Source organism: Syzygium oleosum, unplaced genomic scaffold (assembly GCF_021117445.2).
Source record: "Syzygium oleosum isolate NSW1041296 unplaced genomic scaffold, Sole_v2.1 Sole_v2.01, whole genome shotgun sequence".
Lineage (NCBI taxonomy): Eukaryota > Viridiplantae > Streptophyta > Magnoliopsida > Myrtales > Myrtaceae > Syzygium > Syzygium oleosum.
In genome coordinates, this window is record NW_026607485.1 from 23434811 (window position 1) to 23489802 (window position 54992).

The following is a 54992-nucleotide window of genomic DNA, read 5'->3' on the forward strand; positions in this document are numbered from 1 at the left end:
TCGGAATATTTAGATTTTGCTTTGGGTTCAAATTCGAGATATATTTTCAACAATCTCCACCTTGGCTCGACGTTTGAGCCAAGTCACAATCGCTTTGATAGAATCCGAATTTCGCTACTACTCTCCCACAACCCCCGATGGGCTCAATCGCCACAGATGTCTTTCAAGTCCAAGTCTCGCTTGAACTTTGACATAGCCGTGGACCTCATCAGAACACCAACTCCACATGCACCTTTAACTGCTCCACAAGGATTTTTCGACACAACCTCCCCAATCGCAGATAAAGCAAAACCATAATTGCATCCATATCTGTCAGGAGATCGAATACACACCTTGTCAATATCAGCAGTTACAGCAACCGTTGGCTCAATAGGCTCCACCTCGCTACAAGCACCATCCATGTCGATTATTTCGCTAATAACCGCTACCTCAGGAGTTTCTGGTTGCAACTCCACCTCAAGCTGAACACCGTTCAGATCCGTATGAACACTGCTACTAACACTCCTAGTCAGAAGTATTGGAGACTCGTCAAATGTAACTTCTCTGCTGATAATAGGTAAATTTAATTCCGGGCACCACAACTTATAGCCCCGCTCACCTTGTGCATAACCTAGGAACATGCACTTCATTGCCCTTCCATCGAGCTTACCATCATTAACTCGAACATAACATGGGCAACCAAATATTCTAATAACAGAATGATCAGCAATGTTACCTGACCACACTTCTTCGAGAGTCCGACATCCAATCGCAGTCGATGGGATCTATTCTTCAGGTAGCTCGCCGTACTAAGCGCATCCGCCAGGAATCTCCTAGTCATACCAGCACTAGAGAGCATTTTATGGGCCATCTTTAGTAATATTTTGCTCGTCAACTCTGCAACCTGTTGTGGTTTATTGGCACTAGTGCGGTGTCTCACTATGCCTTCCTTCATGCAGAATTCGTTTAATAGTTTCGAGCAAAACTCCATACTACTGTCAGTCCGCACATGCTTGATCTTCTTACCAGTCTCCTTTTCAATCAAAGCTTTCAACTGCCTGATCCTGACAACAGCATCAAACTCGTGCCTTAGCACAAACACCCACGTCTTTCTCGAGTAGTCATCAACAACTGTTATCATAAATCTAGCACTCTTCCTCGAAGGAAATCGCGACAACCTGCGAACATCTAAGTGAATTAATTCTGTAATATCCGTGGTTTCTCTGACAATCGCACTGAACTGCACTTTCCGCTGTTGATCTAAATCACAGCACCTGCATACATTCAATTCGTCAGCAACATAACCACATAGCAAATTCCTTTCACTTAGAACCTTCAGGCTTCTATCACTAATGTGCCCCAAACGCATATGCCACAATTCAGACTCTCGAACCGATGCATCCGACGTCTCCACAGCGAATTCCACCACTGTCTCACCTTAAAGCTCATACAGGCCACTATGCTTGATTCCTTTCATTATCACCATGGCACCTCGAAAAACTTTCAGAACTCCACCTTCTGAATAATATCGACACCCAGCTGAATCTAGGGCACTCAAGGAAATTAGATTTTTCTTCAACTCTGGAACATGCCTCACTCCAGTCAATGTCTACACAATACCATCATGCATTCTGATTCTAACATCACCAATACCAATAACATTGCACTTCGCGTTGTTCCCCAACTCCACTTTACTACTATCCGTGCACTGATAAGTAGTAAACCAGTTCCTGTTTGGTGTAGCGTGAAAAGAACAACCAGAATCCATAATCCATCCGCCAAACGACGAATTATCAGTGACAGACAAGATATAATCAACATTATCTGAATTACTGTCTGCTATAGCAGCAACATCATCCGCAGACTCAACTATAATTCCCTTACCCTTGTCGTTTTTCAACTTAAGGCAATCCCTTCTAAAATGCCTCCTCTTGCCACAACTCCAACAGATAATACCACAAGTCCTAGACTGACTTCGTCTATTCGAGTTCATACTACTCCTGCTAATACGTATACCAGCTCTTCCTCTATTTTCACCTACTAAAGCAGCAGATACATGTTCGCCAGATTCTCTTTTACGGATGTCTTCACTCAGAATTAAATCTCGAACACCATCAAACGTCAAACTTGTTGACCTAGAGGAATTACTAACAGCAGTAACAACAGTATTCCAACTATCAGGCAATGAGGATAATAGAATCAAAGCACGTACCTCATCTTCAAAGTCAATATCAACTGAACTCAATTGACTAACGATCACATTGAATTCATTAATATGATCAGCAATCGACGCACCTTCGCTCATCTTCAAATTAAACAGACGTCGCATCAAGTAGACCTTGTTGATTGCAGAGGGCTTCTCGTACATGTTCGACAGGGCTTTCATCAAACCCGCAGTGGTTGTCTCTTTCACGATGTTAAACGCGACGTTACGTGCCAACGTCAGCTGAATAACACCCAAAGCTCGTCTATCCAGCAATTCCCAATCAGCTTGCTTCATCGTCTCTGGCTTCTCCCCAGACAAGGGCAAGTGCAGTTTCATCTGATATAGATGATCCTCAATCTGCATCTTCCAGAAATCAAAGTCCTTTCCATCAAATCTGTCGATTTTTACTTTTCCTTCTTCTATCGCCATCGATTCGCTTCAACTTAAGTAAGCCAGGCTCTGATACCAATTGTTGCGGAAGCCAAGCGATCGAACAATAAAATTGACAGAATAAGAAAATAAATCGGACACCAGATTTACGTGGTTCGATCGTAGTGACATACGTCCACAGGGAGAGCAGCACGGAATTCCACTATAGATCAAGCGATACAACGGAGATTACAACCACACTCAAGTCACTCAAATACTCTCGGTGTTTCCCAAGCCCCAATTACACCTAATAGCTCACACAGTGTTTAGCCCCACAATTCCTCACGAAATAATCTCTCAATCTCGCAAAAGAATTATACACAAATCTTAACACAAGATTTAATCGCTACGAACACTTAAACTCTTGGTGTAATTCCACGAATAAAATCACGAACGCACAACCAAGCACTCGCTTGCGGAGCGACGCTTCAAGAAGTCTTCACTTCACGTATTTTTCAACAATAACATGCCCAAAGTGCCCACTGAATATATTTATAGCCAAAAGAAGAACACCTTCAGAAGCCCACGTCAACATGGATTAGGAAATCATGTTATTCGGACAACTAGTCAAAGTTTGAACTTTCCTCTTTTGACTTTTCTTTGGCCGACTTCAAGTAGTGTTTCCTTCCTTTCTCTGACACAATTGGACTTTCCTTTCCTGTCCTTCTATTTCACGATTCGGACTCCAACGTGAGAATAACAAAATTGATGTGTCCGTATATTTCCTTTTACTCGATTTCGGAGGTCCGCAAAATATCCAATTCGGAATATTTAAATTTTGCTTTGGGCTCAAATTCGAGATATATTTTCAACACTCTCCCCGCTGCCTCCCTCCTCCCCCTCCTCCATCGACGGCGTGAATGACATCGCCATCAACCCCGCCGATAGCGTCTATGTCACCAACTCCGTTGCAAACCTCATCTGGAAAGTTGGCCCCGATGGAGAGGCATCGATTTCCTCTTGCTCCCCAGCGTTCGCTTCCTTCTCGCCGGTTGTCGAGCCCCTCGTACAACTACTACGGCCTCAACGGCAGCCATACGGCGGCGGTGGGAACTACCTGCTTGCTGTTTAGACTAACATGGGGAAGATGTACAGTGAAACGACCTTTGATTCATAGCACATGGGACTACCCTTTTTTTGCTCCTCTCACAACCACGAAACCCTAGCCTGAGATCCTTCAATCCTCTTTCGACGATCCATCCGTTGGTATTTTTATCGACCCATATAAGATCTTTAAATGTTCTGGAGTTCCCCTATTCAATCTTTTTCCTTCTTGTTGTTGCTACATATATTTCGTTTGTACACATCTTCTTTAGTTTTCGAGTCTATAGAGAATTGCATAAAGAATTTGAAAAGGTGAAAATCTCAAATCTTGGATGATTCCAACATACATGATGGAGTTGCAAAAACTTCTGGATAGATACCCTACATCTAAACAGATTTGACGATGACGGGGAGTGGTCGCCAGGTATAGATAGGTTAGACAAAAAGTGGCTCCTTTCAAGCTTTTAGAACGGTGAAGGAGGTAGGAATGAACCGAATTGCACACCGAACATGAGGGAGAGCATGCTTAGAATATATATATGGAACTAACTTACGGATCCGTCTTTTGATGTAATGGCAAGTTTTGGTTTGGAACTCCAAAGTTAAGCGTGCTCATGTTAGAGAACTACCGGAATGAGTGATCTCTTGAAAAAGTGCCTGTCCATATGTCAAAGGAAAAAATCGTGAGGCTTTTTATGGGACGGGTCAAAGCGGATAATACATTGAATGAGTTAATTAAAAGATGTCACAATAGAGTGTATCGGTGTGGAAACCCCTTTGGTAGTTATGTAATTCGAGGATGAACCATATAAAAGCTAGTGGACCTATAACGACCCGGTCTGATTAAGGTGGGGAGTGATTGCCGAGGCTAGAGGGCTCGAACAAAAAGCGGCTCCTAGTAAGCTTCTAGGATGCCGGAGGGATAATAATAAACCAAATTGCACATCAAACATGGGGAGAGCGTGCCTGAAGTATATATTTGAAAAATGAAATTAAAATTACCGGGGCGCCTTTTGATGTAATGCCAGGCTTTGTTTTGGAAAACACGCTCAGGTTAAAACACTATCAGGATGAGGTAGGATGGGTGACCTTTTAAGAAAGTGCTTGCCTATATGCTAAAAGATAAAACCATGAGGTTAGTTATGGAACAGACTAAAGCAAACAATTGTGAGTTAATCTACGGATGTCACATATAGAGTCGATGCAGACGGTCTAGCGAGGGCTGTCTCGTTGAGCATAGACTTGACGCTCATCAACAACGTAGCGGTCGGGATCGATGGTGTCGTGGTGACGGTGTTGATACATAAGATGTGGTTCCTAAAGAGCGAGGACGACTGGGTAGAGGCGATGGTGCATGAGGTTCCCGACGTCGGTGGCACTGGCAGCGAAGGAGAGGGCATTTGGGGGAACACGGGCGGCAAAGAGAGGGAGCGATTCGAGATCGAGGAGGTGAGGTCGAAGGAGAGAGCCGAGAGTGTGATGGGTCGGGTATGTGGTGGCGGGTTCGGGTTTGGCTTCGGGTTATTACTTGTTGAAGGGACTTGTTTGCAACTAGAGCAAAGATCACCAATTGACCCACAAACTCTTGCCCGGATCCGATTCATCATGGATTGGGCCGACCTCAGTTATAAATTTGATGGGATATGCGTATTTGTTATAAATTGGACCGACCTCAACTATAGATTTGATGGTTATACCTAAACCTCACGTGACTTCTCCTTCTTTAACGATAGTAATGTGTTACTTGTGGTTGTCCACACTAGATCCCGTGCAAGTATTTCTCCCTTTGTCTCCTTTTGATTAGTCGTTGTGTGATTGCAATCACCAAGTAGTTCAGCTAATTATCAGGAATAATGCCGGCGCCGTTGCTGACATTAACCATGTTGGTGATAGAGCTAAACTGATGGAGTCCCTTTATCTCCCGCTCTCGTAACTGTGATGCTGTCAGAAATTTCAAGTTCATAACATGATATTACAATACCCAATTCTTCATTCAATCGAATGGGTTCACACAAAGAATAACAGCGAACGTAAACAAGAAGTATTTGGGATTATGTTGAACATAAAAAAATTGTAGACAAATCATTTTGAATTTCGACAAAAAATTACAGAGATCAGACTAGATAGCATTCCTCCTAAATAGGGTAAATATCTCTCTCTCTTTGCTCTTTTCCATTTCTTTGAAGATTTTGGTGGAACATCATTGTCAATACCGTAAGTTGCAATGCCCACGTTGCATCATGAGCTACCCAAATGTAGATGTAGAAGAAGAACAAGATTACACGGTACCCATTGATTGTGTGCAGTTCGGAGATTGATCAGGACAATACTTGCAAAAAGGGAAACCAATCGATTCTGGTTTCAAGGGGAGCACATGCACGGTTTGCTCATATGTGACAATTCCTAAGCTTCGTATAACCCACCTGCCTCTGGTCCGTGTAAATGCCACGTCCGTCCATGGTCCAATACAAATACACCAGAAGGAAAAATTCCGGCCATAATTATTGTTTCGAAAGTCGAATGATCTCGACGCGAGAAGTCACGTAATTCAAGTCCGGCGAGTGCGATGAAATCCATTTATTCGATAGGGCTTATGAAACGATCGAGATCTTGTGACTTTTAGAAAAGAGATATTTCTGTCTTGTAAAAAAAATAGCAAAAAAAAAAAATGGCGATACTATGAGTTTTACTCAGCAGAACTATTTAGAAGTAGGTCCTTACCAAAAAAAAATTATTTAGAATTAGGTAAAATAATTTATTGCAAATTCGACGGTCGCAGCACAATGACTTGCCTTTTCTTTTTTTCACGGAAGATATGGACTTTGTTTAGTGTGCGTAAATTTACCTAATATATCATCTAACAGCACCAATAAAAAGTGTAATTTTGTGAAGAGAAATGCTTGGAACCGTCACTTTATGGAAAGTGACGGTACCCTCCTGACCACACACATTCAAGTGCATGTGTTCAGGCAGCTATTTTTGAATATTTCTTAAATGTATTGTCGATTTGAAAAATCCCACGTTCGGGGATGTGTGTTGAGGAAGGTACCGTCACTTTCTCTAAGCATTGCCCATTTTGCGAACTTGTATGTGAAGATGGTGACCGCAATGTATTATTCTAAATAAAGTAAATTCGAAGTTTGGAAATTAAACGAGAGTGTAGCTTTAGTGTTCTATTCTTGAGGTGTGCTTTCACGTGGCAAAATAAAAGGTTACCAATTTTTCAATTACACATAAAAAAAAAACTAATTTTAATGTGTGATGGGTTTGCTTGGCCAAAAATAGATGAGCATTAAATTACATGATGCATAATGTGATTATGAATTTTGACAATTATGATTTGAAAGTGTTAAGGCTTACATTTAAGCTCGTACCAAGTGTTAACTTTGTATTTATTTCGGAGACTAGTTAAAATTCACCTAGAAAATCAACTTCAAATAGAAATTGTAGTAGACCTATGGAAGATATTACGATCTCGATGACATCCATCGACATTAATAAGAAAAATCAGATAACCTAACATCTTGAAACTTATATAAGAAATAAACGATATTCTTTATTTTCACATCAATGTGTCACGTAGTTTTTAAGGACGGCTTGAGAGAATGTATGAACGTGATTGTTTCGATGATTAGGGGGGAGCAATCGGACAGCTTCAATTCGGGAACCGAACGAACTGGCCTTACTCGACTCGTTCCAGGAAGAACCAATCTGATTCTCGATCCCGAACTCTAGAGCCAGTTCGGTTATCAGTCGTTATGTCGGAACCACCAATTATTCAATCTGATGAGATGTAATTGGGAGAGCCAGAACTTACGACGTCGAACTTGAGATAAGCGCACAAAGCCAATCAACTGATAAGAATTCTACCGGTCAGGAGCCGGAGAAAATAACATATTAGCATCAATTACGTGAGTGCTCGGTAAAGTCGGTCGGTTCGATTCGAGATCGGTTCCAACCGGGAAGTAGTGTCAAGCTGGGGATGTTCGAAACCAAACCTATCGTGGTAAGGACAGCATGTCGATGGAAAAGGACAAAAAATGCTAATGGCCAAGCAGGTAGCTTGGTCCGCACAAGCCGGTTCAACGAACCAATGACCAACCAACCCTGTAACCATGCCTCTGCATCAACTTGACAGTCCCGTCTCTCCCTCTCTGTGTCTCTCTCTCTCTCTCGTGCTTACTGGGCGCTAACACGTTCCAAAGCATGTCTCAGTCGCGGTAAGCGCGCATATAATGCGCCAACTGCAACTGCCTAACTGCATTTCCCTGTGTCCTTACAGTTTACGTGCATCAATGAGTCACACAGAGCTTGACCGTCTGCTTGTGCTGGTAGAGATAGTGATCAAGAGAGAGAGAGAGGGAGTGAGAGCTTTATTAGGATAGGTTCTCGCATTGAATGCCCCCTCGCCAACATCCACCGGTACCCATTAATGCACAATTAATTTGAGGACGGATCGATCGTGGCCTGTCTCCGTCTCTCTCTGTTTCTCTATCCTGGTATTTGTTGTTGTCCCTCCCAGTTCCAGTGGAAATAAAACAGAGTTGATCATCGTTTGTTTGTTCGAATTATAGTGTGCAAGTAGAGAAGAGGAGAGAGGAGAGGAGTAGAGTAGATTTTGTCGCTTCTCTGACCACCACCCCACCTAAGAGCCAGAGCAGAAGGAGGTTCAAGATTCACACTTTTCCTCGCACTTTGCATGGGTCTCTAGCTCTTCGGTCACGGCACGCTGGAGCGGTCAAACTGACAACCCCTTCATGCATTAGCCATTTCGTCGACGCCCTTCACGCCATCCTCCTTGAGATCTTCCTTATAGCACGTCTGAGGAAACCCGCGGTTCCTTGAAGAGATTCTGTCGAGCAAAGCCGGATACCCATGACGAGGAGGAGCACGGCGAACGAGGTGATGAAGGAGATAGATGCGGGGAAGCCAACGGCGGGGAGCGGGCTCGCCGTTGCCGGGCTGAGCCCGCTCAGCGAGACGCTGTGGCGGGAGAGCGGCAAGTTGGCGTCGATGAACGCGGAGTTCGTCGGCGACGTCTCGGCCAGGCTGACATGGCAGGACCTCACGGTGACGGTGACACTCGGCAACGGCGGCGAGACCCAGAGGGTGCTGGAGGGCCTGACCGGCTACGCCGAGCCGGGTACGCTCACGGCCCTCATGGGCCCCTCCGGGTCGGGCAAGTCCACGCTCCTGGACGCCCTCTCGAGCCGCCTCGCCACCAATGCGTTCCTCTCTGGGACGATCTTGCTCAACGGCCGCAAGACCAAGCTCTCTTTTGGAGCTGCTGTGAGTTTCACTCACTCTAGTATGTGTTTATGTTTCTCTTTTAGTAACTTCAGTCGCTGAAAGATATGTTCGATATACATTGTTGTTGTCGTCGGAGGTTAGGCTCGAGTCTGTGAGACTTATAGCTGTGCTATGGACTCGAAAATACTCTCACTTAGTGACATGATGAATGGATCGGGGCATTCACGGTCCTAAACCGTACTTACCAGTTTACATAGAAAGGAGTCGCATTGATTGGTGTTTACTCGACATGATCCCAGGCCTATGTCACACAAGATGACGACTTGATCGGTACCCTTACCGTGCGTGAAACGATCTCATATTCGGCTCGATTGCGCCTTCCCGATCGCATGCCCTGGTCAGAGAAGCGCACGCTGGTGGAGAGCACCATTATAGAGATGGGTCTCCAAGATTGCGCCGACACAGTTATCGGAAATTGGCATCTGCGCGGGATCAGTGGAGGAGAGAGGAGGAGGGTCAGCATTGCTCTTGAGATCTTGATGAGGCCACGGTTGCTCTTTCTCGATGAGCCGACTAGCGGGCTCGATAGGTTTATCTTCTGATTCCCTTACTTTATTCGCGTCTATATTCACAGTCATGTGTGCGCCTTCATAAATTCTATCCAGTGCGTAGTGTAATAATAGTTCTCTGTCCGTTTATGACTTGCCATCGAGGATATCTCCCTTGACGGGCCACATTCAATCCGGTATAACTTGCAGTGTCATGCAATTTTCGTTTGGTAATGATTTCATGTTCGGTTAACACAGTGGTTTCCTCCGAAATCTCACTACTTCATTTTGCAGTGCTTCGGCTTTCTTCGTGACCCAGACACTTCGTGGCCTATCTAGAGACGGCAGAACTGTGATTGCCTCCATTCACCAGCCCAGTAGCGAAGTCTTTGAGCTGTTTGATAGACTGTATTTGCTTTCCGGTGGCAAGACGGTTTACTTTGGTGAGGCATCAGAAGCATACGAGGTAAGAAGTTATCTACCTTAAGTCGCTTTCACTCTAAACAAAAAGGCTGATTTACATATGTTTGGTTGATGCAGTTCTTTGCTCAAGCTGGATTTCCATGCCCTGCTCTAAGGAACCCATCTGATCATTTTCTTCGATGCGTTAACTCCGACTTTGACAAAGTTAAAGCCACGCTAAGGGGGTCCATGAAAATTCGGGTATGGAAATTTCTTTTTGGCCTTCCCCATAAGCGAGCTCCACTGAACAGTGGACATAAAAATTTCTGGCACTTCATCAATCATTTATCTGAGTCGGACTTGATCCGAAAAGAATGATATCTTTGGGTTTCTCGGCTTTAAGAGTGCTAATTAAGTTGGTTTTCCCTCAGTTCGAAGCAACTGATGGTCCCTTGGAGAAGTTAACAACAGCTGAAGCTATCCGAGTTCTCATTGACTTCTATCGCACTTCTCAGTACTCCTACGCTGCTAAACAAAAAGTCGACGAGATGTCAAAAGTTGTAAGTTCTCCCTTCGGTACAGATTAACCTTGATAATCCTTTTAGCCAACTTCTGTTATTGTCATTATGTTGCCGTGAATAGAAAGCTTATGAATGGTTCATCATTTTGCAGAAAGGGACTGTGCTAGATTCAGGAGGCAGCCAAGCTAGTTTTCTTATGCAAGCCTTTACCTTAACCAAGCGTTCGTTCATAAACATGTCCAGGGACTTTGGGTATTACTGGCTAAGGCTTGCGATTTACATTTTCGTTACCGTCTGCATAGGCACGATCTATTTGAACATCGGGACAGGATACAATTCGATTCTGGTATTGATTCTCCATTTAATTTATCATCTCAGACAATTGATTACCGCCACACAATGACAGCAAATCAAATCAAAGTACACAAAACTTGTACCATAAACAGACAAAACAAACTCCAATTGAAGTAAACAAATTTTCTTAAAAGCTCTTTTTCTCTGTGACAGGCCAGGGGCTCATGTGCATCTTTTGTCTTTGGATTTGTAACGTTTATGTCGATTGGTGGGTTTCCTTCGTTTGTTGAAGATATGAAGGTGAGGTGTTAAAAAACCTGTTCAGCAATCCACAATGGGACATCCTTCGATGGTGATTACCAATTTTTTCCCTCCTTAAGTCACGTCTTAAATCTGGCAGGTCTTCCAAAGGGAGAGGTTAAATGGTCATTATGGTGTCACTGCATTTGTCATCAGCAACACGCTCTCTGCAACGCCTTTCCTAATACTGATCACTTTCCTTTCGGGAACTATTTGTTATTTTATGGTGCGCCTTCACCCGGGCTTCGAACACTATCTCTTCTTTGTTTTGTGCCTCTACGGTAGTGTAACAGTCGTCGAGAGCTTGATGATGGCAATCGCTAGTGTCGTACCCAACTTCCTGATGGGGATCATCACAGGGGCTGGAATTCAGGTTAGTATTTTTTTCACCATGTAGTTGAAGTTTACACTTATAACGGACCAAGTTTTATACTAAAAATGGACCGCAAAATCATGGAAATAAAATCCTTTATCTAACCAATGAGAGAATTTATATATTGAATCATCGCTCCATTTATTATGGTGGGCCTTTGTGGTCTATAAATGGTCCAATTCCATTCAATATGGTACCGGGTGAGACACCTGACTCTTTGGAAGCCCTTGTTTGCATCTCCTTAAACCCAATATCTTTACTTTCCGCTTAAGCAAGTATGCTAGTGCACAAGTGAGAGGAGTGTTACGATATTATGTTTGAAGAAATGCTTCTTTTTATGTTCATAAAACTGTAGATTGATCAGGTGCAGTTTTAAGTAATTTAGTAAGCTGAGCATTCGTCACGAGTTATGTCTTTTATGGTTGCAAGAACTTAGGGCAGGGCTATGCTTCTGATTGCTATTTGAGGACTGTTTTTTCTACAGTTGAGTTTTCGAATGCTTTTCTACGACTTACAGCAGAGGCTTTGGTTTAATACTTCTGCTCACAGCATTAACAAATTCTATCAGCCGTCTCAATTTTTGCATCTCAGTCATCTTCTTGTTTGCTTTTATGCTTCAGGGCATTTTCATGCTGGTCTCTGGATACTTCAGGCTTCCTAAGGATATTCCTAAGCCCGTATGGCGCTACCCAATGTCGTATATCAGCTTCCACTTCTGGGCACTTCAGGTAAAGCTGCACGCAGTGTTTCATTTTCGATATCAAGAGATTTCTCTGTCGAAAACTTTATATAACCGCCAGGAAAATAATTGTAGGGTCAATACCAGAATGATCTCAGCGGTATGCTGTTTGACAACCAATCGCCAGATCTACCCAAAATTCCAGGAGAGTATATTCTTGAAAACGTCTTCCAGATTGACGTGAACCGATCAAAATGGGTGGACCTGAGTGTGTTATTAAGCATGATAGTCATTTACCGCATCCTCTTCCTTATAATGATCAAGGTCAATGAAGATGTGACTCCTTGGATCAGAGGTTATCTAGCAAGGAGGAGGATGCAGCGGCAGACCGGAAACAACAACTCGTTAATTGCCCCGAATGGCCTCACCCAATCTCCTTCTTTGAGGAATTACTAGGCCAATCGAGCGGCTGCGACTGGGAGAATGTAAAAACAAGAAGGAGCGAGAAGGTTTTGACAGTCAACAGACAATTATATATTCAGATCACAGTATCACAGAAACAATCTCGTTGGGGATGTTGAACAGACAAGTTTGAAACCGTTGCTGCTTAGAATATCTTTCTCAGAATGATGATTTACTTAACTTGTTATCATATTGGTATCTGTAATTTTTAATATCATTATGGGAATCGATTATGTGGCCAGGGAGAAATCAATTATCTATAGATTTGCAAATCTCTCTCTCTCTCTCTCTCTCTCTCTCTCTCTCTAGTCCGCATGTTGTTGTTGTTGTTTTTTTTTTTTCCTGTTTTTAGGGGGGGTCGAATCTCATTGCCAAGTGGGAATGTCAAAACAGGAATAGCTGTGGACCTCTTCGTTTATGTTTATGTCTTCTGAGAAAATGCATCACTTTGTGGCCGAGTCTCAGGATAAAACTGAACTCCTTACTTACAGAACAGGAAGACTCTGTCACAGATGTCTTACTGAACAAACAAAAAGAAAGAAAAGGGCGATCCAATTTGTAAATGATATTACATAATCTGGAATGATGAGAAGAACTTGCAAATCGGTCATTCCTTCCACACGGGGATGATGCCTTGTGCCGCCAGACGCTTTTCGACCCAGAAGACAACGAGCTTCCCCGTGACTCTTTTCTCATCCACAAGAAATGGCTCAACGGTACTTGCTTCCGAGCCATAGGACGACAACGCGAACCCTTTTGGGCCTTACAAAAGCAAAAAATAATAATGAATCGAGCGTCGATGCATGGAATTAGAATATGAAGAATCAGAGAGAGAGAGAGAGAGAGAGAGAGAGAGAGAGAATGAGCAATACCGGTGAGGTCACCCGTAGGAAAGAAGGCCCAGAATGAGTAACGATTCCCCTCTTTTAGGAAGGAGCCGTCCAACTGCATATTCATGAAGAGCAATCAAATGGAACAGTGTGAGGTTGTGACGTGAGCTAAAACCATTCGAAAATTGTTCTGTGAGCTACGGAAGAAGCACACAAGTAAAGAAATGTTCTGAAACCGACCCTGTTATCCTGGAAAGAGAGTTCAATTTCGGAGAGGTCATCTTGGGATTGGAGGATTTCTAGTAGGGGAGGGATCACTTCCTCCTCCATGAGCTGAGGAAGTGGCTTCGTCGGCGCTTTCGCTGGAGCTTTAGGCTTTGCCGCCGCCGCCGCTGCTTTTGGAGCTGCTTTTGCTTCCTCTGTCTCTGTGGTGGCTGGTATAGAGGAGGAAAAACCAAAAGCATTTCATTTTCTATTTTAAAGAATACGGTTAGAGGGTTAAAAACTCAAAACAAACTCAATCAAGGCTTGAAGGTGAGAATGCAGAGGATATACCGGTGGAAGTCGATTCTTGGACGGCAGAGCAGGCAACAATTCTTGGAGAAGCCACTGCTAATCTGCACACCATCTGTTAGACCATGAAGATCATTGTCAGTTGCAAGTCTACACAAGCAGTCACTTTGCCCAAAACTTTCATCAAAACAACAGCTTTCATTTTCTATCTTCTTTCCTTGCCCAAAGCGCAAAAATAGTTGAATTGAGATTGTCTGATTGTTTGTCAAGGGAGTTTGAACTCCATTTCTATTTCAAAGAGAATCAAGAAGAGGGAAGGAAAACTGTGACTATTGTCATCTCCTTAAAGTCAATTGAAACTTGTTCTAAAGCTCTCCTTTTTACAGGGAGCTCACGCTTTGCTATCATTTGCACAGCAGACACAGATATCTCGCTGCGACTTCACATCAACATAGAACTAAGCCACAGCATCAAATTCAAACGTTGCTAGCTTCTGCAGTTGCATATAGCTAACCATCCTCGTCGCATCACAAAGAATTAGCAGGATTCACCAAACTCTTTTCGGCAAAGAGCATTCTTTTTGTGTTCTGATGAAATCGCAATCCGAACTTGAGCAAGCAAGCACACGCGAACAAAGCACTCAAACGGCGAGTTTTTCACGTACCGTGGAGGGATTTCGAGATTTTGCATTGTGGGAGAAATACGAAGAAGACGATGAAGAAACGAAGCTGGAGACTCCGACTGCTTGTCCACCAAGTGTTGCGGCCATTTGCATTTCAAGAACAGAGCATCCACCGAACAGAACAGAACTTTCAAGAACTGTACAAATCCGCTACCATGGAAGAACCGGCAGCCCCATCAGAATCTTGAAGATTAAAGTTTCGTTCTTTGGATCTGATAGAAAAATGGGACTCGTTTTTTTTTTTTTTTTTTTTCTTTTTACAATTATTTATCTTTTGGCGCTAATGTGAAGATGGTGGAGAAATTAGCTGACAGCAAGTCCAGAGGAAGGAGCGAAGATACAAGGCAAGAGGAGGGGGTTCTCTCTCATCCACACGGGGTCTCGTGAAATATATGCCACTGAATTCCCATACGTTTTAAGCCCATGTACACATTTGCAAACTAAAGAAAGTGATATGTTCGTTAGAAGTCCTAAAACTTATCACGAAAGTGCAATTGAGTCCTAAAACTTGTAAAAAGTGCGATCCAATCCTAAAACTTATCAAATTGATTCAATTGAGTCCTAAAGTTACCACCCATAAGGAGAGAGAGAGAGAGATATTTGTTTGGTCTCTGGGAAAAAAGAGAAATTAGCATTGGCCCAAAATTGCAGAAATTACATGGATTACATGATATTGTTTGAGAATTAGGCTCCAATTTCCTGATTAGTAAACTTTAATTAAACTAATCTGAGACTACCATTTCAGTTGATCAAGCAGATTTTACCCATACTCCACGAGTCCTCCTCATTGACCGACAAAAAAAGAAAAAAGACCCATCTTTTCTATGTCCAATATTTGTGGTCTTGTCCCCCTTCATCATTGATTTCGATTTGGCTAGGATTTCTTATTGTTGTTTACGAGTTCACACATTACCAGTGGAGGAAAATTGTTCAAAAAGTCCTAAACCTATTGCAATTTTGCCAATTCAATCATAAACTTTTCAAGTGTACCAATTGAGTTATAAACCTTTTTACTTCTTGTTAATTGAGTCCATCCGGCCAATTTTGGCTGCCCGGAGCTAACGTAGATGCTGGCCAACGCTGACGTGGTAATTTTTAAATATTTTTTTTGAATTTTTTTATATTTTTTTCCTTTTATTTTTTTTTGGCCTTCTTCCCTCTATTCGGTCCGGCAAGGTCGACCTCGCCGACTTCTGGCGAAGCTCACCCCCGCCGACCCTTGGCTGGGAGAGGTCGAACCTCGTTCGACCTCGCCGTCCCAACCCAGGCGATGGCGGCCTCGCTAGATCTGGGCGAGGCTGACCTCACCATCGCCTAGGTCGTGACGGTGAGGTCGGCCTCGCCTTTGTTGGGTGAGGTTGAGCTTCACCAAAGGCTGGCGAGGGCGAGCTTCGCCAGAGGCAAGCAAGGTCGACCTCGTTGGCCCTCGCCTCTGACCGGTCCGACCTGCCAGAGGGAAGAAAAAAATAAAAAAATAAAAAATTGTCACATTAGCGGTGGCCGGACGACCGGCACTGGCCGTCGTCCACGTCAGCTCCGAGCAGTCAAAATTGGCTAGATGGACTCAATTGACAAGAAGTGAAAAGGTTTAAAACTCAATTGACAAACTTGAAAGATTTATGACTGAATTGGCAAAAATGCAATAGGTTTAGGACTTTTTGAATAATTTTCCCTTACCAGTGACATGGAAAGAAATTCTAAAACTCCAATGAGAGGACTAGTAATCAAATAGTATGTCTATTTGGCTGACGTTGATGTCAAATTACTGCCAAGCATTCATGAATATGTCAGCATTAATCTCATACTTCTATAGTAAAGTAAGAATTTCAACTCTGTTCTTGAAATGCAAATAAGATATCTACAGACGCTAAAGGTCAGCCATATGATTCGATTGATTGTGAATTTGTGATCAGAGTCTCATTTTGTTCTAAAAAAAAGAATGGCAGAGGTTTCAGAGATGTGCCAAAACACGATGCAAACGACTTCATAAAATAGAACCAAGAGATTGATCTTGGGGAGGATCATAAACCATTCGTTCGCAGTTGGAATAGATGAATTCCACAACGAATTGCCCAGATGAATTCCACAATGAATCGCGCAGATAATCCCCCGTTTATATGATCAAGATCTGGGCCTAACAGGGAAAGTTGCATCTAGAGAGGTGGTCCCTTCAGCCTCCAATAAATTGAAACGCCCCGTTTAAACTCAGACCGAGCAAAGACCTCAATGAATTTCATAGCGAGAGTCTTGATTGAGGTAATCTTATTGCTTTAATCTGCTTCTCCTCCTTGGTTGGGAACATTTGGGCAAACTGTTTTTCTTGAACTTCTGAACCATAGCATACACCTATAACGAGCAGATGAAATCAGGTTAAGGGACCATAAGATCGCCTGTGAAACAGGAAATAGTGCTTCGATGCCAGTTTCAATGAAAAGACTAAAGCCATGGCAACACATCAATGAATTAGCAGTTAACTTGCATGTTGAAGCTGAATACTGTCTCAGGCATTGACTTTGTACTAAGATCTGGTGATCCACATTTCTGTCCAGCTTCGCTGACTGCATGTTCATTTATTATCTGATTGCTTGCACAGTGTGTGATAAATCAAAAAACCGTTTTTCCAATTCTTTTACAGCGTGAAATAGAAAACAGAAAATGAATGAGCATAGAACCAAGAAACAGCAAACGATATGCATTTACTTCTTTAAAACGTTCTTCAGTTCAGTTTTGTACAGAAAGTTCTAGAGATTCTTAAGTTCTGGTGTTCAAACTGATTTGTCAGCTATATGGAAATGAATCAAACACTCTGGCAATACTGTCTTATTACCAATTGTTCAGGTACCTAGAAGGAAATCAAGGAAATATCGAATTATCTCAAAATCATCATATCCATGTGTGTGAATTTAATCACTTGCCTTCCTGACTCCAGACGTCAATCCCAAGCTAGAAAGAGCCTCGCTGTCCACATATTTCCATGTCAATGTTTTCTTGCTGTGCTTCCTAAAGAAACTCGTCTCATCTTCAAACCGACAAAAAGCAGAGTCAGTAGCCACATAGTTTACAAAGACATTCATATAATGATGTACTTATATGACAGAAAAATCAGACAAGTAGACATATCAAATTGCTTGTAATTGATAAAACACGGTACCCTATCTTTCCTTCAAGAACTGAGGCTTACTAGCTAACGTCTCAGAATCAAGTTATCTACAGTTTACAACAAATGCAGACTACTACAAACAAGACCATTTATATTTGAGGATGTAGAATTGATGGAGCTTCTCTTTTACACTTCAATTGTAGAGAGGAAGTGATCTACTTCGATTTTACTTAGTATGGAATGTGTGGTAGAGACGCCTTACCTTTGAGACGTAACACCAACAGCTCCACGAATATCCTGAGACGAATATGTGAAAAAATATGGACAAAATCTCCAACATCTTCCCTTGTGATCGGGATGCAGATTGTTAAGTCAAGTCCAAAAGATTGTTCCAGAAAATTATCAATTGCTTTCCTTCTTGTATCTGAGTCAGCTTCATCCTTCAGCATTACTGATGGGAACTCCCAGAGACCAGCAAGCAAACCCTCATCTGGCCTTTTCACGAGAAGGTAACCACTTTCAGTACTGTTACTGGCAAATGCATCTTCACCTCTTAATATCTCCACAACGCAAACTGCAGAAAATTCCTCTCTTTGTTTTGTCTTGACTCCTTTAGAAGGATAATCTGTGACCGTTACAGATTCATCCTTTCTGGAAATTGAAAGTGCCTGACATTGGATGGAGATAGGGCATGAAGAACAGCTTGGATTCAATGGAGTGCAAACAGTTGCACCAAGTTCCATGAGAGACTGGTTAAAATCCCCAGGTCGATCTGGATCAACTAGTTGAGCTGCTAATTTCCTGATCCAGAGGAAATTTGAATGAGCAACTATATAAAGAATGAGAAAAAATAACTTTACCAAAAAAAAAAAAAGAATGAGAAAAATAGTTACAAGCTACAGCAATTGTCCCCTGCATTGTCAGGACATACTAGGAAAAATATAGCGAGGTAACCATTAAAGACACAATAGCACTTTTTGTAGCCATTGATCTCATGATGAATAGAACGCTGTTTGACTGAGGAACTTAAAATTTCAAATTTCAGCAGGATGAGTCCACATCTCAGAAAGGAACATGTTTGAAGTTAGAGAGGCACAGGTGCAGGGTCAATGGTTCGGACAATGCACCGACTCCACTAGCCTAGATTTTCGTAGTGAACTAACAATTATTATGCATTGAGGGACGGACTACCAGATGATAGAAATTTTAATGAACAGAAGAATCAGGTACTGCAGATTAAGTTAAAAAAATGCAAAAGGGTCAATATTGGCAAGAGCATTTGGAAGTAAAGTAAATTGTGTTATGAGATATAAAATCCAACCAACAGCTCACCAAAAGTTTTTGACAGTAGCTGAGTCTTTTGGATTTGCAGAGATAGCCTTCAACCTAGCAAGCACTCTAACTACATTCCCATCAACTACCGGCACCACCTGATGGATCAAAGTTTAAAATTGTTCCTCACATGGTAAAAATGAATAACTGGAAAAGTTGCACACCTCATTGAACGCTATCGAGGCAATTGCACCTGCTGTATAATCACCGATTCCAGGAATCTTTCGGAGTGCACCAACTGTCCTGGGAAATCCTTCTCCACCAGCAACAATCATTTTTGCCCCCTAACAACGTAAATGAAGAGTAAGCCTCAAGCACATGCCTGGCATGGAGGTAAAGTAATTTTATGTGTGCAATACATGTGATTTATCTTTTTTTAGCTCCGTCGTTTTCCAGTTTCAGAGATGCATATCTGGTCATCATCACAAATTGAAACAAACCAAGCACAATTAAGAAACTAAAAGCAGAAAGGACCAATGACAAATAAATGGGACTCAAGGAAAGGATCAACTAACATACTGAATCAATATATCTTAATATCATTCCCCATCCAAAAATCAAGCAAGCATGAAAATTTAAAAATGTGCATCTTATACTATGTTCTAAGAGTGAACAAAGATGTGCAACAAAAAACACGAGACCAGAGCTGTGCTTACCTCTAAGAGGAAACGTGCCCGCCTATAATAGCCCAGACCAGCCCACATCTCATTCACCTCCTGCATAAGAATGATAACATTCATCTAAAACTCAACAAAAAATGTACTTTCAACAAATTAAGTTTGAATAACTTAGTAAGGGAAGCACATTTGGTTACACGAACATTCGAGGACATCAACATTTCAAAGTAGATGACTTCAGAACCTATGATTTATTCAAAAACTTAACTATATGGTCATCAAGATGGCTAAGAGGATTTCAGGCTGCAGTTCTCGATATAATCCTTCTGGGATTGGAAGGCAGAGAATGGCACTAAAAGCCCCTTCCAATGGCGTAATCAATAACAAAGAAACTAGAGAGGCCTAATTTAGGACTTAGCTCAAGCATATCTCAAGAGACACAAAATCTCAAATGAGCTATAACAGAAGGAGAAAAAAAGGAATATTTACAGAAGGTATCCATTGCTCTTCGGGCATAACACCAGGTGCCCCTGAACTAGCTAAAGAAATATGTATTAGATGGCTCTAATCAGGTGGTCCAAGAGCTCCTCAAGCACTCGCTTTATTGTTTAATGGGAAAAGAAGTATCAAGAGACAAGAATTAGATAGCTAAACTGAAAACCAGCTAACTTATAGTAAATATATGACTGCTTGAAAGTTTTATACTTTCCCTAGAGGATCCTTCTCCAGCTTTTCCACCAATGATTACAGAACTACGCAGTCCGAGCTTATGTAGACGAAGAACCAAAGTTCACATTTTGCTTCTTATCAAGTAGTCGCAACACTCCAGCCCGCGTTTTAGGAGAACAAGCTAATCTTTGGTTACTTTTGGAGGATACATAGTCGTCGAATGTTTATAAGCAAAAGAGTTACGCACCCACTACCATATCCATCCTGAAGGATGTGTACTACCTCGATCACAGACCAGGCAAACAAAAAAGATTACATACAAAAGAACCTAAGAATAAATGAACCACCTCTAGAGAAGCAGAGGCGAGATGGTGAAGAGAAGGCCACTTGAGCATCCACCGGTTGTAGTAGTCGATCACGGTCTGAACCCTCGTCTGTTGCAGCATCACCTCAGACACCCACACCCCATAAGCCCTCCTATCTTCTTCTTCTTCATCTTCCGGTGCATTCCCAGTATTGCCCTCGCTGCCGCTCATCCTCCACGGAAGCTCCCTCCGGTTGAGGTCGTACCACTCCAAGAGCGAAGCTCTGGCACCGCTCACCTCTTCTCTGTCGAACGAGAAGTCTTCGATGTCCGGCGCTTCCGGTTCTTGCCGAAGCGCCAATGCCTTCGGTGGGTTTATCTCCCTTCGCGGTCTCTTCTTCCCGGGACTGTCGTGGTCGTTCGCGTTCGCCTTCATGCGGGCACACTTGTCCTTCTTGGGCTGCGACGGTTTGTTCTTCTTCATGGGGGTGCGATGGTTGAACTGGGGTTGGAACACGATTCTTGGAGCAGAAAGGAAGTGAGTTTTCATTCACCGGAGCTTCTTCGAATCGGAAACATGCGTCCCAGCTGATCGAGCCCCTCCAGTAAAGATCGAATTTTTTTCGTGGAGAGAGAGGGAGAGAGAAATGGGTGTTCTGTTTTGGCGTCTAGGAGTTCAATTTGAAACATCCACTGTTCCTCGTATGGTCGTTGTCCGTACACATTCGGGTCGAGTTTAAGGTATGCAATGAGAAAAGAAATGATCGTTTAGGCTCAATTAAAAATGCTGTACTCCCATTCCATTCTTGAACTAGTCTCGTAGTCTACAGAGAACGTAGGATTGGCTCATTGTCATTTCTTAAAGGTATTTGTCACGGGTCAATAGTTTGAGATTAAACCCGTACGGCGATTTAGATTTTCTTAGATCATTGAAGCGCCTAATCTCACGTTGGTAGAGACAGAAAGTTGTAGAGAAAAGCTATAGAAGAAAATGAATTTCTATTGCTTTCAATTATTGAATGTTTCAAATGAGGGAAAAGACATCCCTACTTATACAAAGACTCGACTGATTACTCATCCACCGACTACCGTCATTTATGCTGAGAATTCTCTGGAACACGGCACAATTACTGTATCGTCTATCCCTGAGAACGTTCCTAAAGCTCTCGTATATTTGGCCCGTTCTTTTCAAATTATCATCTGAGTCCTCATTGATTAATTTCAAATAGTTTGCCATTTTTCGGTTTTCTTTAGCTCTTTGCCGGAGGGTGAATATATAACAGCACAGTCCTCTTCTACAGAAAGCATGCTAAACCATTGCCATCGTGTTTCTTGACTAGGGAAAGGTAATGAAGATTGAAGACACAACAGAAGGCCATATAGAATACCAAGCAAGAGAGAGAGAGAGAGAGAGAGAGAGAGAGTCTCCAAGCTCAGTAAAAACACCATATAAGGGGAAAACAAAAAGCTCAGTAAACACCAGACAAAGCAAGCCATAGAAATGAGCAACCTCCTATACACTCTCTCAGGATGAACTCCCTCGGAACAATCTGCAAATATTAAAGTGACTCAATGTACAACATTTGGTACAAGGTGACTTACTTTCCCCATCTCGATAGGATGAGCAAGCCTGCTATAGTCAAACACGTCGAAGCCACTATCGACACAACCAGTGCAAAGGCATACACGGGGTCAGGGAAATTGAAATACTTCTGGATTTTTTTCAGTCCTTTGTCAATTACAGGTGCCAGTGCAGCCGCCCCAGCTACTCGAAATGGCCTCGTCACGTTGTTACCGGTCCACATCAGTATGACAATCTGGACAGCAGTCGACAGTCAATTCAAGTGAGACATCCAAAAAGAACTCCCTCCAATTCAACGTAAACGTGTCAATAACAACTAGGCCAGAAAAGGAAATTAGCAAACCTTCTAGGCAAAGGCAAAAGAAAATGACAAAACCAGAAAAAACAAGCGCAATGTCATGAGGAATGTCTTTCCTTTGCATTTGAGATAAAAACAGTAAAACATCAATCTAAAGCCAGTAGCCAGCTTATCGAAATCAGAAAGACAGAAATTTAGCATAATAATTCTCCTATCCAATGAATGAATACCATAGATACAAATTAAACATCATTCTTACTTCTATCAATCTTCTATTGGGGCAATCAGGATTCCACACTGTTTTTTCAACGTTTTATAAATACACCACCAAGCAAGAACTTGATGACTTAACCAAGCTGCTTAAGCCTGTTATTAATTGGCACTAACCGGTTTGCTGGTCAACTCATTTTGGGTTCATGAGCTTTCGATGAATATCATTAATCAATCTAGCTTTAAGCCATCTTTTGTTTTTGTCACCTGTATCTCGACTCAACATAGCCATCTTCAATAGGTGTATATAAAGAGATAATCGCATGAACTTTACCCAAAAGCATAGTCCAGTTCCATATCCAATCTAAAGAACTTGAATAAATGTCAGTAATTGTATAAAACTACAGGCATGCACTAATTGCATGAGAAAAGCATAGTCTACCTCTACATCCAATCTGAAGAACTGGATCAACATTGTCAAGAAAATGGGCAAGCTCAAGGCTAGGACACCTTAAGTTGACAAAGAACAAAATCAGCTTCTTCCACATTGCCATATATGTTCAGGGATCTTGATTCCAAGTCCTATAACTTCAGGCTCAGAACTGAATAATCAACAGCATTACACAGATGTCTGTCAAGACACAACCTTCATATAGACGTTTTGCTTTGAAGTTGTTCAATCTGTCCCCTAACCGAATCAATACATAGAACTAAGGAACCCAATGGGTAGATTACATGGACACTAAAACCTGATAAAGCCCTTGTTAAGCCAATGGATCTTAGGTAATACCCGATACAAGAAATTCATTTGTAGCATTAGACTTTGCTTACCCCTAATAGCGCCTGAAGATTAGCTGCAGGATTCTTCCCCGTGCTCTTCTCATAGCCAAGGAATGCAAGGATGAAGAAAGTGGTGTATGTAACACCATCGAACAATCCATACGCAAGTACTGCTGCAAGCCCGAGCTTTGCTAATTTGGAAATCATTTCAGCTGAGTTGGCCTGATGCAAGGTCAAGTAAGAACGATAACAACAAACCGGGAAAATATCTTGGTAGCAATCAAATCCGAAAATAGCACAAAGGCCATCAAGAATTAACATTTCTAAAGATTCTATCAAGTCTTCTGACTCCCCTTTTTCCGAAGAACTTCTTCAAAACTGAATTCTACAACAATGCATGTTCAAAGTGCCCACTCAACTCGACATTGAAAACAGACACAATGAATGAACAGAGTACTTAGAGAAAGAGACGCTTACCTTCCATTTGCTCCAAAACCCTGTCCTCTGCTGGCTCTGCAATTTTCCCCAATGGAAATTGTCAATGATTCAGGTTCACTATACAGAAACAAAACAGAAAACAGCAAAAGGGTCTACAAAACCGTCAGTATTGTACTACAGAGAGACATAACTACCGGCAATTGCTGATCTCCATCCGAGAGACTTTCGCCTGCAGCTCCCTCATTGACAGAGCACTTGACGCAAAGGTTCGAACTTGAGGGCAAAGAAACACAGTACCTGCCTCGCTGCTTCGGAATCTGAGGATGAAGGGCATTCGCCCCACGAATCAAAAAAGAAGGGATGGTCTTGAACTTGATTTTACTAACTGGGGAGGCAGCTTTTTGGCTGTGGGGGATGGATTTCGATTCTATCAGAGACCGAGGATGATGGGGTTGCAAAGCAGCGGACAACATGTTCGTGTGTTCACTGTTCAGTCGCTCACTCTCCCCAGTCTCCCTCGGCTACCCGCTTGAACAGAGACAGACGACAGGAGCAACCGTCGACCCGCCCAGAGTCGAGGAGGTTCGGTTCAATCTGATCTTCTCTTTTGCAATTATGGTTCCCTTCTCGTATCTTTGGTTAAGGGGTTGAAGTTTTTTAACCATCTACACGAAGTTTTGTCCTCTAAGAAACGGTAGAGACCGATCTCTTAACCGGACTATGATTCTGTAAAAGCCTAGGATGACTCTGAAAATGTACGAGTGCTTAGACCTGCCTACGCAAAAATTGGGATTCTTGAATTTTGACAAGATTAAAGAGAAAACCCGGATTTTCTCTCTTTTCTTACCAAAAAAAAAAAGAGAAAACCCGGATCATGACAAGTCACAATTTTTTCAAGAAATCAAGCTGAATTTCACTTAAAATAATATTGATTAATCGAGAAACCAAAGGAACAAATTATGCTGAACCATGACAAAACACGGCCTCTACTCGCCAAAAAAGTTCCTGCAAGATTTTGAGCTGGTTTTTACTAGGGTGAGCATAGTCCGGGCGGGCGATTCCCACCCCGGAACCGTAGACCGCCCGCTAAGGACCGGTTCCAAAAAATTGGAGCCGAGAACCGCCCGTCGGTTCCATGGACCCACTCGAGAACCGGATCGCCGGTTCGGTCCGGTTCCCGGGTGGGTCCATGGAACCAGTCCCACTAAGTTTTCCTGGACAAATAAAAAAATGGACCGGTCTAATTCTTGCCCGTTGGTGGGTTATGTTCACCACATGCTACTTTGCTTCACATCAAATACATCCGTAGCCTATATTATATATCACACATGGGAGTTTGCCACAAGTTCACAATAGTCAGCAAGCAACCAAAACAACAACTTTCTTATTTTCTTTTTCTTTTTTTATTTTTTTGGTCAGATTTTTTAAATTAAAAATTAAATAAATATATATTATTATTATATTACCGGTTCGGTCCGGGTGGGCGGGTGAGCGGTTCCACACTGGGAACCGGGAACCGGACCGGTACCCACCGGTTCCGAAAAATTGGAACCGGGAACCACCGGTTCCGGTCCGGTTCTGGGCGGTCCAGGCGGGTCCCGGTTCTTTTGCACACCCCTAGTTTTTAGGTTCTCTTGCGCATTCGACTTCCATGCTGTGAACCTATGGTGGTTCCAGTTCCATATCGCTCTGTCTCGTTGCATTCGAATTTTAAGGGTCGGCTTGAAGTGAACAATCTGTCATCATCGTTATTCATAGAAAGAGATGCATCATGCCTTTTGGGAGCGGGCCAGTCCGCCGTCTCTTATAAAAAAAGATTTTAAACGCAGGATCATACAGTAAGTTTTGATATGTTTACAGACTTTTTAAAAGTAAGCACAGCCATTGTTTCCTCCCATCCGTGTATAGAACACAAGTCCCTCCCTCTCATGCTTTGTGAATGAGCTAGACAGTAAAGGCATGTTCAGTTGCTATACACAGGGCATAGCAAAAAGATGTCTGTCAAGTTTGCTCTCAGCTACACCATTCAAGAGAGACACAAAAGGTCAATAAAACTGTACTAGACGATATCAACCACGAGACATGAGCGAAAGGAGACATCCTTCTTTTACTTAATTGATGTGCTTAAGAGGCGGTCATCAGTAGGATTACAATACTCTGGGTGCTAAAAAAAGAATGAAATCAGACTCGAAAGCAAAATAGTCATTAAGCCATCCGGTAGCTGCAGTGCGAAAAATTCAGCCTTCGACCTGCAATTGGGAAGATAGTTTGCCATGAGAAAGTCATCCAAAACAGCGCACTGCATTGTTTTGACGGTTTCCATTTAAGTATTTCCCAAAAACTCCCTTATGGATCTTGTCGTGCCTTAATCAGAATCTGATACATGTAAGAAAGAGTTGAAACCCAGTCACAGATGTAATTACTGGAAATCTAAAATCCTAAAGTTTTAGGCTTGTGACCACCGAACTGACTACTAGCTTAAAGTTCCAATGACAACAACTGCATACAAATCCAACCAACAGCAAGCCCATCTTCTCCATGCTTATGCAGTTCAGTCCAATACAGAAACGCGACCGTCCTGCAAAGGATACCAAAAACATACTTGGAAAATCTCTAATTGCTACACAAATCATAAATCGCCGGGCATCAAATGAAGCAGCAACCACCAAATGTTATCAATTCCACAAGCCAAAATAGAAGTACCCATCATTTCCAATGCCCAGGTCAAGTTGTGACATTCCAGGGACTCATCCCTCAGTTCAGATTCACAGGTAAATTACAGGGCAACCGGAGGTCTACAATGTCACACTAAAAGCCAGAACCGAAGAAAGAAATCCAGCAACTGCAAATTTGGGCAACTAGTAGATCATGATCAACCCAGAATAACATGTTTCAACTCCTAACGAACAGGAGAGGCTACACATCACAGACAAAAGCCAACTGAATGATGACCACCCCCAATGCATTGCAGTCTTACATCCAAGAATGTCACATCCAAACGAATTTGTAAAGTTGTACCTGAGCGGGTTTGGACTCGGAGGAAGGGACCGGCTCGAGACTCGCAATCCTCGCTCCCAATGCATCGAACTTCTCCTGCATCTGCATCGACCCAAACAAGCCAAAAAAACACACGCACCCAAATTCACTGATTAAGAAGGCGAAGCAAAAACAAACTTCGGTTAAAGTCATCGAAATCGCACACGTACCTCAGCAGAAAGGGCGTAGCGATCGACCCAGAGGTCCCTCCACACCAATTGGGAAACCGCAGCACCGGTCACCGCGAACCCTAATCCGAACCACAGCAACCTCGTCCTCAACATCGCCTTCGACCCAATTCGATACGCTGCAGGGAGACGCCGGAATCAGCAGAAAGGCAACTTTTTTCGCTGCACGGAGAGAGAGAGAGAGAGAGAGAGAGAGAGAGCTGTGCGTTGTCGAAGACGAGAGCGATGGAGCGGGCAAGGAGAAGCGGGCCGGGTCGGAGCCCGCAAATTTCGGGCCTAGAACGGGCCGGGTCGGAGCCCCGGGCCCATTTCAAATGACCCGAATTGGCCCCATTTTTTTCTTTATTTTTTAAATATTTTTTTTCCTCCGTGAATTTTTGTCGGGCCTAAAACGGGCTCATCGGTACACGCGATCCCCCATCCCGCACGGTACTTTTACTTTTACGGGAAAATCTTTTGCTTTGATTCGGAGCATGTGAGCCCACTTCATCTCCGTCATTAAATGTTGTATGGGCTCCATGTGGGATCAACACGATCTAACGACGGAGATAGAGATGACTCGCTCACACGATCACGTCCAAACAAGGTCTTGCTCGCTGTCTCGACATATTTCAATCATGGATACACAACTTGCATCTAAAACGGTATAGAATTGTTCTCCCGAGCCTCTGTAAATCCATGAGAATTGACTAAAAACATCCCTCATTCTTAAAGGAGTCCTCCATCATAAACCTTGTGAAAAATTCTCAATCGGCCGCCGTGAAATCGATCGAATTTGGTCATAGATCGAATCGACACATATAGGTTTCAAGTCACAATCGACGAGTCTCCTACATGGATCATGCTTACCAGATAAAAAACGAACCACCACATAAAGTCCTTAAGTAAGGTCCGCTAATTAATCCAAGCTCCAAGGAAACACATAGACGATAACGCAGAACATAAAAAGTTAAGAAAATCCATGAAGTGAAACACCAAGACAACAGCACGACCGCCAAATCAAGCGAACACAAATGACTTTTGTGCTCAATCAGTCGGTGTCGGATCAGCGGGTTTGCCCGAGCCCTCAATGAGGCCGTTGTTCCCTGATGGGTCGTCCAGCGAATGATCATCATCGCCTATGGACCGAGGCAGCGCATCATCGCCTCCTGCAGCACTTGATGATGCCTCAGCGAGCCTGGGAGGTGCTTCAGCTGAATGCTTGTGGCCCTGCTCATTTTGAGCAACACATAAATAAACACATACATATAGATCATTTCAAATACAAGGCTGGAGGTTTATATAAGGACGAGAGAGGTGTGGAAAATATGGAGTATCTATAGACCTGGAGATTGGGAAGCAGATCTGCAGCATTCCCTCGATTGAATGGGAAGGGCTTGCTTGCCATGGGTGGATTTGAGGTCATCTGCTTCAGCCACTGGATTTCCAACTTGATCTTCTCGTTCCTAGCTGTCACAAGAAGCATAGATCAGAAGGTCCTAGAGAAAATATGTCGGTTCTAACAATTTTACTATGTTCATGTCATTGCTACATGCAAAACGAAACCAGTTTTCTCTCAATGATGGTGACAACGATCACGGCCGCCACCATCAAGCCTTTTATACCGAGAAAATTGTTCAAAAGGGCTTCAACAGTGTAGAAAGTAGAAACAGCATTCAAAGTAAGTACTGAAGTAGATAATCTGGAAAAGAAAGCCTTACCATCCTGCTGGTGAAGCCGATTCACCATAGCCTTGTGAAGCTCCTTCAACTCGGCATTTTCATTGCTCAGATCTATGGTTTCCATCTGTTTAATTATCAATGAACAACTCGAAACGCCCGTTAGTTCGTCACAAATATAGAGACTCCAAATTGATAACCAAACCATGTACAGAAACTAAAGCTTGCGATCAAATTCATTAAACTCTTCCGCAAAAAAAAAATTCATTAAACTCAGAGAAAGTAGTATCACCTCCAACGTTGCTAACTCAGCAGCTAGTGCACTCGCTTGGGCTTGCAAGGATTTCACCTTTTGCTTCAACATGTCTTCCTCCGGCCTCTTTTTGTTCCTCGAGTTTTTGGCGGATGAACGGTTCAACATTATTCTACGAGCAAAAATTGAAAAAGAATCACTTAGACTGCTTCATTCGAAAATTTCGATAAGTAAAATGGTGAGGCAGAGATTTCAAATAACTATTGCCTTCATGGAAAGAGAAACACCTCAACATGAATTCTACAAGAACCAATCACAATTTTTTTTTATTGCAAACAGGAATAGAGAAGGAAGCATAATCTGAAACATACCCATTTGAATATGAATTCCTAGAGGGATTGTTAAAAGCTGTTGAGAAAATAGAAGAAAAAGGCCATATAAATAGGATTACCATGAAATGCCTACTAGGAAAGGTAATCAAATTTGATCGAAAATGGAAAATAGACAATAACTACAATGGAAACAGATTTTTCTGGTCAACTCCAGTGAAAAAGATTTAAGCTGTCAATATTATGAATTACCACAAATAACCCCGGAAATTGCGCGTCCTGAGTCGCTATTTTCTCTTGCTTCATTAACTGCTAGATTTCTATCCATGTTTTCTCATGTTAAAGTATCTATTATCGCTTTAACGAGCCTCACATTTATGTGATCTCCGTTCATCTATCAGTTTAAACTCTTGGGTTGGATCTTCTAACACGGTATTAGAGCTAGTTTCCGCTCCGAATTTATTTCGTGTTTGAGGCTCTTCAGTGCCAGTTCCAAAACCATTCTTATTTCAATTTGTGTTTGAAAATGGGTGTGAAAGTACTCCACCTCACTTGCCTAGGATTTCAATGATCATCGAGTCTCCATTTACCTATCAACATAAATTTTTAGGTTGAATTTTCAAAGTGCACCAAAACTCCCACAACTTATTGTGAAAGTGAAATTAAGTTCTAAAACTTTTGAAAAATGCAATCAAATCCTAAAACTTGTCAAGTTTGTGCAATCAAGTTCCTCCGCTAACTCCATCCAATTTGACTAACAGAAAATGCTAACATGACTTTTTTTTATTGCTATTTTAAAACACATGGCGCCACATCAGAAAAAAAAAACTTCAAAAAGAAAAAGGGATAATAGCACAAATGATCCCTGAACTTTGATCAAATATGCAATGTCATCCATAATCTTTTAATTTGTACAATATGGTTCATGAACTTTTAATTTATACAATGCAGTTCCTAAGCTTTGGCACAATGTGCTATGTCATCCCTAGACTTTTAATTTGTTCAATGTGGTCCCTGAACTATTGATAAATGTTCAATGTAGTCCTTAAATTATATGAAAATATTTAAAAGTTCAAGGACCATATTAACAAATTAACAGTTTAAGGACGATATTGCACATAAGACCAAAGTTCAAGGATCATTTGTGTCACTTGGGAAAGTGATGAAGAACGAGATCAAAGCTTAAAAGTTGCTCTGTTCCAATTTTGAGGGAATCCTGGTAAGCGGTTATGTGAATGCTGCTTGATTCTAACACGTTTATGTTCGAGTGATCTCTAGAAAGGATTCTTATGATGATTAAGTGTGACGAAAACCTTTTTAAGCGATTCTTGCAATTCGGTGTTCAAACTGGAGATTATTTTCATATGATATTTGTGGATATGTTGTCTTCTTTAAGATGTTCAATCCACTGATATCATCGAACCTTCCTCTCCTCAGCAAGATGATGGTGACGAGGATGATGATGTGCAGGAGAGATCGCGTGGACACGACCCGTGATTGAGATTCGAGGGGATAACGAAAAGAGTGTGTTGAAGGAAGACAATGAGGAAGAAGATGATGAGGAGGAGGAGGAAGATGGAGTATAGAGAAAGGAGGGAGAGAATGGCGAAGAAGATGACGGCGAGAACGACGGTGGTGGAATGGACGATGATGGCGAGGATGACGAGAACAACGATGTGCATGAGGTTTTGCAGTCGTCTTGCTGACCTCCGGAGGTTTATTCGGTGGACGACAATGTGAGATCGAGCAAAGGCGAATGGGAAGATGAAGGCCTCTTTTCTTTTGTCCCTTTTTCTTTTTTCTCTTTTTGTAATTTTTATCCTCTTTTCATTTTTTTTAATTTTCATTTTTTGTATGTGGCGCTTGGTGGGCGTCGCATTAGCACCACATGTCTTAAGAAATTATAAAAAAGTCATATCACCATTCTCCGTTAACCAAATCGCATGAATTTAACAAGTTTTAGGATTCAATTGCATTTTTTAAAAGTTTTAGAACTCAACTGTACTTTCGTGATAAATTTTAAGGTTTCTAATACACCTATCCCCGAAAGGTTATGTAAAATTTTCTTAAGAGATCGGTCACTGAGTCACGAGGTGGTATTTCTCATTTCGGGATAAACAAGTTCGCTAGCTTATGCATAGTTTACGTTCATGAAGTCCAAAATATGTTCAGAGCCAATAAGCAAGTGGATTTTGATTAATTTTATCTATATCTTTTTAAAGCAGAATTTTACTTAAAAATTTAATAAGCACTTAATATTTTTCAGCTCTCATAAAATAAAATCCAAAAGTACACAATAGCACGCAGATCGTAGTCTATAAATTTGAAAATTGAAATGCTTCTATTCCGAAAAGCATAGTATTGCAAGATTTAAACCCTCTTTTGTGAGCTTGATAGCAAGACACCGGAAGACAGAACAGAAACAATTAGTAAATTGCGACAAGCATTATATGTACATTATTTGAGTATTGTAATTAAAATCTAAACTAGTCATCTAAACTAATAATGTTTTATGATTGTTCCTTTCGTTCGAAAAACGTAAAATGTCCTAAAATTCAAAAAGGAATGCCTGGAGTTCACTTGGCCTTCATACACAAATAATGTGGAGTTTGGTATCTCTAAAGCGGTAAAAGTTGGACAGTCTTTAAATCTTGATCATATAGTATGTGGTTGAAGCTAAAAGAATTAATCAATGATAAGGTCTTGTGGTCTCTCGATATCAATAAAGGTAGACGGTAGACCACATATATAAAAGGAGTAGAGTTCTCATGGATGGAATTACATCTTAGATAACAGTTGAAATTCAAATTTTGAGTTGATTCTGTTTTTCTTCAATAGAATTAGTCAATTCCTAAAACTCGTATTGACGTAGTTTATCTAAGTTCCTGTCCCTAATTAAAATGGATTACTCATTTCTCGTCTGAAGAAAATTTTTCATTAGGATTGAAGCCAATCACTCAGATAAAATTATAGTTTTCCTTCTTTCTCCATTAAACTGCTTTATATGACATCTTACTCAAGTAAAAAAATTTCTTCACACAAAAAAATATTTTGACTTCTTTGCTGCTTATAAATAAGTGTAGGAGCATATAATGTGTACTTATCATGCGTTAGAGCAAAGTAGGTGTTGCAAGTAATTCCTTGTTTTTTTGTGTTGGTAAGTAAGTAAATGAAATTATGAGATTAGACTGAAGTATTAGCATGTACCTCTTTGAACGCCTTGGATCAAGGACCGCTTGTTCTTCGAGAACAGTTTTTGATAGTTTCTTCCATTGCTTCTTGAAATCAGTAGGTAACTCCATTGTGCTCAGCATCAATGATGCTCGAGAGACGTGCGCAACGACTGAATGGTTCATTTCTTATATGAGATTCAGTGACATTTCGTCATTTGTGTATTGTTCGGGGTAAGAGAAGTCAATAAAGCATAGGCTGATATACTTGGAGAAAGATTCATAGTCTTCATCAAGTTCATCAGAATATAATCGATCGTCTTCTTCCTCTGACATGACTTTTGTTTTTGTCCATTTTCATCAAGCTATTCACACAAACATAGCACAAAAACCAATGGCCAATTTTCTTAGATCCAAATCTTAAAGCATATACAAAAATGTGTCATTTGAATAAATGAGATTCCGAAAGTCATTACTTGATTATTAGCTCCGACAAGCGAAGTTTTTAAAACAAGTGCAAAGTTAGAGAAATCAAACATCAAACATTTGGGTGAGAGGAGAGAGAGACCCCAACGAAAGTGAAAGTCAAGGAAATCCTTGTTTGACTTTATAAACGGGAATAATTTAAATAAACATATTTGACTTTGTGTTAAATTTGGTATGAAGTTTGATAAATGTGATAGGTCGTTCCTCCTCCTAAAGATGTTCGTGAATTTTTCTTCTGATGATACATAATGTGATTATAAGTAAATCCACTCTCAATCATGTATGTGTAGGTAAAAAAGTTTTCTTTTCATTCATCATTGAAAAAATTAATTACTTGAGAATGTACAAAGTGAAAATCTTGACTTTGAAAATAATAATTTTACATTCCATGAATGCCTTTAATAAAATTTCCTAACTATTCTTAGAAGGTTAGTGCAATCATCGTCCTTTTTCTTTTATAATGAAATGAACGTATGAGGCTGTAGAGTGGGAAATATATTATTTCACGCGTTTCTATTTTTAAGCAAAGGTCTATTTTTGTACTTCGGTCTTACTTTAACAGTATGTCGCGCTCATTGACATTTTTAGAAAATCAATAATTACACTAATGGGCATTTAAATCATATTATTCTTTTCTCTTCGAGATGCATATTAAACTAAAAAGAAGAAAAATATATATTTTCAACCAGAACCCCAAAAAAAAAAAACAAAAAAGGAAAACAAGATATTTTCCAGGATTTTTTCATTGGAAAATAATTAAGTAAGAAAACCAATTTGCTAGTTTAGTTTATGTATAGACAATCTGCCTGTCCATTATGTAAACCCCATTACTAAGCCAATATAGAAATATCCCTGTTAGTTACTTAAATATCTGAGCTTTCAACATGAAACGAAACTTACCAACTTGCCTTTTTCGCCTGGATATGTTCATCCAACATTTTCAGAAACTCATCTATTTTCTAATTTGGTTTTATTTTATTTTCTGGATTTTCACCATCCCGAAAACGCAGACAAAAAATGCCCTTTTTGGATACAATAGTTCATAGCCATTTAATGCCATTCAACTCTCATTCAAAAATTGTGAAATAACTTAGACGCCGTTTGGTTATGTTTACAAAAACCGTATCTCTGTTTTTTAAAGAAAAAGAATAGTTTTGACATGAAAACACCACTTGCATGGTTTTCAATATTATCAATTATTTAAAAAAAATTAACGTAATCTATGATTTTGAAAGAAAGAAAATTATTTTTCATAAAAAAAAAAATTGATTTCGGTTATCTCTATCTCTAATTTTGGATTAATAGCGGAATATGATTGTTGATATCTTGTATGAGAACTTACTTCTTCTTCTTTGCCACAAAATATTGATGAGAGCCATTAGCTCCTTTAAAATTTTTATGAGGGATGAAATTACTAATTCAAAGATAGCTGCATATGTTTATCATAAATAGTAACCCCTCTTGTATCATGTCGTAAAAGCTATTAGCAATTTTGAAATTTTTGTTCGTCTTCTAATTATAAAGATTTTCTTATGTATGATAAACAATGATGATTTTATATTGAGTTGAAAGTGGTTCTTTTAATGTTAGAGAGAAACAAATGTGCTACTTTTGTTAGTTCTAACTAATTAATATTAATTTGACCTTTATTTAGTTTTAAGTGCTAATATCAATGACAAGTATAATCGGCATTTAAACATGACAAACATAATTTAGTGAAAATGATATTAGATAAACATTTATTGTTCGAGATAACAAATGTACCGTGTTTTTAATCAAGAAAAGTTTAAATAAACTAAAAATAAGTTAAATGATATTACTATTTACAAATGAAAACAGAATCAAAGTAACCAAAGGGGACCTATTATATGGAAAAAAATGTTTATAGAAATCACCCTAATTACTATATTGCTAGTTGCAGTCATCTCTGTGAGGACACTTTGAAATGGCTTTCAAGAGAACTGAGCAGCACATAAAACAAACCAATGTAAAGTAGAAGAAGGAAGTTCAAACTTCAAACTACACGACCCCCTTAACCTATTCTCTCTGGAAACAAGTGGAAAATAAAAAGGGTAAAAAAGGGTCATCACTTCCTAAACTATTGTACGTCCAAAACAATGAGAATCACAAACAGAAGATCAATAATAATTCCGTAACCAACATTCCATCCCTTTCAAACTTTTCGCCGAGATGAATTCCGCAGAAAATATTCGCGATCGCGAAAATAATCAAAACCGCTCCACGTTATAATGATACCAATTCTAATATTCTTGCACTTTCAATCCCTTTCCCGAATGAGCCAAAAATGCCATCGCCTGTCTAAAGAAGGAGATATGCATATTTACTACCTAAGAAAAGTTGCAAATATATATATTTGTAAATATGAGAACGAGAGGGAAAATAAGTGGATCTTCGCAGTCTGATTACCATGATACTAGGTAAATTATGCAAATGTCCAAAGAAATTTATATCAATTTATAGTATTCTAATATTATATGAGGAGAAAATTGTCAAAAAAATTATAAACCTATTGTGCGGCGGCCAAGTTAATCTTAAACTTCCAATTTTACCAATTTAGTTATAAACCTTTTGACAATTTTTCAATGTTATCCATATGGTCAACTTTGGCTAGAAATCGTTGACGTAGATAAATAGTTTAATGTTGGCTGTCCTATGTGACACAGTGACGACAACCGACGCTGACGTGGATGATTATAACAATTTTTTTTCCGAATTTTTCTTTTTTCCCTTTGTTTTTCTTTCTTTTATTTGTTTCTTGTTGGTTGCCAGCCGCAAGCAAGGGCTTCCCTTGCTAGATGTTCCCGACATAGATCTGGGCAAGGGCGAGGACATCTCAGCCCTCGCTTGTGGTTAGTGACCAGCAGAGAAACAAGAAAAAAGAGAAAAAAAAAAAGGAAAGAAAGGGAAAAAAATCAGAAAATTTTATAAACAATAAAAAAAAAATCGTCCACATCAACGCCAACTGTGCCATGTAGGATGGACGGCACTGGCTATACCACGATGTCAGCAATCTCCAATCAAAATTAACTAGATAGACTACATTGGAAATCATAAAAAAGTTTAAGACTAAATTAATAAAATTGAAAAATTTAGGACTGAATTAGCCATCGTATAATAGATTGAGGACTTTTTAGACAATCATCCCATTATATGTGTATGCATTGAACTTGACAATAGAACGGGCATGGAGCAGCTGGTGGAGTTTTGCCAGACCCTACCATTGTGAGGCTGAGAATGGGCTAGTGCCAAGTCCATGTCAAATGACCCAAATTGAGTCGATTTCTAATAACCTTTTTCTTTCCTAAACTTTGATCAAGCCGAAAATGGGCTCTTCGGTTTGTGTGATCCCCTGTCATGCAGAGTACTTATTCTCCGAAAAATTCATGTATGCATATGAAGCATGTGAGCTCATTTGACTCCGCCATTGAATGTTGTTGCCCCACGTGTAACCCATATAATCTAGTGATTGAGATGTATTTTAGTGTTTCAATATATTTCATTCAAATGCATACCTTGCCTCAAACAATTTAGAATTGTTCTCACAAGTCTCTATACATGAAAATTGACTTAAAACACACCTCATACTTACAAGATTCCTCTACTATAGACCTTGTGAAAAGTTCTCGACCGGCCACCATGAAAGCGATCGAGTTGGTCACAAATCAAATCAACACATAAAAGTTTCAAGTCACGATCAACAAGTCTCCAGCCTGGATCATGCTTACAAGATTTATAAACCACATAAAACCCTAAATAGTTTAATTAACGTCTGCAACTTAATCAAAACTGCAAGGATACACAAACGATAATCCTAAGGATAAGAGTACTAAAAATCCATGAAATGAAACCGAGACAGCAATACAATCGCCAAATCAAACGTACGCCCAACTTTTGTGCTCAATCAGTTGGTGCCAAATCAGCAGATTTGCCCGAGCCCTCAGCAAGGCCGTTGTTTCTTGATGAGTTGTCTGGCGAATGACCGCCATCAGTCGTGCACGAGGCAACGCGTCATTGCCTCCTGCAACACTCAATGACACTCCAGCAAACCCCAAAGGTGCTTCGATTGAATGTTCGCGACCCTGCTCATTTTGAGCAATACATAAGTAAGTATATACATACATATCATTTCAAATACAAGGTTGGAGGTTTAAATGAGGCTGAGAGGGTGCGGAAACTATGGAGTATATGTAGACCTGAAGATTGGGAAGCAAATCTGCAGAATTTCTTGGATTGAATGGGAAGGGCATGCTTGCCATGGTTGAAAAGATTTAAGCTGTCTATATTATGAAAATTACCACAAATAACCCGAAAATGGTGCGTCATGAGTTTGATATTTTCTCTTGCTTCATTAACTGCTAGATTTATGTCCATATTTTTTCTTGTTAAAGTATCTCCTATCACTTTAACATGCCTTATATTTATGTAATCTCCGTCCATATATCAGTTTAAACTCTTGGGTTGGATTTTCTAATATGGTATCAAAGCCAGTTTTGCTTTAGAGTTTATTTCGCATGTGAGGCTCCCCATTCATCAATTCCCCGGCCGTGCTTTGTCCGATTTGCTCATGAAAAGGGGTGTAAAAGTACTCCACCTCGCTTTGCAAGGATTTCAATGAGTCTTATATTCATCTAATCTCGATTCACCTATCAACTTAAATTTTTAGGTAGAACTTTCTAAAAAGAGCCGTAAAAAATGCAAATGAGCAATTGGATTTTGATTATTTTTATTTACATTTGTTTGGTGTGGATTTTTACTTAAAACTTTGATAAGCAATTAATATTTTTCAGCTCACATAAAATGAAATTCATGAGTACATAATACCGTGCAGATCATATAGTCCATGGATTTGAAAATTGCAATGCTTCTACTCCGAATAGCTTATTGCAAGATTTAAACCCTTTTTTCTCAGCTTGATAGCAAGACACTGGAATACAGAATATAGAGAAATTAGAAAATTGCGAGAAGCATAGACTCCATAGTTATACGGGTATAATATTTATGTAGGGAAAAGTACCAAAAAAGTTCTAAGCCTATTGTAGATGGCAAAAGAAAAGCTTTTAACATGAGACACCGCTTGCATGGTTTTCGAGGGATAATTGTCCAAAAAAGTCCTAAACCTATTGTGTGATGACTAATCCATCCTAAACATTTTAATTGTAACAATTTGGTCCTAAACCTTTTAACAATTTACTATTATAGTCCTTTCGGCCTATTTTGACCGGAAATTACTGATATAGACATTGACAATTCTACATAGTGCGATCAACGCTGATGTTGAGAATTTTTTTTTAAGTTTTTCCTTTTTCTTCCTTTCCTTCCCATTTTTTTGTTAATATTATGAAAAACCCAAAATTGGTACACACGTGACAAATTTATCCAAAACTAAATTTTTGACCATAAAAAACCCCAAACCGGTATACTTGTAACAAATTTACCCTCCGTTAATTTCCATTAAAATGGATTAATACCATGAAAAATCACAAACTAGTATACTGTTGACAAACAGAGGTAAAATCCTAAACTGGTATACCCGTTAACTGTTACGTGTCATCTAACTCAACAGCTTCAAGATAAAATTTAATGGAAACTAACGGAAGATAAATTTGTCATAAATATACCAGTTTGAGGTTTTTAGTGGCCAAAAAATTAGTTTAGAGTAAATTTATCACGGGTGTACCAATTTGGATTTTTTCGTGGTATTAACCATTTCTTTTTCATTATTTTCCTTTACCTATGACTGGCGAGGGCTGCCTTCACCTGGGCAATTATCGCCCTTGCCAGAATCAGCAAGGGTGAGGTCTACAACGCCCTCGCCAGATCTAGGTGAGGGCAACCCTCGCTTCAGGCCGGTGTCGGCCACATACCACACCAATATATCTCGAACTTGGCGGTTTTACTTTACTATGATGATGATACTGTATGGGAGGTCCCATGTAAAAATTGATGTGAAGATGATAAAAGGCTTAACACCTCTCATTTTTATTACTAGTTTTTCATATATATTGAAAAAGAAAAAAATAAAAAGATCATTTTATTCAAAACCTCAATTCTAAAATCCTGTCTCTCCCATTTTACATCTCAGAATGCAAAACATATCCTTGAGTATACTTTAAAGGGAACATGACACAAACAGTCCCTGAACTTTGACTTAATGTGCAATTTGATCCTTGAACTTTTAATTTATTCAATGCAGTCCCTAAACTTTAGCCCAATATTCATTGTGGTCCTTGAACTTTCAATTTGTTCAATATGATCCCTGAACTTTTGGTACATGTTTAATATAGTCCCTGAACTTTATAAAAATATTCAATGTAATCCTTCCATTAATTCAAGTTCATGGACTGTATTGTACATTTTCATATAGTTCAGGGACTAAATTGAACATATACCAAAATTTCAGGGACTACATTAAACAAATTAAAAGTTCAAGGACTACATTGAACATTGGACTAAAGTTCAGGGACTGCATTGAACAAATTAAAAGTTTAGGGATCAAATTATACATTAAGCCGAAGTTCAGGGACTGTTTGTGTCATTATCCCTACTTTAAAATGGCTTTCAATACAACTGAGCAACACATAAATCAAACAAATATAAATTAGAGAAAGGAAGTTCAAGCTACACAACCCCCTTAACCTATTCTCTGTGGAAACAAGTGGAAAACAATACATCAAAAGGAGTAAAAATAGGGTCATCATTTCCTAAACTTTTGTATCTCCAAAACAACGAGAATTACAAACAGAAGATCAATAATAATTCCATAACCAACATTCCATCCCTCAAACTTTTCTCCTAAATGAATTCTGCGAAAAATATTCTCGATCGCGAAAATAATCAAAATTTGCTCCACATCATGATGATACAAGTTCCAATTTTCTCGCACTTCCCTTTCCTGGTTAAGCCAAAATTGCCATCACCTACTGAATTTTATAATTAAAAAAGAAAAAGAAAAAATGTATCCATATTAATTAACTAAGAAAAATATAAAATTACATAAATGAGATTGGGAGGGGAAATAATGTAAATCTTGGCAGTCCAATGTCTATGATATAGGGTAAATCATCCTTCCAATATCATAATAATGTATCAAAGAAGCATCGCCAATGAAGTCATATCTATCTCCCATCTTTTTCCTTTATTCATATTTCAAAAGAAACTTATATCTGCATATAGTAGGTGTGTCAAAAACCAAACCGAAAACCGGAATCAAAACTGGAACCGAACCAAAATTTCATGCATTTTTGGTTTGGTTCGGATAATAAAAAAATATCCATTCTTTTCTTCCGGCTCGGGTTATTTCAGTTCGGTTTGGTTAACCAAACCGAACTCAAATTCTCAACAAAAACTAAAAGCTCTTTCTTACTCTGTCGCGACCTAAAAAAAAATCGGGTTTTCGATCTTAGGCTAATGGATTACTAAATCAATTAAATTAACTAACCTAGCTCGAGTTCTCCCAAACTCTACCAAATCGCAACTGAAGTCTAATTGTGAGCATGCAAATATTTTCAATGGGAGTCGCCACTAATCATTTAAGGTAGGTTGATTAGAAACCTAAATAAAATAGCGGGAGTACTATTTTATTTCTGCGAACCAGAAATTATAAATTCGGGGACTTGGTTACGCTAGATTCCCTAACGCCCTTTCGGTACCAATTTTAAGAGAAATACTCAATTGGACAATTTTGATAAATCCTGACTTAGAGTTCAAAGGTGCAGAAATTTTCTTTTTTGATTTTTTATTTATTTAAATGAAAGCTAACCTATATATAATGATGTGCAAAAATTGACATGTGATTAATGCAACCTAACATGCAAACTATATGTCATGCGACGACGTGATCTATTTCTAATGACGGGCATATTATTTTTTTTGTATTTTTTCTTTAATGAAATTCGGAATTAAAAATGCCAATTATCTAAACATGCAATTTTAAACTAAAGAAATTAACCTATTCTAGAGTAATCTTCAGTCGCCACTAATCATTTAAGTAAAAAATATAACCGCTAAATCTTTCGAATTAAGTTTCGATCTGAAGCCTGACAGATCGATCTTAAAATTCGAAATACCCGCTATGGAAATAACTCTATCTAAAGCCTGATAGATAGATTTATTTCCACGTGTGCGGTTGCGGATTAGGAAATTTTCCTAATCGATCACATCTTAAAAAAAATTAGATATCTTAAATATCTTGGATATATTCAAAAGATTTTGAAAATTCTAAATTCTATCCAAATTTGAAAAGTAATAGATATCCAAGATTTCAAAAAAGGAAATAAAATCCTAATTGAAATAATGCTTATTATCCAAATATGCAAAATTAGATATCAATAAGCACAAATTAGGCAACCAAATATTCGAATCAAATCGGGATATGATAATTACCTGATTTACAGATTTCTTTCCTAATTTGAATCTGTAGCGGATCGGGATTGCGGATCGGCGGTGCGTCGGGAGCGGCGGCGTGACGTCGGGAACAGTGGCGGCTAGCGACGGGAACGGCGGCGCGGCGGGCGTCTCCGGGCAACGGCCAACAGGCGGGGACGGGCGACTCTCCGGCGGCTGTGCAGCAAACATCGGCAGCACAGGCGGTGGGCTAACGGCGGTGCAGGCGGCTCCGGCTGGCGAGCGGTGGTGCAGGGCAGCTCTGGCTGGTGAGCGGCGGTGCAGGGCAGCTCTCCGGCGGCTGTGCAGCGAGCAGCGGCGACACAAGGGCGGGCGAGCAGGATGTCCAGCGGCGGTGGTGTGCGACGAGGCAGCCGGCGCAAGGCGTGCGTGCAATGCGGTGGCACACGGCGGAGACGGCACAAGCGCGGCAGAGGGAGCGCGCGCGGTGGCACGCGGGGGGCAAGCACGCGCAAGTGGGAGAGGACGGAGGCTTCGCAGGCGGGCGGTGGCGCGGCAGGCGTGCAGTGGCTGAGGGGCGGAGCAGCTCCGGCGTAGTGCGGCAGGCGGTGGCGCGGCAGGCGTGCAGTGCGGCGCGGCGGGCGGTCTCCTTCTCTCTCTCTCTCACTCTTCTCAAAATTCTCTCGTATGTCTCTCTAAAAATTCGATCTGAAAAATTATGAGAGCCCCCCTCCCCCCTTGATTATGAGACATAAACATATATTTATAATGTAAACCTAGGTCAATTAGCCGGGCTTTCTAGTCCTAATGGGCTTAGGTTTAGGCTTTAATTTAATTCTAAGTGGGCCGAATTAATTTGGGCTTTTCTTTAATTAAGCATAATGGGCTAATTTAAGCTCAAATTAAGACAACCAAGCCCTTTTGTGTGTGATTTTCGGCCCATGCTTTCCGAGTGAACCGAATCTCGTTCGGTGCCCGAGCTCGATTTACGTGATGAATTTTAAGCTCGCTTACCACCGCCGATCCTATGCGAAATGCAGTTAATCTATATGAACCTAAACTTTATGCTATGCGATTTGTAATATTTTTGTTCAGGGATTAAAATTTAATCCCTAATTTTCTATGCAATTAATCACTAAATGATGCGCCGAAATTTAGGTGTCAACATACTCCTCTCGAAATCGCCATGAGAAATCCTAATATTCGGTTTTCTCATCCGAATAGATCTAATCCTTGGTTCATATTCGATTTGGCTCGAGATTCGGTTCAGTTTAAGCGTACACCCTAACGGTTCGATTCGTTTCGAATTTTCAAAAAATCTGAATTGAACTGAACCGTTGACATCCCTAACATTTAGTAATCTAATACTATATGTATATGCCTTGAGCTTGATTATGGAACGGGCGAGGAGAAAATGAGCCTAGTTATGCTAGACTTTGCCATTATCGGGCCAAGAACGGGCTTGTGCCGGGCCATGTCAGATGACCCGAATTGGGCCGATTTTTTTTTTAACCTTTTTCTTCCCAGAACTTTGGTCAAGCCAAAAATGGGCTCATTAGTACACGCTATGCCCTGTCATGCCCAGTACTTTTTTGCTGAAAAAATCATGTATGCATCTGAAGCAAGTGAGTTCATTTTTATCTCTGCCATTAAATGTTGTCACTCCACGTAAAACCCACATAATCTGATAATTGAGATGGAGTGAATTTTCATACAAAATTTAGCTTAGTTTTTCAATATATTTCAATTCGATGCGTACCTCGCATCTAACAACTTAGAATTATTCTCACAAGTATCTATCAGTGAAAATTGACGAAAAACACACATAATTCTTGTAAGAGTCCTCCACTATAGACCTTTTGAAAAGTTCTCGATCGACCGCCATGAAAGCAATCAAGTTTGGTCACAAATCCAATCAACACATAAAAGTTTCAAGTCATAAACCACATAGAACCCGGAATAGTTTAATTAAGGTCTGCAACTTTATCCAAATTATTAGGAAACACATCAACGATAATCCGGAGCATAAAAAGTTCTAAAAATTCATGAAATGAAAACGAGACGGCAACATGACCGCCAAATCAAACGTGCACCAAACTTTTGCGCTCAATCAGTTGGTGCCAAATCAGCAGGTTTGCCCGAGCCCTTAGCAAGGCCGTTGTTCCTTGATGAGTCATCCGGCGAATGATTGTCGTCAGCCATGCACTGAGGCAACACGTCATCGCCTCGTGCAGCACTCGATGATGCCCCAGCAAACCCCGAAAGCATCTCAGCTGAATGCTCGCGACCCTGCTCATTTTGAGTAATACATAAATAAGTATATACATACATATTATTTCAAATACAAGGTTAGAGGCTTATATGAGGATGAGAGGGTGTGGAAAATATGGATTATATGTAGACCTGACGATTGGGAAGCAAATCAACAGAATTTCCTGGATTGAATGGGAAGGGCGAGCTTGCAATGGTTGCATTTGAGGCCATCATCCTCAGCCATCGGATTCCCATCATAATTTCCTCGTTCCTAGCTGTCACAGAAAGCATAGATCATCAGTTCTAGAGATATATGTCATATATTTCTACGATTTTACCATGTTTATGTCATTGCTACATGCAAAACGAAAACAGTTTTTCTCAATGATGGCGACAACGACGACCACCGCCACCATCAAGCTTTTTATACCGAGAAATTGTTGAAGAGGGCTTCAACAATATAGAATGCAGAATCAAACTTTAAAGTGAGTTCTAAATAATCTAGAAAAGAAAGCCTTACCATAGTGCGAGTACGCGCGATTTCCCATAGTCTTGTGAAGTTCCTCCAAATCGGTGTTTTCATCAGTCAGATCAATGGTTTCCTTCTGCTTAATTATCGACAAACAACTTGTAACGCCCATCAGTTCATCCCAAATATAGAGACTTCAAATAAAACCATGTACAGAAACTAAAGGTTCGGATCAAATTCCTTAAACTCGGAGAAAGTAGTATTACCTCAAAAGTTGCAAACTCAGCTGCTCGTGCTCTCACTGAAGCTCGCGTAGATTTTGCCTTTTCCTCCAACAGAAATTCCTCCACCCTTTTCATGTTTTCAGATTTGGTGCCAGATGCACGCTTCAACATAATTCTAGGAGCAAAAATTCAATGAAAATATTTTTTTATCATAAACTGGAAAAAGAAAAGGAAGCATATTGTAAAACATTACCTAGTTGAATACGAAATCCTTAGGGGAATTATTAAACAAGTTCGCTTGTGTGGAGTTTAGTTTCATGAAAATCCAAGATATGTTGAGGGAGCTGTAAAAATGCCAATAAGCCAGTAGATTTTGATTATTTTGACTTATATATGTTTGGAGTGGATTTTTACCTCAACTATGATAAGCACTTAACATTTTTTTCAGCCCATACAAAATGAAATGCAGAAGTACATATTACCACCCAGATATTACTCTAAGAATTTGAAAATTGATTAGCTTCTATTCCCAAAAGCATAGAATTGCAAGATTTAAGATCTTTGTGAGCTTGATAGCAAGATGGCGGAAGACAGAACAAAAATAAGCATGGACTCCATGATTTTATTTACAAAATGCGTATATTATAATCAAAATCTAAACTTGTCATATAATTCAATTAGGTTTTCCGATTGTTCCTTTCACTCAAAAAACTTAAAATGTCTTTCAATTGAAAACAAGATACTTTCAGGTAAAATTATAATTTCTGTCTCCCACCTTTCTTCTACTCCAGCAAATTGTTTTATATGACTTCTTATTCAAGCGTAAAAAAAAATTTTGCACAAATTTTTTTGACTTCTAACGGTGCTTATAAGTAAGTGAAGGAGCCTATACGTGTACTAATCATGTAATAGAGAAATTTGGGTGTTGCAAGTAAGTCCTTATTTTTTTGGGTATCTGTTGGTAAGATAGTAAATGAAATTATGGAATTAAATTGAAGTATTAGTATGTACCTCTTTGAACGCCTCGGATTTGGGATGGCTGATTCTTTGGGAGCAAATATCGATTGCTTTTTCCGTGTCTTCTTTAAATCAGTAGATAACTCCATTGTGCTTGGAGTCGGCAACGTGCGCGGGATAGGCACGACAATTGAATTGTCCATTTCTTGCCTGAGAATTATTAACATCTCATCATCCGTGTATTGTTCGAGTTTTGAGAAGTCAACAGGGCTTTGGCTCATGAATTTGGAGAAAATTCGTCTCCTTCTAAAATATTGAGTTCATCAAAAGATATATTTTGCATAGAATTTTTTTAACTTCTAACGGTTCTTATATGTAAGTGAAGGAGCCTATACGTGTACTAATCATATAATACAGAAAACTGGGTGCTGCAAGTAATTCCTTGTTTTTTCGGTTATTGTCCTGTTGGTAAGAAATTAAAAGAAATTATGGAATTAAATTGAACTATTAGCACGAACCTCTTTGAACGCCTTGGATTTAGGATGGCTGATTCTTCGAGAGCAGATATCAATTGTTTTTTTTCTGGATTCTTTAAATCAGTAGATAACTCCATTGTGCTCGACATCGGCGACGTGTGCAAGACAGGCACGACAATTGAATCGTCCATTTCTTGCTTGAGAATTGTTGACATCTCATCATCCGTGTATTGTTCGAGTTGAGAGATGTCAACAGGGCTTTGGCTCATGAACTCAGAGAAAATTTCGTCCCGTTCTAAATCATTGAGTTCATCAAAAGATAGATTGTCTTCTTCCTCAACATGATTTTTGTTTCTGTCCATCTCCAACAAACCTTTCGCACATACATAGCACAAAAGCAACAGATGATTTTCTTAGATCCAAACCCTAAAGCAGCTATTTGAATAAATGAAAAGTCAAAAGTTATCACCTGATGATAAGCTCCGACAAGTGAAGTTTTCAAAACAAGGTGCAAAGTCAGAGAGGTCAAGTGTTATGTATTTGGGTGTGAGAGAGAAGGGAACCCTAAAAAATGAAAGTCAAGAAAATGCTGGAATAAGAGAATGAAATCATTGCTTGAGTTTATAAACAAGACTAATTTAAATAAGCAGATTTGGTTTTACATTTAATTTGTTATTAATTTTGTCGAATATGACAGGTTGGTCCTATCCTAAAAACAGATGTGCATGAATTTTTCTTCTAATGATATATAATGTTCTTTGTCATTAGCCATTCTCAACACACATTTTCTTTGTCAATTATACATGTGTTGGGTAAGAAAAAGAGTAAAAGGGCTCCTCTTTTTGTTCATAATTGAAAATTTAGTTCTTGAGAATGTAGGAAGTGAAAAGCTTGAATTTGAGAAAGGGTAATTTCTCATTGTATACTTAGAGGCTGGTGAGAATCATCGTCCTTTATTTGTTAATCACCAAATGAATGTATCGGGCAGTGACGCAGGAAAATCGTTATTTTTCAAGTTTCTATTTTTTGCGCGGAGGTTTATTTCCGTACTTCGGTCTTGCTTTAACGGTACGTCTTGCGCACATTGACAATTGTGGAAATCAATAATTACGCTAACTGACATTTAAATAAAACAATTACCATGATTAAAATGCGCAAATCTTATATTATTCTTTTCTCTTCGGCACGTTTTTACGGCATGCAACAATCTAGGAGAGGCATATCAACCTCAAAAGGAGGGCGAAGAAAAAATATTTCTTCAACCAGAAAAAGGAAAAACAAGATATTCTCAAGGATATCTTATTGGGTAATTTGCTAGTTTGGTATCTATATAGACAATTTCCCACCTATTTGCTCTTTAGGTAATAAATCTAAGGTAATGTATAGACATTCGGCATGTCCGTTGTGTAAATCTCATTATTGAGCCAATATAGAAATATCCCGTTAGGTACTTAAATTTCTGAGCTTGCAACATGAAACAAAACTTACCAACATACCTTTTTCGCCTGGATAAGGTAATCTAGCATTTTCAGTAGCTCATTTATTTTCTTGATTTTCACAATCCAGATAGTACTCAAAAAAGGATATCCTCATTGGATAGTCTAGTTTATAGCAATTCAGTGCCAACCATCTTTCATTTGAATTGTGAGGTAATTTGGGTATGTTCATTTCGGGCAAAACTTCGTGATAAAAGAAAATGCTTTTTTATGGAAATCATTTTCAAACGAAGATGTTTTCCCTTATTTAGATTAAGGACTTCATTTACCTTATTATAAGCATGTATATTTTCTTTATGACTAATCATTTTTAGCAAACAAACGCGCGATAGTCTGAAAACTAATTCAAAATTCTTTCACTCAAACAAATATAACTGTTTGGTTATGATTACAAAAATCGTTTTTCTGTTTGTAAAAGAAAAAGAAAATAGTTGCTACATAGATCCTGTTTGCATGGTTATCGATAGTATCAACTATTTGAAAACAAAACTAACTAATCTATTATCTCGAAAGCAAAAAACGATTAGGGTCATGCTTTTTTCACTCCTACTATGGCTAAAACACTCTCTCTTATTATGTTTTGACAATATTAACTTTTGTAAGTCCTATTTTTTTAAGCATTTTTCATTGCTTTTCTTCGTTCTCTTTTCTCGCAGGGCCACTTTCCTTCTTATCATTTATTTTTCCTTGTTCTCTTTGTTTCTAAAACATCCCCTCTCATGTCAATAATATGTGTTGAAGCCCAGATTTGCAGAAACCTCCTCTTCACCAACTAGTCCTCTTCCATCTCTATTTCTTCAACTCAAAACTCAACTGTAAGTAAAAAAACCATTCTCATACCTCTTCACTCCCATTCCATCCCTTTCGCTTTGTGTTATTTGTTTTCTCATTTCGCATCAAACTCTTCGATTGATCGATCATGAAGACAAGAAAAAAACCCCATTAAAAATTCAGATCTAGGAGCTAAAGCCCTCGCCCAAAAACTCATCAAGCTCATCAGCAATGTCGACTTCTTCGTCTTTGTCTTCTTGGTCCTAATTGTCACCGTCATTGCCGATTCGCCATTACCTACTAGCCTCCATATACATGGCTCGAGTCTTCCCCCCTCTCACTAAGTTGTTTATGCAAACCGAAAATGTGATCGGCGAGGATTTGCCCCTCCTCACCCTTGCGGTCTCTCCTACTTCCACGTCGATCTCAATGATCGAGCTGTTGCCACTAGTGATTAAGGGGACTAAAGAGGTGATTGTGAACTCAACTCTCAAGTCCAAGCCCTAATGCGAGTTGCTTGTCAATTATTCGAATCCCCGTGTTTTGATAGGCGTTAAGTTCAATGCGAGAGCCTTTAGATTTATTGTGTTCATGGGTATCAAACTTCTGTTAACGATAGAAAAACCGATGAGTGCCACATGGCCTAAACGACAAGTGACAAAGACAAACTACAAAAAAGAGTGTTCTTTTCTTTTCTTTTCTTTTTTTTGATAGATACCACCAAGGCTTAAACCATGACTAAAATTAAGAGGGAAAGGAGAGAAGTAATGAAGAAGGAAAAAAATGGGACCCACGAGAAAAAATATAGAAGAAAATAAATGGGACACCACAACCAAACAAAAAAGGATGCTTAAAATAGATAAAACCTACAAATGTTAATATTGTCAAAATACTGTGATAGGGAGTGTTTTAGTTATAATAGGAGTGGAAAAAAACCCACCCAAACAATTATTCTCCATTATGGAAAAGTGATTCTAGTTATCTCTATCTATAATTTTGGATTAATAGCGGAAAACAATATGCATTCCTGGAAGAATTGTTAAAAAGCCAATGAAGCAAACAGAAGAAAAAGGCCATATAGATACGGTTATTATGAAATGCTTACTAGGAAAGGTAATTAAATATAGGGAAAATACCACCAAAAACTCTAAACTATGTCACTTGTGACAAAATTAACCTTGAACTTTTTTTTTTGTGACACGAAAAACTCCAAAATATGCCACTTGTAACAAATTTACCTTGAACTTTTTTGTATGATACAAAAAACCCCAAACTATGTTACATGTGACACATTTACACCACAATACTTTGGCCCATGGACATTTTCGTCTTTTTCCTTTTTCTTTTTTTTTTCTTTTTTTCTCTCTTCCCTCCGCCGGCCATGGCGGAGGGAAGACGGCGAGGGCTGCCTTCACCAAATTTCCAAACGATACATAGAAGGCTGGTGACAATCATCGTCCTTTTCCTTTTCACCAAATGAAAGTTTTGGGCGGCCGTGCGGGAAAAACATTATTTCACACATTTATATTTTTACACGAAGTGTTTATTTATGCACTTTAGTCTAGCTCTAACGGTAGATCTAGCCCACATCAACATTTGCAGAAATCAATCATTACGCTAAGGGGCATTTAAATAAAACTATTACAATGAAAAAATAATGTGCAAATCCTATATTACTATTTTCTCGGAAAAATTACCAAAATAGCCTGAATCTATTGTAATTGTGCCAATTCAGTCCCAAACTTTTTTTTTTTGCCAATTCAATCCTAAATCTTTCAGTCCATCCGGCCACTTTTGACCAGCCGGCACTGACGTGAACGCCGGCCAACACCAACCGTCCGGCCAACGCTGACATTACAAATTTTTTTTTTTTTTATTTTAATTTTTTTCCTTCCCTTCTTCCCCTAGCCGATTTCCGTCGGCAAGGTCAAAACCTCACCGGCCACTAGTGAGGCTTGCCCTCACCAGCACTGGCAAGGGCAACGACCTTGCCGTCGCCGGGCGAGGTCGAGCCTCACCATGGCCGACCTCACCCGCGACGGTGAGGGCAAGCCTCACTAGTGGCCAGGGAGGTCGACCTTGCTGGCCCTAGCCTTTGGCCTATCCGGTGATCGGCCAGGGGAAGAAGGAAAGAAAAAAAAAAGGAAAGAGAAAGGAAAATAATTAAAAAAAATTGTCACGTCAGCGTCAACCGGACAGTCGGCCAAAAGTGGCCGGATGAACTGAATTGGCACAAATGTAAAAAGTTTATGACTGAATTGGCACAATTACAATAGATTTATAACTATTTTGGTAATTTTCCCTTGTTTTCTCTATGCCATGTGCTTACCGTGTGCGAGGATCTAGTTGCATATTAATCTAAAATGGACAAAAAAACATATTCCTTCAACCAGAAAAAGGAAACAAGATCTTTTTAAGGATATTCAATTGGGTAATATACAGACAATTTCCCTCCTATTTACTTTTTTGGTAATATATCTTAGATGTGCTAACATTATCAAGTAACTAATTTAGTTTGTATATAGACAATCTGCATGTCGACGTGTTAACCCTATTATTGGGCTGATATGGCAATTTACCTGTTAGGTACTTAAATATCTGAGCTTGCTACATGAAGCAAAACTTACCAACATACCTTTTTCACCTGGATATATTCATCTATCATTTTCAGAAACTCATTTATTTTCTTATTCAGTATTATTTATGTTTCTGGATTTTCACAATCTTGAAATGCTGGAAAAAGATGTCCTTTTTGGATAGTACAGTTCACAGCCATTGAATGCCAACCGTCCCTCATTCGAAATTAAGAAGTAACTTAGACCCAGTTTGATTACGTTTGCAAAAAAAAAATATTGGTATTTCTATTATTGACGGCAAAAGAATAGTTTTTAACATGAAAACACCGCTTGCATGGTTTTCAAGGGATAATTTTCTAAAAATTCCGAAACCTATTATACAATGATTAATTTGGTCTGAAACATTTCGAATGTGACAATTTAGTCATAAACTTTTTGACGACTATCAACTTTCCGGCCATTTTTGGCCAAATCGTTGACGTGGACATTCCATACCTTTCAAACTTTTCTCCTAAATAAATTCTACGGAAATATTCGCGATCCCAAAAATAATTAAAAGCAGCCCCATGTTATGATGATACAAATTCTGATATTCTTGCACTTTTCTTTCCCGGTTGAGCCAAAATTGCCATCACTTGCCGAATTTTATAAAAAAGAAGAAGAGGAGAAACATATACATATTAATTAACTAAGTAAATATATAAATACAAAAATGAGATCGAGAGGGGAAATAATGTAGATCTTCGCGGTCCGGTGGCTATGATATTAGGTAAATCATTCTTCCGATATCATAAAAATGTGTCAAAGAAGCATTGCCAATGAAGGTATATCTATCTCCCATCATTTTCCCTTATTCACTGTGGAATCTGATGGAAATATATTTACAAACTTTTCTTTCTTTTTTTTTATAAGAAAAAAGCGGGGGAAAATGAAAAAGTGAAAGATGAAATTCTTGTTATCCATATAGACGAGGGCATCTTGTAATTGCACGGCTAAAGGAAGAGAGAAGAGGGAAGCTTACAAGGTTTAGAAGTAGAATCTTCAAAACAACTCGAATCGTCCACGCGTAGTCCACCTCTCTCTCTCTCTCTCTCTCTCTCTCTCTCTCTCTCTCTCTCTCTCTCTCTCTCTCTCTCTCTCTCTCTCTCTCTCTCTCTCTCTCTCTACATCTGCAATTGCGAGTTCAACGTCTCCTGGTTTTTGGTCCCCTCATGACGTTGTCTTGTCACTAACAATGTATTCAAGTTCTTTGGTGAAGAACATCAGGGTTTTACCCGGTCACCGTAACTTTGTGTTGAGATTCACTCATCGGTACTAAACTGCCCCGCGTTGCTTGTTCACGGGATTTCAATGGGCCTAGTATTCATGCAGCCTCCTTCCACCTACATACTCGAGTTTTTGGATTGGACACTCATTCTACGCGTGCCGTACAATTAGCGACACCTCCTACTGCATGATAAGAAAGCTCTCGTTTATCAGAACATATGCTTGTGTTGGCCGTGTCAAATGACCCAAATTGAGCCCTTTTTTTAACCTTTTTCTTCCCAGAACTTTGGTCAAGCCAAAAATGGGCTCATTAGTACACGCGATGCCCTGTCATGCCCAGTACATTTTTGCTGAAAAATTCATGTATGCATCTCCAGCATGTGAGTTCATTTTTATCTCTGCCATTAAATGTTGTCACTCCACGTAAAATCCGCATAATCTGATAATTGAAATGGAGTGAGTTTTCATACAAAATTTAGCTCAGTATTTCAATATATTTCAATCCGATGCATACCTCGCATCTAACAATTTAGACTTGTTCTCACGAGTATCTATCTATGAAAATTGACGAAAAACACACATCATTCTTGTAAGAGTCCTCCACTAAGACCTTTTTAAAAGCTCTCCATCAGCCGCCATGAAAGCGATCGAGTTTGGTCACAAATCCAATCAACACATAAAAGTTTCAAGTCATAATCAACAAGTCTCTTGCATGGATCATGCTTACTGGATATATAAACCACATAGAACCCTAAATAGTTTAATTAAGGTCTGCAACTTTATCCAAATTATTAGGAAACACATCAACGATAATCCGGAGCATAAAAAGTTCTAAAAATTCATGAAATGAAAACGAGACGGCAACATGACCGCCAAATCAAACGTGCACCAAACTTTTGCGCTCAATCAGTTGGTGCCAAATCAGCAGGTTTGCCCGAGCCCTTAGCAAGGCCGTTGTTCCTTGATGAGTCATCCGGCGAATGATTGTCGTCAGCCATGCACTGAGGCAACACGTCATCGCCTCGTGCAGCACTCGATGATGCCCCAGCAAACCCCGAAAGCATCTCAGCTGAATGCTCGCGACCCTGCTCATTTTGAGTAATACATAAATAAGTACATACATACATATTATTTCAAATACAAGGTTAGAGGTTTATATGAGGATGAGAGGGTGTGAAAAATATGGATTATATGTAGACCTGACGATTGGGAAGCAAATCAACAGAATTTCCTGGATTGAATGGGAAGGGCGAGCTTGCAATGGTTGCATTTGAGGCCATCATCCTCAGCCATCGGATTCCCATCATGATTTCCTCGTTCCTAGCTGTCACAGAAAGCATAGATCATCAGTTCTAGAGATATATGTCGTATATTTCTACGATTTTACCATGTTTATGTCATTGCTACATGCAAAACGAAAACAGTTTTTCTCAATGATGGCGACAACGACGACCACCGCCACCATCAAGCCTTTTATACCGAGAAATTGTTGAAGAGGGCTTCAACAATATAGAATGCAGAATCAAACTTTAAAGTGAGTTCTAAATAATCTAGAAAAGAAAGCCTTACCATAGTGCGAGTACGCGCTATTTCCCATAGTCTTGTGAAGTTCCTCCAAATCGGTGTTTTCATCGGTCAGATCAATGGTTTCCTTCTGCTTAATTATCGACAAACAACTTGTAACGCCCATCAGTTCATCCCAAATATAGAGACTTCAAATAAAACCATGTACAGAAACTAAAGGTTCGGATCAAATTCCTTAAACTCGGAGAAAGCAGTATTACCTCAAAAGTTGCAAAATCAGCTGCTCGTGCTCTCACTGAAGCTCGCGTAGATTTCGCCTTTTCCTCCAACAGAAATTCCTCCACCCTTTTCATGTTTTCAGATTTGGTGCCAGATGCACGCTTCAACATAATTCTAGGAGTAAAAATTCAGTGAGAATAAGATTTGGATTAAACTATAGGACTTCATGGAAAAAGACACTTCAACGTGAATTCAAGACAATCCAATCACAATATTTTATAATAAACTGGAAAAATGCCAATAAGCCAGTGGATTTTGATTATTTTGACTTATATATGTTTGGAGTGGATTTTTACCTCAACTATGATAAACACTTGACTTTTGTTTTTTCGGCCATACAAAATGAAATGCGGAAGTACATATTACCACCCAGATATTACTCTACGAATTTGAAAATTGATTAGCTTCTATTCCCAAAAGCAAAGAATTGCAAGATTTAAGATCTTTGTGAGCTTGACAGCAAGATGTCGGAAGACAGAACAAAAATGAGCATGGACTCCATGATTTTATTTACAAAATGCGTATATTATAATCAAAATCTAAACTAGTTATCTAATTCAATTAGGTTTTCCGATTGTTCCTTTCACTCAAAAAACTTAAAATGTCTTTCATTTGAAAACTGGATACTTTCAGGTAAAATTATAATTCCCGTCTCCTACCTTTCTTCTACTCCAGCAAATTGTTTTATATGACTTCTTATTCAAGTGTAAAAAAAAAATTTTGCACAAATTTTTTTTGACTGCTAACGGTGCTTATAAGTAAATGAAGGAGCCTATACGTGTACTAATCATGTAATAGAGAAAACTGGGTGCTGCAAGTAATTCCTTGTTTTTCGAGTATTGTCGTGTTGGTAAGAAATTAAATGAAATTATGGAATTAAATTGAAGAATTAGCATGTACCTCTTTGAACGCCTCGGATTTAGGATGGCTGATTCTTCGACAGCAGATATCGATTGTTTTTTCCGTGGGTTCTTTAAATCAGTAGATAACGCCATTGTGCTCGGTGTAGGCGACGTGCACAGGACGGGCCCAACAATTGAATTGTCCATTTCTTGCCTGAGAATTATTGACATCTCATTATCCGTGTATTGTTTGAGTTCCGAGATGTCAATAGGGCTTTGGCTCATGAACTTGGAGAAAATTTCGTCTCCTTCTAAATCATTGAGTTCATCAAAAGATATATTTTGCACAGAATTTTTTTGACTTCTAACAGTGCTGATAAGTAAGTGAAGGAGCCTAGACGTGTACTAATCATGTAACAGAGAAAACTGGGTGCTGCAAATAATTCCTTGTTTTTTCGGGTATTGTCCTGTTGGTAAGAAATTAAATGAAATTATGGAATTAAATTGAAGTATTAGCATGAACCTCTTTGATC

General features: G+C 39.7%; 8 protein-coding genes across 11 annotated transcripts; 1 reads left to right on the plus strand and 7 right to left on the minus strand.

Annotated features, from left to right (window-relative positions):
* The first annotated feature begins 8135 nt into the window (after positions 1-8135).
* Positions 8136-12759, plus strand: LOC115676150 (ABC transporter G family member 11-like). The gene is made up of 10 exons (XM_030599034.2): positions 8136-8947; positions 9208-9497; positions 9751-9922; positions 9997-10119; positions 10290-10418; positions 10531-10725; positions 10887-10973; positions 11074-11346; positions 11967-12074; positions 12161-12759. Exons 1-10 carry the CDS (start codon positions 8534-8536, stop codon positions 12479-12481), a joined length of 2112 nt encoding a protein of 703 aa, XP_030454894.1. The 5' UTR covers positions 8136-8533; the 3' UTR covers positions 12482-12759.
* Positions 12760-12871: 112 nt separating this feature from the next.
* Positions 12872-14872, minus strand: LOC115676140 (uncharacterized). Of its 2 annotated transcripts, none has more exons than XM_056315690.1 (5): positions 14495-14872; positions 13873-13945; positions 13558-13742; positions 13360-13432; positions 12872-13249 (listed from the first exon to the last, which is right to left on the minus strand). In XM_056315690.1, exons 1-5 carry the CDS (start codon positions 14603-14605, stop codon positions 13095-13097), a joined length of 597 nt encoding a protein of 198 aa, XP_056171665.1. In that variant the 5' UTR covers positions 14606-14872; the 3' UTR covers positions 12872-13094. The 2 variants fall into 2 exon arrangements, with proteins under 2 accessions (XP_056171665.1, XP_030454880.1); XM_030599020.2 differs by having other exon boundaries at positions 13558-13751; positions 14495-14871.
* A 1503-nt stretch (positions 14873-16375) lies between these two features.
* Positions 16376-21636, minus strand: LOC115676139 (adenine DNA glycosylase). The gene is made up of 7 exons (XM_056315687.1): positions 20578-21636; positions 19601-19660; positions 19109-19228; positions 18945-19042; positions 17875-18413; positions 17428-17531; positions 16376-16858 (listed from the first exon to the last, which is right to left on the minus strand). The coding sequence occupies exons 1-7, from the start codon at positions 21082-21084 to the stop codon at positions 16775-16777; spliced, it is 1512 nt and encodes a 503-aa protein (XP_056171662.1). The 5' UTR covers positions 21085-21636; the 3' UTR covers positions 16376-16774.
* A 331-nt stretch (positions 21637-21967) lies between these two features.
* LOC115675983 (uncharacterized) lies at positions 21968-24506 on the minus strand. Its single transcript, XM_030598815.2, has 4 exons — positions 24037-24506; positions 23882-23917; positions 23456-23626; positions 21968-22351 (listed from the first exon to the last, which is right to left on the minus strand). Exons 1-4 carry the CDS (start codon positions 24313-24315, stop codon positions 22133-22135), a joined length of 705 nt encoding a protein of 234 aa, XP_030454675.1. The 5' UTR covers positions 24316-24506; the 3' UTR covers positions 21968-22132.
* A 1536-nt stretch (positions 24507-26042) lies between these two features.
* LOC115675999 (uncharacterized) lies at positions 26043-27256 on the minus strand. Of its 3 annotated transcripts, none has more exons than XM_030598833.2 (3): positions 27049-27256; positions 26861-26941; positions 26043-26091 (listed from the first exon to the last, which is right to left on the minus strand). In XM_030598833.2, the coding sequence occupies exons 1-3, from the start codon at positions 27160-27162 to the stop codon at positions 26080-26082; spliced, it is 207 nt and encodes a 68-aa protein (XP_030454693.1). In that variant the 5' UTR covers positions 27163-27256; the 3' UTR covers positions 26043-26079. The 3 variants fall into 3 exon arrangements, with proteins under 3 accessions (XP_030454693.1, XP_056172726.1, XP_056172720.1); XM_056316751.1 differs by lacking the exon at positions 26043-26091 and adding an exon at positions 26125-26420; XM_056316745.1 differs by lacking the exon at positions 26043-26091 and adding an exon at positions 26125-26417 and having other exon boundaries at positions 26855-26941.
* A 772-nt stretch (positions 27257-28028) lies between these two features.
* Positions 28029-29141, minus strand: LOC130137756 (uncharacterized). Its single transcript, XM_056309843.1, has 4 exons — positions 29017-29141; positions 28767-28851; positions 28391-28515; positions 28029-28275 (listed from the first exon to the last, which is right to left on the minus strand). Exons 1-4 carry the CDS (start codon positions 29086-29088, stop codon positions 28093-28095), a joined length of 465 nt encoding a protein of 154 aa, XP_056165818.1. The 5' UTR covers positions 29089-29141; the 3' UTR covers positions 28029-28092.
* A 14145-nt stretch (positions 29142-43286) lies between these two features.
* On the minus strand, positions 43287-45424 carry LOC130134986 (uncharacterized). The gene is made up of 5 exons (XM_056303130.1): positions 45284-45424; positions 44315-44447; positions 44100-44184; positions 43730-43854; positions 43287-43615 (listed from the first exon to the last, which is right to left on the minus strand). The coding sequence occupies exons 1-5, from the start codon at positions 45376-45378 to the stop codon at positions 43433-43435; spliced, it is 621 nt and encodes a 206-aa protein (XP_056159105.1). The 5' UTR covers positions 45379-45424; the 3' UTR covers positions 43287-43432.
* A 7146-nt stretch (positions 45425-52570) lies between these two features.
* LOC115676231 (uncharacterized) lies at positions 52571-53724 on the minus strand. Its single transcript, XM_030599108.2, has 4 exons — positions 53599-53724; positions 53384-53468; positions 53014-53138; positions 52571-52899 (listed from the first exon to the last, which is right to left on the minus strand). Exons 1-4 carry the CDS (start codon positions 53689-53691, stop codon positions 52717-52719), a joined length of 486 nt encoding a protein of 161 aa, XP_030454968.2. The 5' UTR covers positions 53692-53724; the 3' UTR covers positions 52571-52716.
* Between the last annotated feature and the right edge of the window lie 1268 nt (positions 53725-54992).

Bases quoted from the DNA above. Each gene is read 5' to 3' on its own strand.
- LOC115676140 (XM_030599020.2), bottom strand. From the start codon at position 14,605: ATGCAAATGGCCGCAACACTTGGTGGACAAGCAGTCGGAGTCTCCAGC. The intron at 13,946-14,494 runs GTACGTGAAAAA...ATGGTCTAACAG, and splicing joins AATCTCGAAATCCCTCCACG to ATGGTGTGCAGATTAGCAGT. The intron at 13,433-13,557 runs GTCGGTTTCAGA...ATGAATATGCAG, and splicing joins TCTCTTTCCAGGATAACAGG to TTGGACGGCTCCTTCCTAAA.
- LOC115675983 (XM_030598815.2), bottom strand. From the start codon at position 24,315: ATGTTGTCCGCTGCTTTGCAACCCCATCATCCTCGGTCTCTGATAGAA. The intron at 23,918-24,036 runs GTAGTTATGTCT...GGAAAATTGCAG, and splicing joins ATGGAGATCAGCAATTGCCG to AGCCAGCAGAGGACAGGGTT. The intron at 23,627-23,881 runs GTAAGCGTCTCT...ACCTTGCATCAG, and splicing joins GGTTTTGGAGCAAATGGAAG to GCCAACTCAGCTGAAATGAT.
- LOC115676150 (XM_030599034.2), top strand. From the start codon at position 8,534: ATGACGAGGAGGAGCACGGCGAACGAGGTGATGAAGGAGATAGATGCG. The intron at 9,923-9,996 runs GTAAGAAGTTAT...TGGTTGATGCAG, and splicing joins AGGCATCAGAAGCATACGAG to TTCTTTGCTCAAGCTGGATT. The intron at 10,726-10,886 runs GTATTGATTCTC...TCTCTGTGACAG, and splicing joins CAGGATACAATTCGATTCTG to GCCAGGGGCTCATGTGCATC.
- LOC115675999 (XM_056316745.1), bottom strand. From the start codon at position 27,162: ATGTTGAGGACGAGGTTGCTGTGGTTCGGATTAGGGTTCGCGGTGACC. The intron at 26,942-27,048 runs GTACGTGTGCGA...GGGTCGATGCAG, and splicing joins GCTACGCCCTTTCTGCTGAG to ATGCAGGAGAAGTTCGATGC. The intron at 26,418-26,854 runs CTTTACAAATTC...CCTTTGCAGGAC, and splicing joins CCAAACCCGCTCAGGTACAA to GGTCGCGTTTCTGTATTGGA.
- LOC130137756 (XM_056309843.1), bottom strand. From the start codon at position 29,088: ATGTTGAAGCAAAAGGTGAAATCCTTGCAAGCCCAAGCGAGTGCACTA. The intron at 28,852-29,016 runs GTGATACTACTT...ATAATTAAACAG, and splicing joins CTGAGTTAGCAACGTTGGAG to ATGGAAACCATAGATCTGAG. The intron at 28,276-28,390 runs GTCTATAGATAC...CAAAATGAGCAG, and splicing joins ATCTGCTTCCCAATCTCCAG to GGCCACAAGCATTCAGCTGA.
- LOC130134986 (XM_056303130.1), bottom strand. From the start codon at position 45,378: ATGGAGTTATCTACTGATTTAAAGAAGACACGGAAAAAGCAATCGATA. The intron at 44,448-45,283 runs GTACATACTAAT...TTTTGCTCCTAG, and splicing joins AATCCGAGGCGTTCAAAGAG to AATTATGTTGAAGCGTGCAT. The intron at 43,855-44,099 runs GTAAGGCTTTCT...TTTCTGTGACAG, and splicing joins TCGCGCGTACTCGCACTATG to CTAGGAACGAGGAAATTATG.
- LOC115676139 (XM_056315687.1), bottom strand. From the start codon at position 21,084: ATGAAAACTCACTTCCTTTCTGCTCCAAGAATCGTGTTCCAACCCCAG. The intron at 19,229-19,600 runs GTAAGCACAGCT...TTACGTTGTTAG, and splicing joins GGGCACGTTTCCTCTTAGAG to GGGGCAAAAATGATTGTTGC. The intron at 16,859-17,427 runs GCAAGTGATTAA...TGCTCGTTATAG, and splicing joins TGACGTCTGGAGTCAGGAAG to GTGTATGCTATGGTTCAGAA.
- LOC115676231 (XM_030599108.2), bottom strand. From the start codon at position 53,691: ATGAAAAGGGTGGAGGAATTTCTGTTGGAGGAAAAGGCGAAATCTACG. The intron at 53,469-53,598 runs GTAATACTGCTT...ATAATTAAGCAG, and splicing joins CTGATTTTGCAACTTTTGAG to AAGGAAACCATTGATCTGAC. The intron at 53,139-53,383 runs GTAAGGCTTTCT...TTTCTGTGACAG, and splicing joins TAGCGCGTACTCGCACTATG to CTAGGAACGAGGAAATCATG.